This window comes from Panicum virgatum, chromosome 6K (genome assembly GCF_016808335.1).
Source record: "Panicum virgatum strain AP13 chromosome 6K, P.virgatum_v5, whole genome shotgun sequence".
NCBI classification, from domain to species: domain Eukaryota; kingdom Viridiplantae; phylum Streptophyta; class Magnoliopsida; order Poales; family Poaceae; genus Panicum; species Panicum virgatum.
Window position 1 is genome coordinate 4,380,866 of NC_053141.1, and position 69,795 is coordinate 4,450,660.

The 69,795-nt window shown below is 47.8% G+C and overlaps 5 protein-coding genes, 2 long non-coding RNA genes and 1 pseudogene across 10 annotated transcripts; 2 read left to right on the top strand and 6 right to left on the bottom strand.

Annotated features, from left to right (window-relative positions):
- Window positions 1-6,148: 6,148 nt before the first annotated feature.
- LOC120711349 lies at window positions 6,149-6,680 on the bottom strand. The gene is made up of 2 exons (XR_005690243.1): window positions 6,495-6,680; window positions 6,149-6,374 (listed from the first exon to the last, which is right to left on the bottom strand). It is a non-coding gene; the product is annotated as an uncharacterized LOC120711349 (long non-coding RNA).
- Window positions 6,681-10,033: 3,353 nt separating this feature from the next.
- Window positions 10,034-16,059, bottom strand: LOC120639329 (annotated as a pseudogene).
- Window positions 16,060-16,152: 93 nt separating this feature from the next.
- Window positions 16,153-16,953, bottom strand: LOC120711345 ((E)-beta-caryophyllene synthase-like). The gene is made up of 2 exons (XM_039996838.1): window positions 16,760-16,953; window positions 16,153-16,680 (listed from the first exon to the last, which is right to left on the bottom strand). The coding sequence occupies exons 1-2, from the start codon at window positions 16,784-16,786 to the stop codon at window positions 16,420-16,422; spliced, it is 288 nt and encodes a 95-aa protein (XP_039852772.1). The 5' UTR covers window positions 16,787-16,953; the 3' UTR covers window positions 16,153-16,419.
- An 8,396-nt stretch (window positions 16,954-25,349) lies between these two features.
- Window positions 25,350-28,240, bottom strand: LOC120711351 (transcription factor ILR3-like). The gene is made up of 5 exons (XM_039996841.1): window positions 28,002-28,240; window positions 27,041-27,103; window positions 26,869-26,946; window positions 26,616-26,778; window positions 25,350-25,949 (listed from the first exon to the last, which is right to left on the bottom strand). The coding sequence occupies exons 1-5, from the start codon at window positions 28,151-28,153 to the stop codon at window positions 25,656-25,658; spliced, it is 750 nt and encodes a 249-aa protein (XP_039852775.1). The 5' UTR covers window positions 28,154-28,240; the 3' UTR covers window positions 25,350-25,655.
- Window positions 28,241-37,567: 9,327 nt separating this feature from the next.
- Window positions 37,568-40,804, top strand: LOC120711352 (pentatricopeptide repeat-containing protein At5g50390, chloroplastic-like). Of its 4 annotated transcripts, none has more exons than XM_039996842.1 (3): window positions 37,568-39,674; window positions 39,974-40,088; window positions 40,648-40,804. In XM_039996842.1, exon 1 carries the CDS (start codon window positions 37,625-37,627, stop codon window positions 39,668-39,670), a length of 2,046 nt encoding a protein of 681 aa, XP_039852776.1. In that variant the 5' UTR covers window positions 37,568-37,624; the 3' UTR covers window positions 39,671-39,674; window positions 39,974-40,088; window positions 40,648-40,804. The 4 variants fall into 4 exon arrangements, with proteins under 4 accessions (XP_039852776.1, XP_039852778.1, XP_039852777.1 ...); XM_039996844.1 differs by having other exon boundaries at window positions 40,666-40,804; XM_039996843.1 differs by having other exon boundaries at window positions 39,987-40,088.
- LOC120711353 lies at window positions 40,120-41,812 on the top strand. Its single transcript, XM_039996846.1, has 3 exons — window positions 40,120-40,804; window positions 40,993-41,198; window positions 41,436-41,812. The coding sequence occupies exons 1-3, from the start codon at window positions 40,703-40,705 to the stop codon at window positions 41,620-41,622; spliced, it is 495 nt and encodes a 164-aa protein (XP_039852780.1). The 5' UTR covers window positions 40,120-40,702; the 3' UTR covers window positions 41,623-41,812.
- A 495-nt stretch (window positions 41,813-42,307) lies between these two features.
- Window positions 42,308-46,939, bottom strand: LOC120711354 (calcium/calmodulin-regulated receptor-like kinase 1). Its single transcript, XM_039996847.1, has 8 exons — window positions 46,776-46,939; window positions 45,522-45,923; window positions 44,382-44,535; window positions 44,163-44,289; window positions 43,525-43,610; window positions 43,378-43,449; window positions 42,957-43,160; window positions 42,308-42,868 (listed from the first exon to the last, which is right to left on the bottom strand). The coding sequence occupies exons 2-8, from the start codon at window positions 45,842-45,844 to the stop codon at window positions 42,530-42,532; spliced, it is 1,305 nt and encodes a 434-aa protein (XP_039852781.1). The 5' UTR covers window positions 45,845-45,923; window positions 46,776-46,939; the 3' UTR covers window positions 42,308-42,529.
- Window positions 46,940-55,370: 8,431 nt separating this feature from the next.
- LOC120713867 lies at window positions 55,371-56,345 on the bottom strand. Its single transcript, XR_005691304.1, has 3 exons — window positions 56,330-56,345; window positions 55,616-56,250; window positions 55,371-55,535 (listed from the first exon to the last, which is right to left on the bottom strand). It is a non-coding gene; the product is annotated as an uncharacterized LOC120713867 (long non-coding RNA).
- Window positions 56,346-69,795: the final 13,450 nt, after the last annotated feature.

Sequence of the window (69,795 nt, forward strand, 5' to 3'; positions counted from 1 at the left end):
CAGTATGGACAAGCCATTTGACTGACTGCCTCGGTGTGATACTGTTTGTTTACACAACCATTTGCATTAATTAAGCGAGCATGCAGTTGGCACCGATCGATCTCGTTTTTGCTTCACACGTTGCTGGCTGTGGTTTCGATGACAGATTTGGTACGTCCTGATGTGCTGTAGCGATACTTGTTTGAAGCATCAACATCGGATCACTTGACCAAAGCAAGAACTCTGAAGCTGCCCGGCGGTCTGAAACTCCTCCGTTGTTCTCGGCTTAATGCGACGGCGAGGCTGCCGCGCCGAACTTCCCCGCAGACCGCGGCCAGGTCCCTCCGCCATGGTGCACCGCGCAGCCCCCGCGCCTGCCCTGCCTGGGGACGACGACCGGCTCGGCTCCCTTGCTGATCGCTGCAATCCCCAGTCGATCCTCGCCCGCACATCTACCATCCGACGGTTGAAACTGGCCCAGGGGTGGACGGTATTTGAAATACCGTCCACCCGGTCGGCGCTTGAGACACCGCGTCCATCCCCCGTCGTTGCAAGCAGTCCGCTCCGCTGGCTTTCCGTTGCTCGCCAGAGCGCCACGCCGCCACCGCGTCGCGGAGGCTTCTCCCTCTCGCTCGTTGGCTGCTGCCCGCGTGCACCGAGACGCACCTCTCCATCCCCCGCAGGTGAGGTCTCCAGCCATCCACCGTCTGTCCGTCGCGGGAGCGCTGCCCTCCTGCTGCGCGCCGTGCGTGGCTCGCCGGAGCGCCGCTCGCGGAAGCAGCACCCACGCGACGCTCGCCATGGGCGTCGCCTCGGCCCCGACCGCCCGAGCTGCACGCACTGCGCTGCAGGGGCGCCAACGCCGCGCGTGCGCGGAAGCGGAGGCCGTGGCCACACGACACGAGCTGCGCTCGCCGGGCAGTCGTGGCCTTGTGGGCTCGTGTTTGCTGCAACTTGCATGCATTCGACGCGGTGGCTCTCTGGCGCGCCAGCAGATCGGGGGCGGCACAATTGCAGAGCTCCGCCGCTCGCCGCCGTCTCCTCCGGCTGCCGCGCGCGTCGCGCTCTGCTCCCGCGCTCCACGAGGGCCTGCGGTTCGGGCCCTCCACCAGCAGACGATCTGGCCCGCACATCTTCCATCCGACGGCTAGAAAGGGGCCCGGGGGTGGACGGTATTTGAAATACCGTCCGCCCCCGGTCGGTATTCCGGACGCCGACCACCCGGCCTGGCCGGTCGTTGCAGCCGCGCCGCCTCCGCCGCTCTCCGCGTGGCTCGCCGGAGGGACGCGGACACCACGTCGCGCCGTCGAGGAGGAGGCTTCTGCCTTCCTCCCTCCACCCGCTCGATCGCAGCGGCCAGGACCGGCGAGCGCTAGCTCCTCCTCGAGCGGCTCCTGGCCGCGTGCGCCGCGAGACGCCCTGCAGCCGGCCGGCCGGCCGCGCTCATGACCGGCAGCGACACGGTCCGGCTCGACGGCGCCGGGGAGCGCTACTTCATCTGCGGCGCGCCGGGGCACTGCGCCGCCGGGATGAAGCTGCAGGTCCGGGTCATCAGCGGCGGGCGACGCCGGGTGCGCCAGGACGTCGCCGCCGCGCGGCGCACTACACGACCTGCTACGGCAGCCCGCCGCCGAACACCACATCGCCCCTCGCGTTAAGCCCGCCGCCGCAGCCCCGGGGTCTTCCGCCAGGCTCAGCTCCGTGCCTGTCACCGTGCTGTCGCTGCTGCTTTTTTGAAAGAATGCTGTCGCTGCTGCTTGTTGTTGTTGGCCTCGTCATTGTCTACCTGATTTTGCTCTTTCATTCATGCCGCAACACACAGCCCAGAAATTCGATCTTATGGCAGTATGTTCAAATAAATAATTACTAAAATGTGAAATAATTTCTTCAGGTTTTTTGAAACTCCGAGTCCGTTTCTGTTCCATTGCCGATGGAAACTCCAATCGAGTTTCTGAAGAACAAACAAGCCCCCCCCCCCCCCCCCCCCAAATAAAACGGGCGGCCTTTCCATCAAGCCGAACACCACGAGCAGCGGTCAGCTAACAACAGCTTGCAAGCCGGAACCTGCCACCGCGTACTCGCAGTCTCGACCTCGACGCACCAGCAACCATGGCGGCACGGAAGATGTCGAAGCTGCGTCTGCGCGCCATGATCCTGCTCGCCGCCGTCCTGCTGCTCCTCCTCCCCTCGGCCGCGGTAGCCAAGGCCATGGCCATCGACGCCAGCAAGACACAGCGCCTTGATCTGCCGGACGGGCTGGTCGGCCCCGAGAGCGTCGCCTTCGACCGCCGCAATTGTGATGCAGCTGTGATGGCAACTCATAGTACAGTGAAATTGCAATTACGCACTTGAAAAATAAATTCATCAAATATAGTCTTCATGGATCTTGGTTTGTTAAGCACAGTTTTTCCAACAACCTGCTACAAACGGATCTGGAATCGGAGCTACGGTTTAGAAGATATTGCATTTTTTTCAATCCGAATTAAGAAAAGATTCTCTTCATGCATGCTTCCTGGTGGGTGGCGAAGAATGAGCTGTGATTGGTTGTCTGCATCTAATTTTGCATGCATGAGGCCGGACCAGCAATTATACGAGACCTACAGAGGGTCTGTGCATTTGCTATAGCAAATACACCTTGTTGCATTTTAGCCTCGCCGTGTGTGTATATATATATATATATATATATATATATATATATATATATAGTCTATTTGGTATCCAATGAGCTGAATATTATTCAGCGCGCCGGTGGCACCACCACCATCCGACGAGCCAGTAAAAGCACCGCTCTTTTTAAATTCATATCAGAAACGTAGCCACCGCAATCATTGCGCTTCAACTCCAACAAATTTACTGGGCACCCACTAGAGATAGTAAAAACTCCCATCTAAATGAGTAATTAGACGCAGAACCTTTTACAGTCCATGTTGCCAACATCATCCATTTAATACGAGGACGGTTGGAAACTCGAGGATTTTGCCATTAATACCTCCTGCTGCAAATGCAATTGCGGCTTTTGCAAAGGCAATTGCGGCTTTTCCTCCCCTAATTTTCTCTCTCCCTCATTAATTACCATCCCCTCTCTCCCTCACCACCTAGGGGCTCCTGCAAACTCGCCGGAGATGCTCATCCCTAGAGGCTCCGATGGACCAATTGGAGACTCATGACGTCGGATCCCCCTCTCCCCTCGCCTCACCCGATGCTTCATCAAGTTGTGATTTGGGATGCCACCTTCGTCGTCGACTGGGCATAGCCATGATTCAGGTGTCCACCTAGTGAGGCTCGACCACCACCGCTGCCGGCTAGTCGGAGCCATTGGCCGCCATCGGCTCAACCTCTGGTGGAAACGAGGTGAGTTCAACCACACCTACATACTTGTTCGATCCATCACAATCAGTTCTGAAGATTTTTACTCCTAATGTGTCATCAGAAGAAACTAAGAATGTATTTTTACTCCTTTGATCTGGATAACAGCAGGCAGTTGATGATGTCCAAGGCACGGTGGTGCTCGTTTTTACTCCTTGATACACCGCACGACGAGCACGCTACAGCAGTAGTTCATGGCTCCGTGTCCATGAGTTTATGACGATTTCAGAAGCTAGCAATCTTATTTTTTTTATCATTGTACTCAAGCTACCATTTTAGGAATTTTTCTCTCATCCAAATGATGTCCATAGTTCCAAAAAAAATTTATAGTTGTAACATCACGCGATGCAATTAATACTCCCACTGAAAGCCTTATAGCTTCCTGTAAGAAAACTTTGTGCCACGTTTCATATCAATATTTTTTACTATGCATAAGTAATTGATTCATATTCAACTTGTAGTAATTATTCCTCTATGAAAACTAGTTAGTATCAAATTACTTTTCAATTCAACTTGTAGTAATTATTCCTATATTGTACCGATATTACTTTTCGACACAACTAACAGTAATTTATCTCTCCAGATAACTCATAGTGTAATTGCCCATATACACTCGATATAATATTTTAGTGTTCAAAGGAATGTAGAATAGGCAAGGAGTAATAACTAACTTGTATTTTAGTGTTCACATAGGCAAGGAGTAATAACTGTCCGTATAAACAAGAAATAATCCTTGGAGACCAAGGGTATAACTGTGTAGAATTCAGAAGGTGCCTGAGGATCCAAGAAATCAATGGTGCTAAAAATCAGATGTAAAATTTGTCTACAGCTAGTTTTTATGGTTGCAGAACAAACCAGTAGATTTTTATGGTCCTAGAGCTTGGCCGACCTCTGGTTGGAAGTGCTGCTGCTGCGCTTTTTACTCCCACCCACGTCAACAGCGTAATTTTAGCTTGTCAGGTGGTTGTCAGGAGGTCCAGCGACTGCGCGCATAATTACCGGTTAACTAAAATTGCACCAAAATTTCCGGTAGAGGTGCTTTATTGACATTTCTAATAGTCAAACGTGCAATAATTGTCATTACCGCGATAACCCAGTGTCTCTGTGGCCAACTCTGCATTAAAATCACTCATTAACCAACTTTTTACTACCCCTCAACGTTTGCACCGTAATTTTCTCCCGCCGGACTGTGGGTGGCGCTCCGCCGTGAGCGTTGAATAATATTCAATACCCGGGATGCTAAATAGACCAGTGTTCCCTCGCGTTTTTTCCTCCGCGCGTGCGGTTCGGCAACCTTGCGCACCCGCACGCCCTTCCCTCGCGAAGCTGGCGCCCGCGTCTCTCCTGCTTTTCCCCGCACCCACGTGCCTGCCTTCCTACCGGTTTTCCTCTCCCCACGTAAAAAATAGAACGAAATTAATATTATGCACCAACGGCTTTAGTAGTTTGGTAAATGGACTACTGACATTCTTGTGCACAAAAAAAAATCTGTTGTGATATTAACTGCAATAAAAGATTTGTCTTGCTGTTGCAGCAGCCACAGGAAAGTCCATCTTTATTCTTTACGATGGAACTACGGATGTTCTTGATTGTTCTACCAGTTGTAATAATTAAAGGTTTTTCTTCTCATACATATGATTAATTTATGCTCATACTGCAAGCTGCGCCACCAACGAAATTCAGTCTTCATCATAGATTTTATATTCTGACTTATTGTTCGTGTTGTCAAAAATAAAGAATTTCATTCTACAAAGATGAGGTATTTCTGATCGTCTAGAGATCCAAATATCAAATAGTTACACTCTTAATGATTTTTATGATATAAGAAATGAATTTTTGAATTCTACAACTCTCCCACCAATGATATTATTCAATGGTGAACAATATATATTTTAAACAATGCAATGTTTTTCAGTGAAACAGGCCAAACTTTCCAACCTAACCAAACAAATTGTTACAGTTTACTTTCTGAAATCCAAATTGCAAATTTGACACCTAGAGAAGTAAAAAAGCACCAAGCTTTGGTTTGGAGAAAATGCGGTGTTTGGGTTAGCAGAGATTGGGGGATTCACGTCCCATTATTGTTGGCCTTCTGTTCATCACCTCCAGCTTGTTAGTAAGAATGGGTTCGACAAGATGGCAGGAGAACCGATCCCATCATCTGTGCAGAGACAACAAATCACAACATCAGGTATTAAACACGACTACACGAAGCCAATCAGGCATACGATAAGCATTTCAGATAAAATAAGGCATATTGATCACGCAAACTAGTATCATGATTCATGAACCATAATGTGTGGAGGGACCAAAGCTTCAGAACATCTGGAATCATTAAGAAAGTGTATTGATCCAAATATATTAACTCATATCATGCAACCAACTAAACCAGATCTTCACCTAGATCTAAAATCGAACAAGCAAATCAGATCAGCATCTTCGGGTGAATGCATATCAGACAGTAACAACTAAGAAGCATGCACCCCTGAACCTTCACATCTATGAACACAAAAAAGTTGCATATCTGAATTCTGAACAGCAACTCATCTAGTCGTATTCATAAATAAAAGTCATCAATTCATTTATAGGAAAAGAATAAATTAAAGCTCTAGTAATCTTAACAGGTATCTCTCAGCCAACAAATAAATATCTAGGTCAAGCTATGGGTTCTACACTTCTCAATCAACCCATTACTGCAAACTTGAATTAGTAATCAACAAGAAAATACCAACACAACAATTTGCTGGATCCCACTCAGTCATGAGTCCAAATAAATGAACAGGAGCTGAAGTAAAAGTCTGACAACAATGGGAAACCACACACTGAACCGGTTAGAGATCTAACTCAGCACCTGGAACTTGGCAAGAAGATATCCTACCCTCAGCATCTGGACAGAGGCGCTCTGCACGCGGTGTGCGTGTGGGATCCGGACAGGTCTGGGGCTTCACGGCACATCGTCGGGCGCCTCCTCATCTCCTGCAACTAGTTGGTTGTGATAGGCGTCGGCTGCTGAATCGCTCCCATCATCCCTGCAGAGAGAGAGAGAGAGAGAGAGAGAGCATAAATACCATGTATGTGCAACCGATTGGAAGAAATCCATGTGCGAGTACCGAGATTGCAACAATATGTGCCCAAAAATGCACTAGTACCTGCATAGCTCCTCATACCAATGAAAGAAATCACCAGAGATTCATCCGTGATCAGTGATCGAGTGCCGCTGTGAAGTTAATTTGCAAAATTGAGGTGAAGTGGCGTAGCCGAGACGATCGCCGGAGTGGACGCGTAAGGCCTGCTTGCGCTGTTCTTGGAGAGGGCGGGGACGGTGCTGGGCAACCAGCACGAGTGACAGCGGCTGGCGCAGGTACGGAGACAACCGGCGCCTTGCTACCGCGGGTCCAGCGCGACCAACCGACGGTGAAGCGCGAGCTGAGGAAACTCCTGCTGAGCGAAAGGTCGGCCGATGGGTGAGTTCGGCCGGCGGTCGACGGCAACGGCGGCGGCAGGTACTGACCGGGGGCCGACGGCGATGGGAACGGAGCGACCACGCGGATCTCGGAACGAACAACGGCGAGCAGGACTCCGGCTGGCGGTCGACGGCAATGGCGGCAGCAGGTACTGATCTGGGGGCAACGATGACGGGATCGGTGTCGCGACTCGCGTAACGACGACGGCAGAATCGATATACTTTGGGGGGGAGAGGAGTTGACGACTGGGAAAGAAAACCGCCGCGCGAGGTGGGTCGGCAAAACCGGCGTGGGGGGAAGAGGAACCACCCTGCGCGGGGCGGGCGCGGGCGCGGGCGCGCCGGGTGAGTCGATCGTCCTGGCGTGCTTGGTACTTGCGGAAGCCAAAAGGTGTGCAGTGCACCTTCTTGCACCAAGCGAGCCTGGCTCGCCAGAAACGGAGATTTTTCTCGTATCCGTGGAGCCAGGCCGCAAATTGCTTTTTGCATGAGCTAAGCCAGGCCCCAAAGGCAATACAGCAAAGCAAACAACATGACCTTGCATCGTGGGAGCCTAGTTAGTTAGGGCGGATACACCCAACCAATCACGCCCAGTTGCTGGTGGGAGCATGCTTGACCGTGCGACTGCGCTCAAAAATGGACTGGGGCGGCGCCGCGCCTCAGGTAGCACTCGTAGTCGTAGTGCTCGAGCTCCTCGCACATCAGGTGCCCGCGGGTCCATTGTCACTGCGGCGGCGGCGACGTCGATGTCTCCCTGCATCAGGGAGTTGCTCCTAAACTGCTCGTTGAATTGGCTGCCAGAGGAGCTCGTGGGGGGCGCCTCTCGTAAATTTTTCCTCCTCTCTACCTCTCCACCTCCTTTCCCACGGCCCGAGCGCGCGCAGGCGGGCGCCGAGCACCGCCAGGCGGGTGAGATTCGCCGGTCCAGCGACGGGAGAAAGAAATTTCGTTATTAGATACTCAATTTGCATGCCTCACGCGTTTTGGTATTCAATTAGCAGCGCTATTAAAATATAACATCCCGCGCGTGAATTCTTTCGATTCGAGGGATTTCATCCCTTTTTCTCAATTTCTCTTACTTTTCTTCTCATTTTCATTTTACAAACACATTGAAAAGACAACATTGCCCCTGACCTTATCTGTTGCACCGACTGGATCAATGGGCCTGGCAACTCCTCCCGTCGTTCTCTCACCCCTAGAAATTCAACCGATTGCACACGTGTGAGAGCATGACCCGTCTCTAGAAATGAGTTTTCAGGGGCAAAACGCAGGGGTGGCTACTTGCACCCGCCCCTAAAAATGAATTTTTACCCGCCCCTACAAATTTTTCGTAGTAGTGATATGTACAGGACATTAATTAAACATTAGAAAAACATGGTGACATATTGATTCCTTATTATGATCTTTTGGAGCAACTTATTATTACTAGTTTTTTGACCAATTCAGCATGCTTGTTTTTCTGAAGTTTTAACTCCTCAATGTTATTTGTATTGTCAAGTATGCTGGTGAGAAGTGCTTTTACATGTGCTGGGAACTTCTCTGTGGTTTGTTCATCCCACCTGCCATCCATTAATATATTGTCCAAGCACAAGTAGAAATGTTTTGTTAAGTTCTCCTATGAATTTGAAGAACTACGGGCTGCTGCGCGAACTTTTCTATGGCTGTGGTGATGGTAGTACTCTCCTCTGTGGTGTTATAGTTGTCCTAAGGGTCATCAAGCAATGATGCTAATAAGCAGTGGCGAATCCAGCAACCAAATCAAATCAAGGGGGGCTCATCTCCCTTCTCTTCTTCTTTCTCCCCTTCTCTTCTTCTTTCTCCCCCTTCTTCTTCATTCTTTGGTCCCAAAAATGGAGGGGGCTTAGGGGTGTATCCATTGATCTTGGCAAGGTAGGGGTGATTGATCCCCCTAGCCCCACTTGTAGATCCGCCCCTGCTAATAAGAGGGTGAAGTTTGTCAGTAATAGGGTTCATAGAGTGCTCCGAGAGTCCATTCTGTCCCGTGCAAATCTCGTCTGTTCATGAGTGCAGTGCACGGAGGCATTATTGGCATTGAATTTTATGTTTCTGTTAAATTTGAGAACATTATCCTTTTTGTGTTAGTAGTCATTCACCAACTCTGCCAACAACCTTTTTCAGATAAGATATTTTGGGTATTATTTGGTTCAGGTAAGCGAAACCTTCAGGCAGTATCAGGTGTGGTCATTGCAGTCTGCAAAAGTATGTACAAAAAATTAACTGCACTTTATCGTATAGGATCGTAGTAAGCTGCTGCTGCTGACTGCATGCATATAACAAATTGAAATAAACTGTCTATAAAACTGAAGTCCTGCCATGCATCTATTTAGGCCTTCTTTGGTTACACATGGATTTATTTCGGACCGGCAATCATAGGGACAATAAGGGACTCATTTTAGGTATAACAAAAGACCGGAATTTATTCCGGGCTAAAAACTATTGCAACAAAATATACTCATAATAGGTACAAGAGACCTGAATTGATTCCACACCTCTCAATTCATGGATTGATTCCCGATCTCTTGTTCTACCGTACCTATCATGAATCTATTTTATTATAATTAGTTTCCAACTCGGAATAAATCCCGGTTCCTTGTTATACCTATTATGAGTCTCCTGTTATCTCTTTCCGGAACAAATCAATGCATAACAGAACAAGACCTAATATATTTTTTTGACCAAATAATGTTATATACTGTATATATATGGATTTGGTGGTTTCCCATAGTTTCGGCAGAAGAAAATCAATCAGCCAGGTAAACAAGCTAGCAGAAAATATCATTACTGATATATGACTGCACTCACATAGAACCAAACCTTACATGACCAGATTAAACCTCTCTGAAGGGTAATTTGTACCACATTAACTAATTATTTGGCTGATATATATAGGTGTAATGTTTGACACAAACTAATAAGGTAACTCGACATAGGCCATTAAGAACTTGGAAATTATTCAGCAAGTTGTGGCCGGGTAGCTCCGATCCTCGTAGCCAGATGAACATCTTTGGGCATGATCGTCACCCGCTTGGCATGGATGGCGCATAAGTTGGTGTCCTCAAAGAGCCCCACGAGATATGCTTCTGCTGCCTCTTGCAAAGCAAGCACTGCATGGCTCTGGAAGCGCAAGTCACTCTGCATTCAAAGCCATCAAGTGATGGAACAGTACATATATAAGAACTCCATGGAAAAAAATGCTATTAGTATTTAGATGATCCTACAGATGTTTCAAATATCAAGACAAACCAAACATATATTTAAATTACCTTGTGGAACTGGGCAGCCTCTGGAAGGGCATCTTCCTAATGAGCAGCCTCTGGAAGGGCATCTTCCTAATGAGCAGCTCAGCGCCCTTTTGGTACTTGCGAATTTCACTGGAGTAAATCGAGTGGAAATTAAAGTGGTTCATTAAATTTGCAGATAGAAGGAAATTAAAATATGAAGTTGAGAACTTGAGATTGTATCTACCCGTACACAGTTATTTGCTTGAAATACACTAGTAAAAAGCTGCTGCGCATACCGAAGAGCTACCGTCCCAGGGTAGTAACGGCGAGGCTTCTTGACGCCTCCGGTTACCGGAGCTGTCTTACAGGCGGCAGCCTATATATGGTCACATAACCATAACATATATAATAAACAATTGTGTTAACATGCAATATCTTGTTAAGTACAAATTGTAACAACATGTAAAATTTACTTATTTGCACCAAATGGTAAATCATCATGAATGTAACAGATTATGAGTAATATATATTGTAAACTATTTTTAAATTGAAATCCTTTCGAGAAACAGTAATAAGTATCTATATATTTTACGCTTAGCAACTACTAGTCCATTGAAGGAACATAGATAATGTCTTATCTATCTATGAACAAAAGTACAGTGTATAATGGTGCCCTTACACGAAGAATGATGAACAGAAATTAACCCCACAAAAGAAAAGTGATGTAAAGAAAATTATCAACTTTAATTTGTATGAAGAACTCGTAAATAAATCCAGCACGAGGGTGGGGATTACTGTCTACCTTAATCATACTAAGATTTTCAAACCAAAATCGACAGCATCGAAACCCTAGAATCATGTACACACTTAAAAAATGCAAGAACGAAGGTACCACACACCAGCAGAACTACTAAAGCATGCGTGCCAATGGCCAGCAGCAAGTAGAGAATACAGATCACCAACCTATTAGTACAGGTAAACATGCATGAAGGAGATGGGTGTATTTTATTTACCTCTCACAGATCGTAGTGCCTCTGCTAGCAACTGCTTCACGTCCACACGCTATGTAGCCGGTGTAACCCTTCAGTTGACGATGCCCCCGTTGGTCTGTCTGCCTGCCTCGGTGCAATTTGCCTGACGGGAGGCGGGGCGCTACTTATAGGCGCGTACGCCAGGGGTGCCAAGGATTTAGGTCGGTTTCTGCATGATCCGACGGCTGAGATTGTGTTTGTGCTGCCGATTAGTCTAGGCAAATGGAGGATTCCTATTGGCTGGTGCCACCGTGACGGGGATCGTTGTTAATTAAGCACCAATTAACCTGGCGTATAAAGTTACAGCGTAGCTTTCCTTCCTTAGGATCGAATGAAATACCTTTCTGGGAAGTTGGATCTGAAATCTGATACATTACAGATTTTGGTCCCTCAAAAGATGAAGTATTTTGTACAAAATCATCCAAACGCTTGAGATATGTAACAGGCCAACAACCAGCATACATATGAATCTCCGATCTGGCCCCAACGCGTGACGTAGGCGTGGTAATGGGCCATGGCCCTAGTAGCCTATTCACAGCTTAACATGGTCCTTAAAATTTTTAGCTCAAAATTGTATAAGATTTGAGCAACCCTTTTAGAGCCCAACACTTAGATTTTCTAGGCCAAAATCTATGATCCTTTACCACCTCTAGCCACACGTGCCACCTGGACGTGCCCATCAGCCAGCCAGGCCATGGGTGAGATCAATTCGCGGATCCTATATATCTTCCGCAAGTTTTTTTTTTATCTTTCACTGTTTGAGATTCGTACAAACAATCAGAGCCGTTAAATCTACTCAAACTCTAACTTTCTCTCTCTCCTCAACATTCCCTCCCTCTCCCGCACCCACTACCGCTGCCCGCTGCCCGCCGCCGCATTCTTCCGCTGGTTGCGCGCTGCCCGATGCCGCCTGCGCTCGCTGCCTACGCGCCGCTCGCCACCGCTGCTGCATCCGCTGCCTGCACGCCGCCCGACCCCGCCACCTGCGCTCGCTGCCTGTGCGCTGCCCGCTGCCCGCCCCTGCTGCCCCAGACGGATAATGCGAGCAGCATCTAGCAGCGAAACCAAGCATTAATCAGTGGTGTTGTCGCGTTGAGGACGCACGAGCCGAAAACCAATTGAAATCAGTACCAAGCAGCCAGCTAGGACTCGTGGCCTGCGCACAAATCCCTACGCTGCGCACCGCCACCGCCCCCGCCCCTCCCCGCGCCCGGAGAAGAAGGCGCGCAGCTCGCCGGAGAAGAAACTCCGTGTTTAACATTTCGATTTTGGTATTTTCAACATTTCATGCTTTCAATTTCAACATTTCTTCTTTACAATTTTAACATTTGGAAAGTCGAATGTTGAACTTGTTTAAAAAATATTGAGTTAATTTTATCAAAATATTGAACATGTTTGTAGCAGCTAATTGGGCCAAAGTGGACTTTAAAGATGAATAGCTTATCTATCTTCCGCAAGATATATAGGAGCCCCTAGATCAATCCTCCACGCCAACAGCCTTCATCTCTCCCCAAACACAAGCTGTTCATCATCTTCTTATTCTTATATTCGCCGACTCCGATCCGATGAAAGCAAGCTAAGCTCGTCGCCGACGATCCCCCCCCCCCCCCCAACACACAAACACACACAGCGCAGCTCTATTCTATTTTGTGGCTCTCTGAATCATCCTTCCCCATCCTTGGTGAGGTCCCCCATACCCCTTTCAACCCTCACGAGCATGGCCATGGCGCCATGGTATAGTTCACCTTTAGACCATGTGATCAAGGGGAAGAACGATTGCCACTGGCCCAGAATTTGTTCTTTCTTTATTGTTCCAATGCAACTAAATGGAGAATGATGTTGGTCCACAATGAAATCTGTTTCTCTCAACCAGTTGGCCATAGCGTATCACCTGTGGGCAGTCCTTGAACACAGCTTGGATGAGAGAGGAGCGGTGTTGTCTAGGGTGCCGCTCCAAGCGGTGGTCAGCTCCAGAGTAGATGCCGAGTGAGAACTCGATCTTGACGTAATCCAAGCCACAAAAGTCCAAGCTCAACGTGCCTCCGCTCCATGCGCATCTTGTCTATATCTCTGGCTTAGAGTCGAAGTCGGAGCTGAGGTTAGAGTTGCGATCGCGATCCAACTGCCAGTCAGTGCAGTCCAACTGCCGCTGCTGAGCGCAATCCACCTCCAAGCACCGTTGATTGACCCCCAGCCATGGTGCTATTCTACTCCTGCGCCCCTGCGGCCTACGCTTCGTGCCTGGCCTTCGCTAGCCACTCTCCCCACCGCGAGGTGCACTACTGTGCTGACCCACCGGCTCACAACGCCGTCACACCATGCAGCGTGGCCTCGCACGCCCATGCGCGCCTCCAGCCAAGCTCATCCGCATGTGTTGCATGCCTAATCGGTCTGCCTCCTTCCGCGCTCCTCGGTCCACCTACGCCGCACCACACCTCCTTGGCCACCACCAGTCGCGCGGCACCTCTAGATCCAAACCTCCGCCGCTCGATCTGCGAGCGCCGCCACCAGATCTGGTCACGAAAGGAGCGAAGAGGAGTGCCGCTGGCTGGATCTGGGCTAGGGAGGAGCGCCACCACCTGTGGGCCCACTAGGAGAGAGGAAGGAGAATAGGAGAGAGAAAGAGGGGGTGGTAGATAGATGGGGAGATAAGAAAGACTCTGATACCAATTCAAATGATATCTAGGCAAAATCCACAATGCATGCCTTCAGCATGTACATCAATATAATAGCTATGATCATTAAGTTATAAGGTCAATGATTTATGAAGGAAAACTAGCTAAAACATATACAAGATATGTATATAAATATAATCTTTATCCCACCAAGTTTGATAATCAAGGCTCTTTTGGGACATGCACACATCTCTTGCACGTACAAGTAATAAATCAGATGCAAATATGATAGACAACTTTTTATGGAACAGGAGTGGGCATGCCCCTACTGGATATGTATGATAGACAACTTGACTGAGAACCTATCTTCTTTTACACTGTAGAAACCATTCTGGAGCTTAACAGCAAGATGTAGTTGAGAATAGAGCTCACTCTCTACCATGCATATATTTGTACAAAATAGGACCATGTAAGCTGATGACAGTAGTAGCTAACACGAGTGTAGATAAAATTAAACAGCCCAAATTTACAAGTTTAATGATCATGATAGCCAAGTAATGTACACCGTATCTTAATTAGCAGGTTTGCATACAATATGCGGCCACTACTTGATGCTAGCTGGATCATCAAGCAGTACCAAAGTATACACCATACCATAGCTACAGGTCACATGGATTCACGTACATCGAAGTTATAGTGTCCTTGATGCTGAGCGGCAAGGTGTACACATCATCACGCTTGTAAAAGAAATCCATTGTTCGTGCAACATCAACTGACTTCTCGAGAAACTCCATGGGTCGCTTCTGGTTGAGGTATTCCTCGACGATGTCCATCCATGCTTCTTCAATTACAACTTTAAGCTTTTTCGTTGGCTTGCTCTGCTGTTACTCCATATTGCTTCATGCAAGTTTGCACCGTGGATACCACGTGTTCCGAATCTTGTTCCCGCTTGAAGGGACGAAAATTGGTAATAATAATTAGAAAGCAAGCAAGCCATTGATGAATATGCAGCATGTAACTATCTATATGTATACCTCATGTGACATGATGTCATTTCCAACGCGCCCCACAGCAGAAACACCTCTCATAAGTTTGGGAAAGCTGAATGCCCAATTAACATCCTCCTCCCTAGTAGTAGTCCCATCTCTTAGTGAAATGAGCACAGCGATTATTATTTGCATACAGACAATGCTGCGCAGGGATTTTTTGAGGTGCTCATCAACAGTAGTTGGTACATAGTATTCATCGCGCCAATTCACCTCAGCATGGTAGAATTTGGCAGTGCAGATCACCTGAATAGACAGATGTACAAGACGTTAGAATAAATATTATTAGAAAACATGATGGCATGTTTCTTTAGTGTGATCTTTTGGAGTAACTTACTAGTTTTTTGACAACTTCAGCATGCCTGTTTTTCTGAAGTTTTAACTCCTCCTCAATCTTGTTTGTAGTGTCAAGTATGCTGATGAGGAGTGGCTTCAAATGTGCTGGGAACTCCTCTGTGGTTCGTTCATCCCACCTGCCATCGATTAATATATTGTTCAAGCACAGGTAGTAGAAATGTTTGTCAATTCTTTCGTGATATTATTTGATGAACTACTGGGCTGCTGCGCAAACCTTTCTATGGCTGTGGTGAAGATAGTACTTTCCTCTGTGGTGCAACAATAGTTGTCATAAAAGTCATCAAGCAATGATGCTAACAGGGTGAACTTTGTCACAATTGTCCGCGGATACGAGTAATAGGGTTCATAAAGTGCTCCGAGAGTCCAAAAATGCATCTCCACCATTCTGTCCCGTGCGAAGCTCAGGTCGTTCCGTGAGTGTAAATCCTTCCACCATCTATAACTTAATGATTAAATGACTGTTATTAGTAGTTTAGCACAGTGCATGCACACACTACTTGTTGGTAAGATAAGTTCGTAAGCAATTCCATTAAGTAAGTTACTACCAAATTATTATGCATGCCTGTGTCTCCTTACACTGTCAGTTCTTTCAGCTCATCACAGTAGATAGTTTGCAAGATGTTGTAGTCCAGCTTTGCAAACTCCAGTATGGTCCCATACTGCACAACCTTCTTCTCGTATACTTGAGATGTAGCGCCTTGCCTCCACCCTCTCGACCTACCTGAACCGAGGTGTCTCCAATGTGCATCGCACTTCCTCTGCCAGCTCTGGCTCCAAATTTTTCAACATCAAAGATTGGAGGCGGCTCTTGTTGAAGGTGATCATGTCGTCGAGTATCTCCTCCCCATGAGTTCTCATATTTGCAGCATCATACAACATTAGCAAGCAGCTGACATCGTCACTTGAAATGTTCCCTTGCTTGTCCCTAAACTTCTCAAACACTTCTGCACATGTATTTAATTAGCTATTCATGCTAACACACCTCAAATTTGCATACTATATATGCATAGCCAAAGCATATAGCTTCAACATCAACAGAAAAAAATGAAACATATTAGGTGCAAACCAACTTCTCCGTGCAAACCGTGCAAACTTAAATCTGAGCCACCGGATCCACATCCAAGAAGTATGGAGAGATTGTGTAATTTACAATTAACCGTCCGCCTTGGATTGGGTAATCACACTTTTGCAAATCCCCCCTCTCACTCGCCCTGTGTTCCCCCCTTGGATGTTGATCTGGTGGCCCAGATTGAAGTTTGCATAGTTTGCATTGAGAGGTTGGTTTGCACCTGGTATGCTCCCAATAAAAATACTATAGCATCACACTGAGATGGTATATCCATGCTTCCTAAGCAAATAGAACCTCAATGAGGTGATGTAGAGGTCATCGGAACCTCCATCCTCGTCATTATAGATAGAACAAAGTAGGTCATTAATCTCCTTCTTGTAGTGGTAGTCCACCCCTATCAAAGTGTCAACGAGCTCCAGCTTCTGAGCCAGGTTGGAGGAGGCAGCGATTTCCAGTATCATCCTCCTCACCTCCTCCTCCTTTATCTGTGCCCTCTCCTTCATTGACAGGAGCTGCATGCAGTAGAAAAAACTTAGTAGAGCAACAAACACCTTATCGACAGAGTATGGTCATTAGGTTAATACTGTTTACCTGTGATGGAGTCAGTGCATGTGGCATGGTTGAGGAAGAAATCACCCCAAGGGCTGGGGCTGTAATGCCGGAGATGATTGCGCTCTGACTGCGGGGTGAGGGTGATTGGTGCTGCCATGTCTGGTGTCGTTGCCTCAGAGAGAGCGTCGGATCTGCTGGAGATCAGCCAGGCTCAGGCTCGATGGAGAGCTACTTGGCTGGATCGGAGAAGATGATGGGTCTGCTCTGCGGGGACGTCGTCTTTATATAGAGATGGATCGATTGGCCGGCGTCAACATCTGTCACTGCAGCTGGTAATGTCTCTGATTGATCATCAGTTGCGCGTGTGCGTGTACATTGCGACAGGCGATCTGTCCGAATCCACGTTATCCATACGTGACGTGTGTGGGTTCTGCTTGCGTCCCCATCACAGATGTTATTGTTTAATTTTCTGCTTGCCCATTCGTTCATGGTGTCTTTCTCTGCCTGCTTTCTAGTTGTGACATGCATGGTGGCGTGTTTCTTGTCACAACCTTTGTTAGTTATCCTCTCCTAGGATCGGAACAAAGAAGAGCCAAATTACATCATTCGAGCTAGTCTCCATGTTGTCATATCATCAAGAAACCATATTTAGAAGCTACACTCTACTCCAACCTATACATATGATGTCTTGGTGTGGAATCCTATTTAAACTCACTCTCTTTTATCTACCCATGTTTGTTCTTTATTACTTTCTTCCCCCAATTTTCTTCTCTTCTCTTTAGCTGCTGGAGATAGAAGCTACTCTTGATTCTGAACAAATGAAGTTCAGAACACAAGAAAAGGAAAGTTGAGGTTATAAGGGCAGGGCACAGTGAAATTATTACGTGGAGTATGGTTCACCAAAAAAAACAGCCAACATGAGTTTAGACAAAGTGTAAAAACAATGGCATGCAGATTGCCGTATTGAACGAGCATACGGAAGGTGCATTGTCAGCTGATTGCTGAAATTGTCAGGCACACGCTAGCTTCTCTCAGCCACGCTTGCTTCCTAAGATAGATGCAGCGTCAGGATAAATTGTCAGGCTACACCGTACCTATCAGCCATGCAATCAAAGATAGATAAAGCCTCGATCTGGGTATTCGAGAGCACTCTCATCAGTGACTCAGCACGCATATTATTTCGTTTACTTTACGTCACAAGAATGGTATGCAGTATTTGTGTATGATATGATGAGTGTTATTAGCTGATAAATGTTCATCTACTCTTCAATTACCTGCTACAAAAATCCAACGTGCGTGTTTAGTTCGCAGCAGCAGCCATGCATATCCATTTGTAGCACATCGATCGATCACGTACGTATGACCTCGGGGGACTTGTTGTTCGGGGCTCGAATGATGAAAATTCTTCAGGAAACATGAGGTTTAGGCTGCTTGTTGAAAGAAAAAACAATGAAACAGCTAGACATGGGAAGACGCAGATGCATGCTAGCTAGCTAGCTAGAGAGCTTCTTCAATTCAGTGGCTCCTGAATTCAGAACGTATATGCTAATTAAGCGAGCACGCAGTTGGCACCGATCGATCTCGTTTTTGCTTCACACGTTGCTGGCTGCAGTTTCGATGACAGATTTGGTACGTCCTGGTTCTTGTCTGAAGCTTCAATTCTTCCACATCGATCGGATCACTTGACCAAAGAACTCTGAAGCTGCTCGGCGGTCTGAAACTCCTCGGTTGTTCAATTCTCGGCGAATGCGACGGCGAGGCAGCAATTCTCCAAGCGGTCATCGCCAGGTACCTCCGCCATGGCGCAGCTTGCAGCCCCCGCGACCTGCCTGCCTGGGGACGACGACCGGCTGCGCTCCCTTGCTGGTTGCAGCAATCCCCAGTCGATCCTGCCCGCACATCTCCGATCCGACCGCTAAGAGGACCCGAGGGGGTGGACGGTACTTGAAATACCGTCCACCCGGTCGGCGATTCAACTACCGTCCACCCCCTGGTCGTCGCAACAGTGGCTCGCCGTGGCTCGCCGGAGCGCCACCGCGTCGAATGGACTGTCTCTCGGTCTTGAATCCACTGCTTGCAGCAGCCATGACTGCCCGGCGAGCGCGGCCATGGCCAATTGGCCATGCGGCGCCAAGCTCTAGCCCTCTGCCCAGACATCCGGCCGGCCGCGCTAGCTTTCCTCCACCTCGTCCCGATGCTGCGGCGCGACGACGACGCAGCCACGCAGCTCGAAAGCAGGTCCTCCAGCCGCAACGTCTACTGCACATGCACATCGGCGCCGGCGAAGCGGGCCTAGGAGTCGGAGCTGCGAGATGGCCGAGGCCGGTGGTCTGACGACCAAGCTCCGCTCCGTTCTTAGACGAATGCGACCGACCCCTGTCCGCCGCAGGGACGCCCTCATGCTGGCTGCGCGCCGTGGCTCGCCGGAACGGCCGGAGCGCCACCGCCTCGCGGAGGTTCCCGTCGCTGCGTCTCGTCCTAGAGTCTTGACTCCACCCGCTCTCGCCAGCCATCACCGGCGTGCCGCGCGTGCGCTCCTCGCTCGTATCCTATTCCTGCCCGAGCCGCGGCGCGCCGTGCCGGTCGTCTACGCCATGCTCTCGCCTCCGTGACCAGCAGGCACCATCGTGGTCTGGTCTACTTCCATCCATCCCCCTGTCCGACACAAGAACGCCTCCTGCTGCACGCCGTGGCTCGTGCCGGAGCGCCGCTGCGCCGCTGCGGATGCTCGTGGGCGTCGCCAAGGCCTCGACCGCCTCAGAAGTTTGGGCAGTGTGGCTATGTTCTGCCAGTCTGTCATACATGTGTGGCTGTTCCAAGGTGATACCTAACCAAACATGAGCAATTTGCCTATTTTGCATAATGCTCCAGCCTCCAGGGTTACAACTTACGCGACGATTGGGGAATTGTTGGTTATTGTTTGTTCATGTCAGGCCTTGACTATATTTTAATTGCAGAGTATTGCTTAGTACTGTGAATGCATTTAGAAGCCACGGTTAATTAATGCATGCAATCCAGTGTCCATGTCTTTAGGTTGTTTTTTAAGTTAAACGTCTTTAGGTTGTTTGTTCAGGGTCAAGTCTAGTTCAGTAAGAGTCAGATTGGTCAGTGCTATTTTTTTCCGAATAATTCGGGGGGGGGGGGGGGGATCCCCACCTACTCAATTAATCGAAGAGGCAAAGTTCAGCCATACAAGTACTCCCCGGTATCCCAGGGGTGCTACAAAAATTTGGATGGGAGAGAAAAAACGGGAGGGAGGGGAGGGTACATCAGAGTGATTCCGAGCTTTTCTTTTTTTGAGGGGTCAATTCCGAGCTTGTTGCCTGATTTTTAGTGTTCACTCTGCATTGGCTCTCTTTCCTCATAAGATTCATACGGCGGTGGCGATTGCAAGGCTGTGACTGTCAATCTGTCATCGAGTCTGACAGAATCATGTTTCTGACTGCATCTGGTGAGGATGATCCCATGCTGCACGACATCGCAGCAGCGGCAGAGCCGCAAACAGCCTTCCTTGCTTGCTTTGTCAACAGGCAGATCAGCTGCTTATCAGCGGAGGGAGCTTCGCCTGATTCAGGCGGATGTTCAGATGCAAAGTGAGATGGCCTTCACATCTTCTTCCCTTTCACGACCAATCCTTAAAAGAATACTCAGCTGGGAGATAAGCGGCGGCGGCGTCATGGACGACGACGGAGCAACTCTGAACTTGTGAAGCAGGCTCCGGTGGCGTGAGGCTCCGTTCTTGTTGACGAATGCGACGACGAGGCTGCCGCCCGCTTGCCCAGCAGCAAGCGAGCTCCACCGGCAGGGAACTCGCTCGCAGTCGGGCCTCCTCCGGCTGCCGCGTCACGCTCTTGTCTCGCGGTCCACCCGCCATGGCGCCGCCGAGCTGCCGCGCCTGTGCCTGACGAGGAGGATGCATGCCATGTGGCTCTCTTAACTGAATACGCGGCCGATCTCGCCCGCACATCACCAATCCGACGGTTAAAATTGGCCGAAGGGGTGGACGGTATTTGAAATACCGTCCGCCCCCGGTCGGTATTTCCGGACCCCGTCCACCCGGCCTGGCCGGCCGTTGCAGGCGCGCCGCTCTCCGCGTGGCTCGCCGGAGGGACACCTCGCCGCGCCGCCGAGGCGGAGGCTTCTGCCTTCCTCCACCCGCTCCATTGCAGCGGCCATGACCGGCGAGCTGAGCGCTCCTCCTCGAGCGGCTCCTGGCCGCGTGAGCCGCGACGCGCCCTGCGGCCGGCCGGCGCCATGGATGCTCTCGCGCGCGGTCTTGCCTGCCTCGTCACCGCCGCGCGTCCGCCGCGCGTCCGCCGCATTCCGCAGCCCTAGGTGCGAACCTTCGTGTCCCTCCTGCCATGCATCCACCTCTGGCCGGCCTTCGCAAAAGAATGCCTCCTGCTCGCGGTGGTGACTCGCCGCCGTCGCCGGAGCGCCACTGCACGATGCCCGTGCCGGCCTGCGCCACCCATGCTCTCGCCTCCCCATGACCACCGAGGGCGGAGGCTAGCAGGTACCATCGTGGTCTGCTGCCATCCATCCTCTGGGCCCCTGTCCGTCGCAAGAATCTGCTACACGCCGTGGCTCGCGCCGGAACGCAGCGCCGCTGCGTGCCAGCCAGGCCTTGGCAGAATGGCAGCAGCCACGGCGTGTGTGGTTATGTTCTGCCAGTCTGCCATACGTATGTGGCTGATTTTGTATTGAATACAACTGGTTGTTGTTCTTCCATGGTGATGCCCAACCATACATGAGCAATTTGCCAATTTTGCGTAATGCTCCAGCCTCCAGGGTTACAACTTACAAAGTTACACGACGATTGGGGAATTGTTGGTTATTGATTGTTCATGTCAGGCCTTGACTAATATTTAATTGCAGAGTATTGATTTGTACTGTGAATCCATTTAGAAGCCACGGTTAAAGCATGCAATCCGGTGTCCATGTCTTTAGGTTGTTTGTTCAGTGTCGAGTCTAGTTCAGTAAGAGTCAGATTGGTCAGTGCTATTGTTCAGGCTTCAGAGTCAAAGTAGTTATGCGATCGATTGCAGGTGTGATCATGCCCGAGTTTTAGGCGCCACTGGGGCCTTGGTTACATGGTGATTAGGACCTTATCTAGTGGGAACCATCGGCTATAAGTAAAGGATGGAAACAAAGAAAAGTTGCTGGCTTTCGTAGCACAAACCACTGAGTTTCAGAGCTCTGTCCCAGAGAAGTTCCAACATGCAGTTTGCAGTAAGTTAGTGTTCTCGTGTTGGTTTCTTGCACAGTAGTTGAGCCTTGTGGATCATTGAAGTGGATATGCATTGGACTTGACTTATTTGTGACAGTATGGACAAGCCATTTGACTGACTGCCTCGGTGTGATACTGTTTGTTTCCACAACCATTTGCATTAATTAAGCGAGCATGCAGTTGGCACCGATCGATCTCGTTTTTGCTTCACACGTTGCTGGCTGCGGTTTCGATGACAGATTTGGTACGTCCTGATGTGCTGTAGCGATACTTGTTTGAAGCATCAACATCGGATCACTTGACCAAAGCAAGAACTCTGAAGCTGCCCGGCGGTCTGAAACTCCTCCGTTGTTCTTGGCTTAATGCGACGGCGAGGCTGCCGCGCCGAACTTCCCCGCAGACCGCGGCCAGGTCCCTCCGCCATGGCGCACCGCGCAGCCCCCGCGCCTGCCCTGCCTGGGGACGACGACCGGCTCGGCTCCCTTGCTGATCGCTGCAATCCCCAGTCGATCCTCGCCCGCACATCTACCATCCGACGGTTGAAACTGGCCCGGTCGGCGCTTGAGACACCGCGTCCATCCCCCGTCGTTGCAAGCAGGCCGCTCCGCTGGCTTTCCGTTGCTCGCCGGAGCGCCACGCCGCCACCGCGTCGCGGAGGCTTCTCCCTCTCGCTCGTTGGCTGCTGCCCGCGTGCACCGAGACGCACCTCTCCATCCCCGGCAGGTGAGGTCTCCAGCCATCCACCGTCTGTCCGTCGCGGGAGCGCTGCCCTTCTGCTGCGCGCCGTGCGTGGCTCGCCGGAGCGCCGCTCGCGGAAGCAGCAGCCACGCGACGCTCGCCATGGGCCTCGCCTCGGCCCCCACCGCCCGAGCTGCGCGCACTGCTGCACTGCCGCCAACGCTCCTCCGCGCGTGCGCGGAAGCGGCGGCCATGGCCATACACACGACACGAGCTGCGCTCGCCGGGCAGTCGTGGCCTCGTCCGCTCGTGGCTGCTGCAAGCATTCGACGCGGTGGAGCTCCGTCGAGCCATGGAGAGCCAGCCGATCGGAGGCGGCACAATTGCGGAGCTCCGCCGGCTGCCGCGCACGTCGCGCTCTGCTCCCGCGCTCCACGAGGACCCTCGGTTCGGGCCCTCCACAGCAGACGATCTGGCCCGCATATCTTCCATCCGACGGCTAGAAAGGGGCCCGGGTGGACGGTATTTGAAATACCGTCCGCCCCCGGTACGCCGTCCCCCTGGCCTGGTCGGTTGTTGCTGCCGCGCCGCCTCCGCCGCTCTCCGCGTGGCTCGCCGGAGGGACGCGGACACCCCGTCGCGCCGTCGAGGAGGAGGCTTCTGCCTTCCTCCCTCCACCCGCTCGATCGCAGCGCCCATGACCGGCGAGCGCTAGCTCCTCCTCGAGCGGCTCCTGGCCGCGGGCGCCGTGACGCGCCCCTGCAGCCAGCCGGCTTCCGAGTGATGAACTCTGAAGAAACCCCCCAATAAAACGGGCGGCCGGGTACGCCCTTTCCATCAAGCCGAACGCCACGAGAGCAGCGCGCAGCCAACAACAGCGCTCGCAAGCCGCGCGTGCTCGCAGTCTCGTCCTCGACGCACCAGCAACCATGGCGGCACGGAAGACGTCGAAGCTGCGTCTGGTCGCCATGATCCTGCTCGCCGCCATCCTGCTGCTCCTCCTCCCCTCGGCCGCGGTAGCCAAGGCCATGGCCATCGACGCCAGCAAGACACAGCGCCTGGATCTGCCGGACGGGCTGGTCGGCCCCGAGAAAGTCGCCTTCGACCGCCGCGGCGGCGGGCCCTACGTCAGCATCTCGGACGGCCGCGTCCTCAAGTACGGCGGCGAGGGCGGCGGCGCCGGGTGGGCGACGTTCGCGTACAGCCCGAGCTACGCCAAGTGCTCGCCACGGAGGCCGGCGGCGCGCCGCTGCGCTTCACCAACGGGCTAACAAGGTCACCGTGCTCCAGTCCGGCGTGACTTATCCCAACGGCATCGCCATCAGCGCCGACAGGAGCCACCTCATCGTCGCCCTCACCGGACCGTGCAAGTTAATGAGATATTTATGCGGCTTAACATAACGATGTTTCTACGTTTGAGCAACTTTGCATGGGGTCGGCATTTGCTTAGTTCGTTGCATGGTATTGGAAATCTGTTTGGAAAAGAACAGCTCAAAATTAAATGGCGCTATATGATCAAGGAGTATATGGAGCTGGAGACCCGGCAGCCTGTGATCGACCGACGGCCTGCTGCTAATGTAGTCTGAGTTCAAAATTGAAACCGTTTAGCTGGGAGCCTAGTTTACAATGAAAATCAGGATTCATTTTGAGCTCCAGGCTCTTGACATGAAGTTTAGAAGAATTTTATTAATTATAAATAGTCGAGAATGGAAACTACTCAAATATTGATCGCCGGTTGACTTGACTTAAAAAAATTTCTATATCAAGATTGACATCAACAGAGTCGCTATGAAAATACTCTCGGGATATGCAATGCATTTTCATTGAAATCTTTTCCTAATTAGAGCTTTAAAATTTTTACTTCTGGCCGACCCTGATAGACTTATATTATGATCGGAGGACCAAGTACTTGGCAATAATAATAATTGTCATGCCGTCGCCGTCAATGTGGTAGCTGGAAGACGAATTCCTTCCATACCATTCATGTCCTAGACCAAGTCCTGTTTTGTGTTTGGTTTCTCTAAGCATCATATAGACATTGTCCACGCGTTTAATTAACCATGCTAATAAAGCTAAGCTAACAGACCATGCACGCTAGTATTCTCACTACCACGACCAGCTCCTTGTCCCTCACTATTCAGCTCCATGCACAATTGCTCGACCATCAAATCCTCTCACCATCATCTTTCCAAAAACAAAAATCCTCTCTCCATCGGCTCTTGGATCCGTTAGCAGCCAAGATAATGGCGGCGAGGTTACAAGCATCCCTGCTCGGTCATCGCGGCGGCGTTGGCGACGCCGGCGTCAACTACACCGTCGGCGCGCCCGGGGGCTCCTGGGACCTGCGGACCGACCTCGCCGACTGGGCGTCCTCCATCGCCTTCCGCACGGGCGACCGGCTCGTGTTCAGCTACGACGCGGCGGCGCACGACGTGGTGGAGGTGACAGGGCGTGTGATTTGTTGTTCTAATCTACTACTCTATTTCTTATCTTAATGAGATGGGGCAGAGCTCCTGCCAATTTGGTTAGAAAAAAAACAGTTGAACATACAAGGGGTGTTTGGTTCCTGGCTGTAATCCGCCATAGCTGCAGTTGTGGCCAGGCCTAAAAAATAGTCACAGCTTGGTTCATGATCACGAGGGCCTAGCAGATACACAGTTTCCAGATGATTTGCTGCAGATTTCTCGCCGTGGAATATCTGCGCCAAAGACTCATGCCAGATATTGACTTGTACCACAAAAATCACTGAATTTACGACACTGTCAAATACATGTGACACATAATTAATTTGGCATTGTTGCTATGGAGAAAAAGAACGAACATTCTTCTCTTCTCCACAAAAAATTGTACAGCCATTGAAGGGGCTAGTAGCAGCCTCTATAGGGCGCCACGAACATCAGCTTACTCAGTCACCAACGAACTACCACATAAGAACAGTAGTTATACCCAATCAATGGACCGACAACTAGGGGCTTCAGTTGCGATTAATCCACATACGCTGCAAGCGCAACCAGTCGCTCGAAGCCATTAAGCGACAGGAGGGCACGCTTCACTGTCCTTCGAGGTGTCGACTTCAGAAGGTGGCATGAACTGCCACATCGGGTATCCCGGGTAGCCAACAAAGGGCATCATCAGCTTCTGCCCTGCAGCTTGCGCCTGGGGATGGAATGGTGCTAGCGGAGCCTGTGGGAAGGGTGCTGGCATCAGGGTTGGATGAGGCATGTAGGCTGGAGTTGAGGTCATAAGCTTCATCTGGTGTTCTAAACTCTCCTTCTCTAGTTTCAGCTTCTGCTTCTCATCACGAAGCTCATCCTTCTCTGCCTGGAATTTAGAGAAAGAACAGTTTCATAATCATTGCAGATCACATGATAAAAAAAACATTGGAAAAGGAGCAGGTTTGTGCCCCCCAAGAAAATTTTTCCACGGACAGTATTGCATACAACTTGGTAGCAGCTAGGCCATAGTATGATAAGAGAACCATATATACAGTACCCTATAATCGAAGGTCTAATCAAATTCGTGATGGGTCCTAAAATACAGTGGTGTGGTAGGCTGTGAATTCCCCAGAGTTACAAACAGCTGAAGCTTGACAGTTAATCTATCATAAGAAAATGGAAGGTTTTATGTGATCAATAGATGCTATGTGCTCATTTGGAGCTTGCGGACAATTCACATTCAAAAGAAAAAAGTATTTGACATTAATTCTAGCTGGTAACCAGAAATGTCTTGTATGAGATACAAACTGTTGTCAGCATGTGCTCATATGTAGAGCATATTGCCTATCATAAAGCTCTGCCAGCCTTATAAAGATCTCGTTGTGGAGATGAACATAAAAATACTAATGAGACTGATTGGGAAAATCAACCAAATTGCAGTCCACTCCAGGCAAGAAAATATTTTTTTCCAAAAACATATTGATGGATCCCTAAATAATATAGAAAAGATGATGTATTATATGTAAGTGTGAACAGGAAATAGGTGAGTAACCTTTAGCTCCTTAATCTTTTCTTCAAGACTACCATTGGTGTCCTTGAGCTGCTGTGCTTCAGAGCGAAGCTGAATAACCATGCGAGTAGCATCGCTTAGGATAGCAGCTTTGTCAGCTTTTACTGGTTTCCCTGGTTCCAAGGTAGAGCCCAATTCAAGAAACCTAGCAATCATAAGAAACATTCGAAAAATCAACAACATGGTAATCCATCTCTCATACTCTAGTGTAAGCAAAACTGCGTTTATCATTTACCTGTCATTGAGCTTGTCCCTTCTCATTTTTTCCCTACAAGCTTTAGATGTTGGCCTACCAGAAGATCCTGACCTTAAACTGCAAATCGCAACAGAATAACAATTACAGAACTGATGACTGGATACAATAATGCAATATGCACCTATATTGTGAGGTGAAATAACAGCCAGACCGTTTATTACTGCCAGGCTCCTTGAAGACATCACCAGTGTTTACGTAGCTGCCAACTTCCACACTGTTCAAACAAGGGGGAAATGGTTAGCAATTCTGGATCTCCATATGGAAAAATTCCCAGTTGCTACCTTGTTTCAATCCAACAAACAAAATCATTCACAAAAAATTTAGCAAAAGGGTAAAAAAATTAGCAACATGTAAGCCATGTGTCTCTCTCTGCCCACCTGCAGTGACCTCCTTTTAGCAAAAGGGACAAAAAAAAGAACAGTATTGCTTCCAATTACCCCCAAATTAAAGCCTAGCAATCGCTATGCTACAATTATGTAATAGCAGCGCATACATGACTGATGGGACATTATTCATTTTATTCCAATTTGGTTCATTATTAATATTCCATCCATGATGGAGCAACACATCCCACCGCATACTGGCTGGAACCTGATCCCCAACAATTAACCAATATATCGTCCACAAACATGAATTTACTGATTTTGCCATCATAAACACAATCACTGCAATACGAGAACAAAACTACCAAAAGCAATCATCTTGCAGAGCGCAAAATCACTACTACTTCGTTAGGGACCTTTTTCTGATTCTTTTCTTCTTCTTTTTTTTGGTGGTTCACCTACAACAAAAGCAACCTCGGCAAGTTAAATCTATATCAGGGGCGACAAGATCTGCTGTATAAAGCAACTGCCTTTGCAGATCAGATTCCCCCAGTGCATGCATCAACAATTTAAATAGCCTTCAAATCCCTAAAATAATTCATCCACGCCTTCCAAGTCCAGAATCAGATGCCTAGCCAGAACTGAGCAATTCTCTATCACCTCACCCGGAATTGACCGCCGGAAACCAACGGGAAACGGAAGAAGAATCCTTCGCTACACAAAGCATCCGCGCCAAGAACTACCAGGGGGTGTGGGAGAGGGAGGAACCGATCGACCATCGGGGCTGACCTGGGGTTGGAGGACGACGGGGACGCGTCCCACGGGAAGGCCCCGCAGGCCGCGGCCGGGAGGTCGTCGAGGATGCCGCAGTCGAGGAACCAGTCGTCGCCGGCGGAACCTCCACCGCCGCCGCCTTCCGCCGGAGCCGGAGGAAGAGACATCGCCGCCGCCGTCGAGCAAAGGCGAGACCTTTCCTGTCCCCTTGTTTTTCCTCTTTTTTTCCGATTCGTGGATCTTTTTGGTCGCTCGCGGCGCGGATTGGGGGACTAGGGAGGCGGGCCGCGGTGTCGATGACAGGTGGGGCCGGGCGCGTGTGGGAGATGGGTGGGTGGCGATTTGTTGTGGGGTTTCTGTGTGGCTGCGGGAGGAGATAGGAGTAGGTGAGGTGGTGCGTGGGGGGAGCTGACGTGGCGCGGAGCGGCTGGAGGAAGAATGGAAGATCCCTCGGCATGAAAGCTAGGTACGCAAACCCCCCCCCCCCTCTCCTTGCGATTTTTTTTTGAACTATTTTAAAATTAAATTTTAAAAATAATAATCCACCAAACAAATATTTGCAAATCTAATTTTCGGTAGAAATAGAAGATCGCGCTACGTATCATGGCCTGACAAGATTGCCATGTTGGAGCGTGTGAGAGTGTCTGCCTGCGTGTATTTTACATGTCAAGTCTGTCACGCCACTTCCACCAGTATGACACTATATTCCTGTCACGCTGCTCCCACCAGGCACCAACACGACAAGTCTCATCTTAGAAAAATCATATATTTTTCATTTGAACTCTAATGAAGATGATTTTTATATATATGAAAATTATAGCTCTCATGAGATCTTCATCGTGCCTAATCTTGTCACAGCAATGCATGTGACATGACAGTGTGTTTTGATCACGCCACGCGAACCGGCGCGACCGAAAGAGTTAGATCTGTAAATATTTGTTTAGATAGATTATTTTTAAAACAAAATTTTAAAATAGGATTAAAATAAAAAACCACTCCTTGCTAATGTTAGTAAGCTTTCTTGTGTTAAATAAATGTTAGTAGACTATTATAGGCTGATGATAGCTTTATTAGCCTATGAATGCTATGATCATCAATGAGCTAAGAGTTTGGCATAATCTTATGGCATCCCCAGGGTAAGGATGGGCCCATGATAGCGACCTTTGACAATAGAGCATGATGTACCCATCATTTGATATGATGGTCATAATCTTTCGTTCATCGACATCATCCATTAGACTAGTCTTAGTACGGTCATTATACGGTTACCAATAGACTAGAAATTTGGTAACTTTGTTAGAGGAGTATCATGATGATGATACTCTTTCGTCCCATGAAACTTCCCCTCTCTCTTTGTTACTGTGTCGTGTTAGCAATTTTGATGATGTGATATAATATTTAATGCTTATAACACCAATATTGAGATTAACCTTTAAGTTTGCTTTCGTCGGCTCGTCTCTGGACTCAACCCTCTCTGTCTTAGCTTTCGCTCCTCACTTTGTGATTGTCATTGCCAACGTACACATTTTCTTATTGTAATCTAGCCTCCAGTTGCTTCTATTATTATTGCCTCAATATAATCCAGTGTCTCAAGTCATCCGGCCGACACTTGTATCATTTTTTTTAAATGGAAGCAGGAGCACTGCTATGTCATATAAGAAGAAGAAGCAAACCAGTTTAGTACAACGTTGTTATTGCAAAAAAAATACTAGGAACTCGAGACTCTGAGACCCTAAAACAAGAATTAAGAAAGCAATTATCATGAAAAAAAGGGAATCACTGGCCCACCACAAGCGAGCTTCCGAACTAAAACCTCCACCTTCATCTCCTTAAGTACTCAAACTGTGTCTGAGGAAGTGTGCTAAAAAATGCGTCGGTTTCTTTTCTTCCATGGATTCCAAGCGGTGTGTTGGAATTATGGGCTTGGCCCATTTATTCTAATCAATACAATAAAAGAATTTAAAGTCCACTATTAAATGCTAGGGAATCAATTGCTTAATTCCATACTGGTATTTGAGGAGGATCTCAACCGACTTAAAGGGTGGACTTCGTGTACACCACTTGTGAAGACGGTAAGAGGAGGTCGGTGAACCACACGCGCGCGCGCTCGCTCGCCTCGCCGGGCCGGGCCGAGACGGAGGCCGTGGGCGAGGCGAGACGCGGCCGGCCGGGCGGTGCGCGGCCGACGTGACGTGACGTGCAGGTGCGGTGCGGTGCGACGTGATGTGCTGAGATGAGAAGAACGTTTTGCTGTTAAGAACATTAAAACAGAGAATAAACGTTGACAGTAATGACTGGAGAATCACACCAGTAACTGCCGCTCATCAAAGCTCTTTACGACGTCCAGGTTCGTTGAACCTGAGGCACCTCCACGCCTATATAAACCACCCCTTCCTCATCTCATCTACACACACTTCAGCACTTGATCCAGGTACTCCTGCTTAGGAGACCTCTCCCTTGTCCCTCTGCTGCTTTTTGCCGTTCCCATCGCTAGTGCTGCGCGCACAGCTCTAGCAAGAACAGACCTCCGGAACCTCTGCTCGCTCAAGGTCCTGCACGGGACGCGGGCAATCAGGTTTTTGGGGAGCGTCTTGACGCGACTGCTCGCTCCCTGATCGACTACTTCGTCTACTTCCCGGCATGAACGAACGACTACTTCGTCTGCTTCCTGGTGACCGTTCGTGGGACTGCACTGCGAACCTCTTTCTGCATCGACATCGTTCGGCTACTTCAGGCAAGGCCAGTCGAATAGCATGTCTATTTCAGCTGGTAACGGCGCAACCGGTGCCTCCGGCACTGGTCCCGCCTTGGGGTATACTCTAAACCTATTCTTGTTTAACTTTTTGTTCATGTTTATTAGTAAGAATAACATGAACACATGCACATATCTTATTCACACATTATCACTCATTTATGCCATGAAATTGCTAGTAATATTTGGAATTAAAATATACCAAAAATTGCCTAGTTATCTAACAATCCAAAAACCTGATTTTGTTAATAGGCTTTCGGTATCTAGCTTTGCTGCATCAATCAAACCACCACCTTTTGATGGTTCAAATTACAAACGTTGGCAAGAGCGGCTTATATTATGGTTAACAATATCGAGAGTGATCCATGTAAAAGAGGGTAAGCCTGAACAGTTCACTCCAGAGGAAGGGAGTGCGTTCGATGAGGCTGATACCCTCTTTCGAGGCTTGGCCATTAGTGTTCTCGATGAAAACCTAGTGGATTCCTATGTCCGGCTGCCAACTGGCAAAGCGTTGTGGGATGCTCTTTAGGCTCAATATGGAGTGTCTGACGCCGGCAGTGAGTTGTATACGATGGAACAGTTCCTTGAATATAGGATGGTCGAAGACCGTTCTGTGGTGGAACAGGCTCATGAAATACATACTCTGGCAAAAGATCTCAAAAATTATAGCAAAGAGTTCACATGTGTGTTACCCAATAAGTTTGTGGCCGGAGGTATTATCTCTAAGCTGCCACCTTCTTGGAGGGACTTTGCTACTTCTCTAAAACACAAGAGACAGGAGTTCACCATAGATGGACTTATAGGGACTCTTGATGTTGAGGAGAAGGCGAGAGCAATGGACATACGTGGGAAAGGAGTTGTTGGTGCTTCTAGCGCCAACCTTGTTCAGAAGAACAACTCCCACAAGAACAAGAAAAAACCAACGCAAAATCAACCAAAAACTAAGCAGACAACCACCTTCAAGAAGAAGAAGGGAGCTTGATATGTGTGCGCTAGCACGGAACACTTTGCTGCAAAGTGTTCGAACCGCAAAGGCAACGACTCCGCCAACATGGTCATTAGCGAGCCTGGAGGAACATCGGGGTACGGTAATTTATTACCTACAGTTCTTTCAGTTTTTTTTTCACCCGAATGGTGGGTTGACACTGGTGCTAATATTCATGTTTGTGCTGATGCTTCTTTGTTTTCTTCTTACCAGGATGGCGGGACTTCCTCCTTGCTGATGGGGAACGGATCGCATGCGCGTGTTCTTGGTGTTGGTACGGTAAATCTGAAGTTTACTTCGGGGAAGACCGTGCAGCTGAAGAACGTGCAGCATGTCCCCACCATCAAGAAGAATCTAGTCAGCGGCTCTCTATTGTGTACAGATGGTTTTAAATTAGTCTTTGAGTCCAATAAATGTATCTTGTCTAAGTTTGGTACTTTTGTTGGAAAAAGTTATGAAAGCGGAGGCTTGTTCCGTCTTTCTTTGTCAGATGTTTGTAATAAAGTTGCATACAGTGTTATTAACGTTGATGAAACAAATGTTTGGCATTCGAGGCTTTGTCACGTTAATTTTGGTTGTATGATGCGCTTAGCTAATTTGAGTTTAATTCCAAAGTTTACTTTTGTCAAAAATTGTAAGTGTCATGTTTGTGTTGAATCAAAACAAACTCGCAAGCCTCATAAGGCCGCGAAGGCGAGGAGTTTGGCACCCTTAGAATTAATTCATTCCGATTTGTGTGAAATGAATGGAGTGTTGACAAAAGGTGGTAAAAGATATTTCATGACTTTGATTGATGACAGTACTAGATTTTGTTACATCTATTTGTTGAAGTCAAAAGATGAAGCTTTACACTACTTTAAAATCTATAAACCTGAAGTAGAAAACCAACTTGAGAGAAAGATCAAAAGAGTTAGGTCAGATCGTGGTGGCGAGTACTTCTCAAATTTATTTACTTTATTTTTCGAGGAACATGGTATTATTCATGAGAGGACGCCTCCCTATTCACCTCAGTCAAATAGGGTTGCCGAAAGAAAGAACCGCACTCTAACGGATTTGGTTAACGCCATGTTAGATACAACGGGACTTTCCAAGGAATGGTGGGGTGAGGCTATATTGACTGCATGTCATGTCCTAAATTGTGTTCCTACAAAGAATAAAGAGATAACACCATTCGAGGAATGAGAGAAGAAAAGGCCAACACTTTCATACTTACGTACATGGGGTTGTTTGGCAAAAATGAGTGTGCCAATAACCAAGAAACGTATGCTTGGACCTAAAACTGTGGATTGTATCTTTCTAGGTTATGCTATTCACAGTGTTGGGTATAGATTTTTAATAGTGAAATCTGGAGTACCTGACATGCATGTTAGTACTATAATGGAGTCCAGAGATGCTACATTTTTTGAAAACATTTTTCCCATGAGAGATGAAACAAGTTCATCTAGGCAAGAGTTCATCGAGGATGATAACTCTGCTGAGCCGATAGAACAAAATGAACATACACTTGTGGAAAATCCTGAGGAGGATAACAATGATGCTCCGAGAAAGAGCAAGAGACAAAAGGATTGTAAAGTCTTTTGGTGATGATTTCATTATATACCTCATAGATGATACACCCAGAACCATTGAAGAGGCATATTCATCTCCTGATGCTGACTATTGGAAGGAAGCAGTGAGGAGTGAGATGGATTCTATTATGTCTAATGGAACCTGGGAGGTCGTTGAACGTCCTTATGGATGTAAATCGGTTGGATGCAAGTGGGTGTTCAAGAAAAAACTTAGGCCAGATGGTACTATTGAAAAGTACAAGGCTAGACTTGTGGCCAAGGGTTATACCCAAAACGAAGGAGAAGATTTCTTTGACACTTATTCACCAGTTGTCCGATTGACCACAATTCGAATGTTACTTTCCCTGGCAGGCTCTTATGGTCTTCTCGTTCATCAGATGGATGTTAAGACGGCTTTCCTCAATGGAGAGTTAGAAGAGGAGATCTATATGGATCAGCCGGATGGGTTTGTATCAAAGGGTCAAGAAGGAATGGTTTTTAAGTTGTTGAAATCTTTATATGGTCTCAAGCAAGCGCCTAAGCAGTGGCATGAAAAGTTCGACAGAACTTTGACGTCTGCTGGCTTTGTTGTGAACGAAGCTGACAAATGTGTGTACTATCGCTATGGTGGGGCTGAAGGAGTGATTTTGTGCTTGTATGTGGATGACATACTGATTTTTGGCACTAGCCTTAATGTGATTAAGGAAGTCAAAGAGTTTTTATCTCAAAGTTTTGAGATGAAGGATCTGGGAGAAGCTGATGTTATTCTTAATATAAAGCTGGTAAAAGAGAGTAATGGTGGGGTGATTCTTACACAGTCTCACTATGTGGAGAAGGTGTTAAGTCGCTTTGGTTATAGCGACTATAAACCTGTCTCAACATCATATGATGCCAGTTTAATTCTTAGGAAGAACAAAAGGATAATGCGAGATCAGCTGAGATATTCTCAGATCATTGGTTCATTGATGTATTTAGCTAGTGCTACAAGACCTGACATCTCATTTGCTGTAAGCAAACTGAGCCGGTTTGTTTCAACCCCGGGAGATGATCATTGGAAAGCTCTTGAAAGGGTAATGCGCTATCTAAAGGGGACAATGAACTATGGAATTCACTACACTGGGTACCCAAGGGTACTAGAAGGGTATAGTGATTCAAACTGGATTTCTGATGCTGATGAGATAAAGGCCACAAGTGGATATGTGTTTACACTTGGTGATGGAGCTGTTTCCTGGAAGTCTGGCAAGCAGACCATCTTAACGAGGTCAATTATGAAAGCAGAACTCACATCATTAGATACTGCCACTGTTGAGGCTGAGTGGCTTCGTGAGCTCCTTATGGACTTGCCGATAGTTGAAAAACCGATATCGGCAATTCTAATGAACTGTGACAATCAAACGGTGATTGTCAAGGTGAACAGTTCAAAGGATAACATGAAGTCATCTAGACGTGTGAAAAGTCGGTTGAAATCTGTCAGAAAATTGAGAAACTCCGGAGTTATAGCCCTGGACTATGTTCAGATGGCTAAAAATCTGGCAGATCAATTTATAAAGGGTCTTTCACGAAATGTGATAGACAATGCATCTATGGAATTGGGCTTGAGACCCACGTGAGTCATTCTATAGTGGAAACATGTCCTATGTGATCGGAGATCCCGTGAATTAGGATGGTGAAACAAACTAAAGTCTGACTGAGAGAAGAGAACCTTTGTGAAAAGGGCTCATTCCGTGTATAAGGTGCATTTCTCTTCTAATCTGTATGGCAGGTTGGTCTATACCTTAATGTGTTCCAGGTGGTTTCTTTAAAACAAATGAGTTGTTTTTTTGAAACAAAAATGTTGTCCTACAGAACATCTGAAAGGAACACACCTATATGAGTCTGACTACTGGTCATGGTCTATGAGAACTGGGTATTCTTTAGAAACTCATGAAGGGCCTCGAGTATGACTTATACGCTCCAAACCGCGGAGATGCTTTTACAGCCTAGTACCAGTGTAGGGCTCTAGTCAAACTTGTTTGCACAAGACTGGCAATTCAAGACATAGTCCATTGTACAGTTGTGAATAAGTGTAGCTTTTGTTCTAGATGAAAGTTCAACTTAACAGTCTATGTAAAATACTGGTATATCAATGAGGGAATGAGGGCATTTCTAGTGTGGCTTGAATTTCTTGGTGGGGATTGTTGGAATTATGGGTTTGGCCCATTTATTCTAATCAATACAATAAATGAATTTAAAGCCCACTATTAAATGCTAGGGAATCAATTGCTTAACTCCGTACCGGGATTTGAGGAGGATCTCAACCGACATAAAAGGGTGGACTTCGTGTACACTAATTGTGAAGCCGGTAAGAGGAGGTCGGTGAACCACACGCGCGCGCGCGCTCGCCTCGCCGAGCCGGGCCGAGGCCGTGGCCGTGGCCGGTGCGCGTGCGCGGCCGGACGTGACGTGCAGGTGCGGTGCGGTGCGACGTGATGTGCTGAGATGGGAAGAACGTTTTGCTGTTAAGAACATTAAAACATAGAATAAACGTTGACAGTAATGACTAGAGAATCACACCAGTAACTGCCGCTCATCAAAGCTCTTTACGACGTCTAGGTTCGTTGAACTTGAGACACCCCCACGCCTGTATAAATCACCCCTTCCTCCTCTCATCTACACACAATTCAGCACTTATCCAAGTACTCCTGCTTAGGAGACCTCTCCCTTCTCCCTCTGCTGCTTTCTGCTGTTCCCATCGCTAGTGCTGCGCGCACAGCTCTAGCGAGAGCATGCCTCCGAAACCTCTGCTCGCTGAAGGTCCTGCACGGGACGCGGGCAATCAGGTTTTTGGGGAGCGTCTTGATGCGACTGCTCGCTCCCTGATCGACTACTTCGTCTACTTACCGGCGTGAACGAACGACTACTTCGTCTGCTTCCTGGTGGCCGTTCGTGGGACTGCACTGCGAACCTCTTCCTGCATCGACATCATTCGGCTACTTCAAGCAAGGCCAGTCGAATAGCATGTCTATTCCAGTTGGTAACGGCGCAACCGGTGCCTCCGGCATTGGTCCCGCCTTGGGGTACACTCTAAACCTATTCTGGTTTAACTTTTTGTTCATGTTTATTAGTAAGAATAACATGAACACATGCACATATTTTATTCACACATTATCACTCATTTATGCCATGAAATTACTAGTAATATTTGGAATTAAAATATACCAAAAATTGACTAGTTATCTAACACGGTGTATCATTAGTGATGCCTTTGTCTGCGCAGCTTCTTGGGCAAGCCTGCTAGCTCCTGCTCCCACCACGCCGAAATGGAGAGTCCCTCCGTTGGCATCTTTACAAGATCCTGCGTCCAGAGCGAAGCAAGGTGCCATACTTCTTTCGCGAAGCAACACTGTAAAATCAAAGCAAGGTGCCATACTTTCTTTCGCGAAGCAACACTGTAAAATCAAGTGGTCAGCCATTTCTTGCTCTTGGCTGCAGAGTGAACAGATCGGATCACACGGCCACTGTCTCTTTATAAGGTTATCTGCTGTCAGTAACTTGGATTGCACCATCAGCCAAGCAAAGAACCTATGCTTCCCTTCCGCTTCCCCAACAAACTGGCTGTGAGAACCAGCAAACTGAATGTTGTAGGCTGTCTTGGTTGTATACTCTCCATACGTTGTCCACTTCCATTTGATTGCATCTGCCGACACTTGTATCATGATCTTCTATTCTTGATCTTGCTCCCTTGGTCATCGACCTCAATCCCCTCTGCTAAAAAAAAAAACCTCAATCCCCTTCGTCGCCGTTTGCTTATTGATTCACACGTGTCTATCAAGTCAACAAGCTTACGTTTCAAAAAAAAAAAATCTAGTCAACAAGTCATTTTCCCCTAAGTTTTCCCCCATTTTCCTACCGCCTCTTCTGCTTGACTGGGGTGCAATTTTCCACTCCTCATGTTTGAAAAAAAAAATCCATGCGACTCCCGTGGAATTTAAAGGTTTCTTTCAAATATTTCATGCCTTTCAAAATCCAAATTGTCTTTCTTTCTTTTTTCAGACGGGTGCCACTCTGTTGTGCTAGAACCAGCCAGCAGTATTTTTTTCTTACACCAAATCAGCAACAGCCACTAGCACCAGCCAACCAATAGTATTTTTCTCTCCCAACAAATCAGCACCAGCCGCAGCCAGCCGAATAGAGTAACACTTGACATTTCAACGTGTTCTTGAAAGACGCCCGGTCCCTGTAAATTAGGGCCCACATGTCAGTGCAACAGTACCAGCGCTCACCTTGGCTAAGCTCACTTCCATCTCCTTCCCCGCGCTCAGCTCAGCTCGCTGCGGAGCCCAATCCGCAAAACCCAGGCAAAACCCCGCCCGCCATGGAGCTGCAGCTCGCCCCGCCGCTCGGCACCCTCCGCCCCATCGCCTCCACCCACCACCGCCCCAAGGCCTCCGCCACCGCCGCGCCCTCCACCTCCTCCTCCTCCTCGTCTCCCGCGGAGCCCCTCAAGCCCCGGCCGCGCCTCCCGCCACGGAGCCCCGTCCCCAGGCGGCCGCGGCCCGGCCCCGCCCTCTGCGCCGCCATCGAGCGCCACGCGGCCGCGGGCCGCCACGCCGAGGCCCTCGACGCGTTCCGCCTCGCCCGCGCCGCGGGGCCCTTCACGCCGCTCCCGCCCGCCACCTACCGCGCGCTCATCGCCGCCGCCGCCGCGCTGCGGGAGCCCGCCGCGGCCGCGGCGGTGGCCTGGCACGTGGAGAGCTCCGGCGCCGAGGCGGACGTGTACACGCACAACTGCGTCCTCGGGATGTACCTGAGCTGCGGGATGCTTGGGGAGGCGCGCCGGGTGTTTGAGGGAATGCCCGAGCGGAACGGCGTTACGTGGGGGATCATGATGGGCGGGCTCGTCGACCGGGGCCGCCCCCGCGCTGCGCTCGCGCTGTTCCGGGAGATGCGGGCGGAGGCCGGCGGCGGGGAGGCTCGGCCGAGGGCGGTCGTGGTGGCCGTCCGCGCGGCTACGGCGTCCGGGTCGCTGCGAGCTGGGCGGCAGCTGCACTCTTGCGTCGTCAAGATGGGGCTGTGCGATGATGGTGAGAGCGGCCGGTACCTCTCGTGCGCGCTGCTCGACATGTACAGCAAGTGTGGGAGGGTGGACTTGGCTTGGCGGGTTTTCGACGCAATGATGCCTTATCAGAGGACCATCGTGGCGTGGAACTCAATGTTGGCGGGGTATGTGCTCCACGGGCACAGCGAGGAGGCGCTGGAGCTGTACCACGAGATGTGCAGGAGTGGTGTGGCCATGGACCAGTTCACATTCTCCACGATGCTGGGGGTGTTTGCGAGGTTGGGGTTGCTGGAGCATGCGAAGCAGGCACATGCTGGACTGATACAGACAGGATTGCCGCTGGACATTGTGGGGAACACGGCGCTTGTGGACTTGTATTGCAAGTGGGGGAGGATGGAGGACGCGAGGAATGTCTTCGAGAGGATGCCCAAAAGGAACTTGATCTCTTGGAATGCTTTGATAGCAGGATACGGCTACCATGGCATGGGGGATATTGCAATCGAGATGTTCGAGAGGCTCATAGCTGAAGGTATCGCACCAAACCATGTGACCTTTCTAGCGGTACTGAATGCATGTCGGTTTTCTGGTCTTGTTGACAAAGGGAAGAGGACTTTTCAGTTGATGGCTCAAAATCCAAAAACGAAACCACGGGCTATGCACTATGCATGTGTTATTGAGCTTTTTGGTAGAGAAGGCCTGCTTGATGAAGCCTATTCAATGATACGGAGAGCACCGTTCACCCCAACTGCTAACATGTGGGGGGCCTTGCTCACTGCTAGCAGGGTCCATAAGAACATGCATCTTGCAAAATTAGCTGCCGAGCAGCTATTGGCAATGGAACCTGAGAAAATAAACAATTATGCTGTGCTCCTCAACTTGTATATTAGCTCTGGTAGACAGGATGATGCCTGCAAAGTAATTGAAACACTGAAGAAGAAGGGTCTATGTATCAGTAATGCTTGCAGCTGGGTCACAGTCAAGAAAAAAGATCATAGGTTTTTCTTTGAAGATAGTTTGCACCCGCAATGCGCTGAAATATACAGGAAGTTAGATGCATTAATGAAGGAGGTAAAGGAAGCTGGTTATGTTGCTGAGGAGAATGAGCTGCTCCCTGATGTTCATCCAGACGAGCAGAATATATCGAGAGCTTACCACAGTGAAAGACTGGCAATTGCTTTTGGCCTCATCAGCACATCTCCATGTGCTCCCTTGCGGATCACTCAAAGCCATCGTTTGTGCCGTGACTGTCACAAAATAATCAAGTTTTTCACAAAAGTTACCAAGAGGGAAATTGTTGTAAGGGATGGTAGCAGATTCCATCACTTCAAACTCGGTATCTGCTCTTGTGGTGACTACTGGTAATTGGGTATGTTCAACTATCTAGTACTTTGATATTGGGTTGACCTAAATGCATACTAATTAACTGTAGTTTCCTGGCATTAAAACTGAGCAAGGGTTATGACATTAGTTAGCAGCAGTGTCCTTCCTTTTCACTTTGCAGACTACCACAATGTAGAATGGTATATATATATCAGATTTAACTGTGAATACTTGATTTCATTATATGTATAATTTTATAAATGTTCTGATCAAATATGTTTTGCTTAGGCATCAGAAGAAGTGCATATGCTATACTTGTTAAGTTAATGCATATTTTTCTGACAGCTAATTGCTCCAGATATTCTGAAGCCAATTCTGTATTGGAAATAACTTTGATTAATGAGGAGAAAGCAGTTTGGCCGATCATGATGCTTCTTCTATTTCTCTGCACATGCATGAGGTGAATTCAGAGTTCTATAGTATTTCAAGATTCTGAAAGAATAATATACAAGCTTAATTTGTCATTGATGTGTCCATTTGCCCCTTTCTTTTTCTGTTCTCCTTCAACTGTCGGCAAAACTTTTACTTCTCTTGGTAAGCAGCATCTGTATCCCTTTATCGCTGTAGAAAAGCTGGCTGTTGTGATCTGCTAGCTAAAAATCATTTTCTTTTGATCAAACTCAGATATATAGTGTTCCCTGAGTTTCCACTAGCTTTAGAAACCATGTGTAAAAGCAGATCTGTAAAAGTAGCCTGAATATGTTTTGGTTGGCTTTCACATTCAAGATGCCAATCTTTACTTGTGCCCTGTAAGGAAGGAATAAAGCTGAGATGTAACCAAGGATCAAAGGAAAGTATAACACTTTTGAGCACCTTGGGACAGCTAGTCTCTTCTTGCTTCATAACTGCATCCTAGTTGGAGAACAAATACCCTGCTGCACTTTTGCCCTTGCCTCTTTATTCACAGATTAGCAATAAAAGGGGTAGCTGCTCGCAATTCACAACTTCATTGTAATCAGGTGATCTTCCTTCAACAGCTTCTCTCAGCTGACAGAAGTCTGAGAGCGTGCTACAATGGCTAAGATGGGAGCTGCTATTATGGTCTGCATAGTGGTTTTGGCCCTGGATGTCACTGCTGGCATACTAGGAATTGAGGCGCAGGCTGCTCAGAACAAGGTATAATCCAGAGTTTCTATAATCTCTTTCCGATTTTACGAAGGGCTTACTAAAATGAAATGGGTGTGAACTATGTTTTTACTTCATGTGTTGTTGATGGTATGGGATCTTATTGCAGACTAAAAAGGGTGCCTGATATGATAATTTATGACTGACGCATGTTGGGTTTTTTTCCCATGTTCCTGCAGACTAAAAAGGTGACAGTTCTCTTCATTCAATGTGAGAAACCAGTGTACAAAGCATACCAGCTTGGCCTGGCTGCTGCAATTCTCCTGGTAGTTGCCCACGCAATCGCCAACTTCCTTGGTGGCTGTGCCTGTATCTGCTCTCAGCTGGAGTTCGTCCGGGCGTCCATTAACAGGAAACTGGCAGCCACTACCATAATTCTCTCATGGTATGGTAACTTCGCTTTTCTCTAGAATTCTTTTCACATCTGGTAGATGGACCTTTAGATGGAATATTAATGACACTGTTTGATTCAAGTTACTATTATTTCCTGGTCCCCGTACACTTCAGGAAACGAACCATATTGTGATCAAGCAGCAATGAACAAATGATAGAACTAACCTAGTTTTTCTTCAGTATGTACTTTTTCATCACTACTGAATCCAATTGCTTTGCAACTTGATAGGATTGCCCTGATTGCCGGATTCTCGCTGCTGCTCGCCGGTGCCATGTCCAACTCCAAGTCCAAGACGTCATGCGGATTCACGCACGGCCACACCCTGGCCCTTGGTGGGATCATGTGCTTCGTCCACGGTGGGATCACCGTCGCCTACTACGTCACCGCCACTGCTGCAGCGCACGAAGCTGTTTAGCTGGTGGCTCAGAGTTCATCGGGTGCTCAGTGCAATGCTTTTGGCCGGGAGACCACCACTATTCTTTCCTTTGTTGTTTCGTCTTTTCTATTTGTGATTTGGCATTTGCAGAAACATATAGTTATGTCTTTGTACCGGAGTTTAATGAAAAGGGAAATATATGCTTGTGGTTTGATTTGTTGCCATTACAGAATTAATGTATGTTGTATGTGCAACTTTTCTAAATTAAAAAAAGAAAACTATAAAGTATACATTTTATTTTCCTTTTACAAAAAGACTTTTACAGGGTTTCTCAGCACAACTACGCTGTATGACCATTTTGTAATTGACACCTGCCGTCCTTTTCTTTCTACGACGAATCCTTAGGTTTTCTGGACTTGCCACCAGGTACGTAGCTGCTACCTGGGCCACCTGTGAACTACACAGTTTCATTCATAAATTAACCATTATTTATTACAGAAAAGGTTAGAGATCCAGGGGGGTCCAAGGGCAATGGTAGAGCAAATCCAAGTTCGATTGTATTTATTTAAATACTCCTGCAAAAAAAAAACTGAATCCATGTTAATGGTCAGTGATCTGGTTGGAATCTTGTCAAATCTAAAATTTTCATTGAAATTAAACAAATTTAAACTGCCAGGGAAACTGTATATACATCCACCTGAACTCTGGAGGAAGGCAACGGCAATTGACGGGTGGAAATGGTAAAAATCATCTTCTATTTATCAAACAGTCGCAAAGCATTCTATACAACACACTTACAATTGTCAGATCTCCACACCACTCACCCCTACTGCTCAAAACTGCATCTACCCAACAATTCTATCCTTGGTCGCAGTACTTTTCGTATGGACAAAACGAAAGAATTGCACAGACCCGGGGAAAAGAACTAAACTTTGGTTAATTTAGGTCAGACATCTGGCAGATCGGAAACACTACCAACTGATTCTTCTCTCTGAAGGCCAGAGAATGAAGACTGAACCTCAGAGGCCTCCAAATCAACAGATTCATCGTCCATCCTTGCCTGAGGATGCCTATTGCTGTGATGCTTCCTGCTGCGGCTGTGCTTCAACACACGGGTCAGAGCCTGGGCCACGTCTCGCATTGCCGGGCGCTTGCGGGATACACGGCTTACGCATCTGTAAGCAATAGCAGCCATGTCGTTGAGCTCTTCCACGTCAAATGCGCCTTCTAACCGAGAATCTGCAATTTCCTCCCACCCAGTTTTCCCATCAGCATTGATTGCAGCCTGTTCATAGATTGCATTATAGTCAGCATTTACAAATGTTAATGTCCTCAGAAACTGAAGCCTGCGAAGAGTAAGGGGTTTAGCTTACAAGCTCAACATATTCCATTAGACCCTGCTGTGGGTTTCTGCCAGCAATCAGTTCGAATAGCAAAACGCCGTAGCTGTACACATCACTCTTCTTTGTGAATGATCGTGTGGATACATAATCTGGATCGAGATATCCATAAGTTCCTCGAATGTTGGATCCATTTCGAGTAACCATTTCCTCTCTTGATAATCCAAAGTCCGCAACCTGGCCAGCAGAGGTTCTTTATGTCTGAGAGCAGGACTTTTAAACAAAATGCAATATAAGGAACAGTGAGAAAGAAAACTGATCTGTGCAAACTAGAATTTAAGAAATCCTTTCTTTTCTCTACTTTTTCTTTAAAGAGACAGTTCAAGAAGCAGTTAAAGATCTGGGAAGAAACGTTGAATTTACGAAACCTGATGGTCACAGATGTTTAACATACCCTAGCCTGCATGGACTGATCCAGCAAAATGTTTGGCGATTTGATGTCGCGGTGAACTACAGGTGGAACAGCCTGCACTAAAGTTAAACCACATCAAGGAATATCATGGCATCATGATGCTTCAGATTATGCATCACAAAAGCCTACCCCATCATGCAAGTACTCCAAACCCCTAGCAACATCCAGAGCTATGTTGACTCTCAAATTCCACTTCAGTGGTGCACTGTTTTCACCTGAACCACAAAAAGAATATCCAGTTAGTTAAAAATTATGCATTATTTCTACAGGCAAATGTTAAATGCTGGATCCAGACCGAACTTTGACATAGGATGTATTGACAAGTATATCTGATCTATTTATTTTTTAGAACACGATGTGTGGATTAAAACTCAATAACTCAAGTAGTTTATGTGGACTTAATTGATACACGAGAATAATGAATACATGTTTTGATAAAAGCAACTGGAATGGTTGCCCTAAAAAAAAGCAACTGGAATGGTTGCCCTCAAAAAAAAAAGCAACTGGAATGGTCTTCAAGGTTCAAGATATAAAACCTCAAGTTGACCCCATTAATGCACTATACATCTGATAAAAATCTTAGTTGTACTTTAAGCGTATCTTATTATCTTTTCCCTGTACCAGTCCAGTTGCCCCTAAAAATTATTTTAGATTTCACCCTTCTTGAATTGGTTTAGATATATCACAAAGCTAACCATCCCAAGCATAGATATGCCATAATGATTACTATCATGAGAGATAACATGGGATCACATGAGAGAACATGCCATATAAGTGTGATGCAAGGCTCCCATTAGGCATGTATGCATACAATAACATATGTTGCCCTTTGTCAGCACAATAGCCAACCAAATTCACCAGATTCCTGTGGTGCAATCGTCCAAGAAGTAAGACCTGAAGTCAAGAAAAAAAATGTATATTAAGCAGCCAGATTTCTAGCGACATGTAGGTCCAAATCAAACAGTACAAGTATCTGTTAACTTTACCTCATTATGAAACTCCTTTTCACCTTGTTTTGAATTGTTAGAAAGCACTTTAACAGCCAATATCTCACCAGAAGTCATGTCTGCTTTGTAAACAGGGCCGAAGGCTCCTTGACCTAATAATGTTGTGAAATTGCAGGTAGCTTTCTGTAGTTCCCTACAGATGAGGAAAAAATGTGGATTTCAGCAGGAGTATGTGATATTCTGAATTGACAATTTGAAATGGTACAAGGATTCTGCGAGTGGTGCATAGCTATGTAAAAGATATGATGTCTCAAGCACACATCAACATGTGAAAACACCAACTGAAATGTGTAGCAGTAACATAAGTGATAACACACTAAATTCTTATTGAAAACTTCATGTGTATTTGACCCTTTGGCATGTTGCTCCTAGGAGTACTAGAGTAGCAATCTGCCACACAGGGTGTTGTGTGTGTTGGTGGTTGGTGTGGGGTTGGGGGGCGAGGGCGCTCAGATTCAGGAAAATGTCTTGCGTGCTAAAATTTTTGGAATAAATCTTGCAACATAAATACTAATAACTGATGGATGAGTGATATCTGAATTTTTTACTTTAATAGTTTGGGTACTTTTCATAAGGTTGCAATGTTGGTTCCTAGTTTCCTACCACCTGCTTTTGATTCACCAAAACATCCCCATGTGGTTGGATGCTTTGGTCAACACAGAAGCACATGCCCTCCATGTATGCAGTTCAATCAAATTGAATCTTGACCTCAGTAAAATCCACATGAATGTTTTACTATGACATATAACGTTATTGTAAATTGTGACCCATGTTCCCATCCTTCGCTCTTTGTTTCTCTACATCTGTTTACCTAGAGATATGTCTGCCAAATTCTCACTCTCCATGACTAATTTCTCCATATCAAACATTATGATGGAAACCTCTATTCTACCATGTCAAAGCAATAAAAAGAAAAGAAGAGATCCTCAAAGTTGGTGGGAAATCAAGAAGGGTAATTGCCTTTCATGAAGCAATTGTCAAAGATTTCAAAGATTTAAAACCAAGAATGAAGTAACCGGCTTATCAAGATAACAAAATCCAGACCATTTTCCAAGCAAATTAATCAAATAACAATGAATCTCGTGACAATAATAATACATAAGAATTCAGAAAACATACTTGTATGCATATTTGGGTATTCCAGAAGCCGAAGTCATGTTCTTTCGGCCAGGCCCTTCAATCCACAGAGAACTCCCATGGTCTTCAAGTTCTCTTGGAGACTCCTGCCCTGTAGTCGAGTTCGAGAGCATGGCAGATGCATTAACACCATTGGTACGGATGGGAACTGTCGATGCCCTCCTTGAGCTGCTACTCCTCATCTGCGCCCGGGAACGCCTGTACCTAAAGCACAGCAGGATTCCCACTGCCAGCAGCACACCTATCACCACCCCGACAGTGATTCCGATGATCAGACCTTCGGATACCCCTTTCATTCTCCCCATTCAGCCACAGATCCTAGCGCTAGGGATGCTGCATCCACCTCATGGACACTCCACGAGGAAGAAGAGCAACAGCTATGTCCTGCCAAGAAGTACAACAAAGAATAGTAAGTTGGAAGCGTTGAATCGTGAGAACATGTGGCTCTGTTTGTTAGGTGGCTGTACAAGGACATGACGCGCTGCAGGTTAAGCCAATCTTTGATCACAAAGATAAAGTTACAGTGATATTTGGTCAAACTTGGCCATCTCAGCTCTTTCACATCAGAACTGAAAATAGTAACCACGGTGATGGGAATGTCAGAAACAAAATCAGACTTGGACAGGGACAAGTTGGATACATTTGGTGAACAAACATCCAAACTGAGACATCGTTTTCCTTATTTGTGGATGCGTCAGTGAGACAATTGTTTTTCAGATAAACTACCTAGACTCTAATGCCACCAAAATATCAATCGGGCATCAAAGAGCACATCAAAATCTCCATCTTCCTTAAATGCTAGAAACAGAAAATCAATCAGAATTGCTTTCTTTTCAGTAGCTTTCGACTGAAAACACCGAAAAAATGGGAATTTTTCCCCGCAAAGAACAGAAAAAAGGTACAAGACAGTTACACAAATCCAGTTTAGTGGCAAAGAAAAATGATACAAACAACTCGCAGTTTCCACATCATCAGAACGGGTAGTTTCGTCAAACACTAGAATCACAATCACAAACTGCAAAGCGTCCCCCTTTCCCTCCAGTGGTGAATCTAGAACCCTTCCGACCCAAAACACCATCGTATCAGGGGCGAACCCAGTATATTTTTTTTGCAAAAAAAAAATCCAACTTTGTAGGCAAAATACATGGTTTCAGATCCGAATACAAAAGGCATGCATTACGGTTTTGGGTGTTCGGTTTCGCACGGCAGGAAGGGGAAGGGAATGGGTGGGCATACCTGGCGGATGGTCGTCGCCGGCGAAGACCTGGCCAAGGACGGCGCCGCCCGCCCTGTGGTCGCCGCTAGGAAAGAAAGGCCAAGAGAGGGAAAGAGAGAGAGACAGAGGTGAAGGCGTGGAACGGAGAAAGGAAATGGTAGGCCGCCGTCCCGGATTCGTAATCGGACAGTTGCCTTCTTTTTCCTCAGATTTTTTATTTATTCCTTGCCACGGTTGTGCACACAAGCAAGTACTGTAACTCCCGTGCTGCACTCCTAGTAGTCTGGTATTCAAATTTACCTGATATTTCCAGTCAAATATTTTTGTGCGGCTTTCAAAATTTTGTGGAGATTTGCCTAAAAAAACAGGAAAAAGGAAAAAAAAACTCAATTTGCGGCTGATTGCTAGGAATGCGGATGGATCCGTGGAGGGGGAAGGCCTGGCTTTCACGTGGATTCCGAGAGAGGCAACCACTTTTGAGAGCGTAACTTCCTGTTGAGAATAAAGCAGACATGGAAAACAAAGGCAGGGGAAAGAAGGTTTCGAGAAAGCGATACAAAGACGGAAATGAGGGTAGTTTGGTAAAAGTACCTAACTTTGAAATTGCATAGGGCACTTAAAAGTACCTAACTTTGAAAGGGCACTTGTTTATGCCAATTTGGATCAACATATTTCTTTAGAAAATCCAAAAGAATACCGCTTACCAGTTCCAGTCGCATTCCATATGATTTTAAAGAAACTAGACGTATAGCCCGCGCATTTGTGCGGCTAGTATTGAAAATTCAAAAATTTGCATGTCGTTGTATCCTTACTTAAAGGTTATACTATTTTTTTACCATACATCATTCTATTTATTATCGTAAATTATGTCTTATTGTTGATTAAAATAATTCAACTATGATCTACCTATAATATCAATTTAATTTGTTGAGCATTAATAATATTATGCAAATAATTATTCTTATTTTCATTTTATTTTGATTGATTGTTGTTAGCTTTAGTTTTTATTAATAGTATATATTTGTAACTGATACATAGCTAAATGATATTTTATATTTATTTTTTCATAATGGTATTGGTGGGTGATTTTTAATTAGGTACATGGGTACTTTAGACTAATTTTTATCGTAATGGCAGTGGTGGGTATTTTTTATTTTTTCTATTTTTTCCGATTAATGTGAGAATTTCTAGGCCTTGAGAGTGAACGTGGAGGCTCCGTTTGTTGGCTAAATAATAAGATAATAGATTCCATGGGAGAGAAATATCAAATCAGAGTAGATCTAATAAAAAAACAAAAACACACGCTTGAGCTAATTTCGGTGAAGTCAAAACCTAGGCAAGGCAAGAAAATTTCTAGACCATTGCCTTGGTGGTGTATGTAGGAGGTATTTAGTGAACAAAGTCGTATTATATGTGCTATGTCATTTGCACCATGGGCTTACAAGGGAACAAACGAACAAGAGTTATTTAAGTTTACTCCTAGAACTTAAGGTGTGCTTCTTTTCAAAAAAAAAAGTTAAGGTGTGTCCACAAGACAGTTAATCTTATTTAAGCATCCATGGAAAAAATTGACTTTTATGCAAGTGCTCAACGATATAATTGCATTTTTATTCCTCTGTAAAGAGCCACATTTAAGCATCTCATAGTTTGGCATTTTCTCTTCTTCTTCACCGATCTTGTGAGCATGTAACAGAAGATGCAGACCGTCTTCCCGCTGCTCGCCAAACTCTGCCTTTCGCAGCACGACCCTCAAACCAACTAAATTATAGTAAATTATAAACGCGTATGAATCGAGGCAAATTTATTTAAATAAATCCCACAGAAAATTCTAAAAGCTTAGAGGAGATGTGTTAAAGCAGCAACCCACTCAAGAAAGCAGCCATGAGGAAGCACCCTTTTCCGGCTTCGAGACGTGCGTCCGGCTCACATCCTTGATGCTCCTCCCATGTTGCCCTGCTACTGAAATGACCGAACTGCCCTTCCTCCTCCACCCCATGTTCGGTTCCTTGGGGTATTGAAAACATCAATTTTGTAGAAAACACGACGTCTTTATTCTTCAGTAATGGCAAAAGAAAAAAACTCATCTTCACCTGGACATGCATGACTCAAAGAAATATTCTTATTTTTTCCCTACGAAAATTTGAATATCTGTAGAATTTCCGTGCACCGGGCAGTACTCCAGCTTGTATTCCTTTTTTTTTCCTACGAAAATTTGAATCTCTGTAGAATTTCCGGGCACCATGCAGTACTCCAGTTTTGTAATCAAGTCGCAGGTAGCGTACGCAACGAAATGATATCCTAACGCACACCTGCCTTTAACAAAATAAGATTAACGAAGCAGAAACACATTTCTTTATATATTTTTTAATAATTTCCAAGAACAAATGCTTACAAAAAAAATTGGCAAAATTGGCTTATTACGACGTCAAAAGCAAAGCTGCGTCGGTGAAAGATGATGACCAAAAAAAAATAGAAACAGCTAGTATCTAGCTTGTTGGAAGTACTAGATCCTACTTGTTAATTTGGTCACTGAAACATGACAAGTCCGTGACCAATGCAACAATCAGCTAGCTGCTGACCAATGGCACGAGATCGATGAAGATCGATCGGACACGGACAACAAAGTCACATGGTGGTTAGACGTACTCATGTGTACGAAAGTGGGTGAGTATCTCCTACAGTAGACATGCCCACGTGGCTGCCTGAACCGTGTAGGCACGTACACGCGACTTCAGTGGCACGGCATGTTCCCGTACATGTACATGGTTATTCTCGGTGCATCGTACATGTACACGCTGCATGTGCTAACATTGGATAGATGGTACTTCATGAGATATTCAGATCTGGTACTAATAATGTCTCTTGTTTATCCGTTGAGATGCGGGTGTTTATATTCTCAATCTCCGTGTCGATTCATAGTTCAGTGTGGTTTCATCCAAAGTCATTTTTTGCAGAATTTGATTTGACTAAGTTTACAGAAATAACTTCCGCGGCATCAAATTAACTATTTGCATTGAATTAATCCATCATGTAAAATATATTTTGGTAGCGCATTTACTTGGTATTGTACGTGTTATTAAACATTTGTATAAACTTGATCAAAATTAGAAAAAAAAGTAGCTAGGATAAGTGAACTATAATTTTAAACAGAGAGAGTATTAATAAAGATCTAATAGTGGCCTGCGAATGTATAGGGGAAATCTGCAGGGCCCATTGCATCTTGCTACTTTTGTCTGTGCGCCTAATAACTCAAGAAACAGTTTAAGAAGCCACACAATAATGGTAGAGTACTGACACATAATCTTCTTGGTACGTAGTGCGTCTTTAGAAAAAGGGTAAAGAAATAGAGATGCTTTTTGGTAGTGGCATATGGTGCTTTTTCGATCGATTGTCCGACGATGGATGTACACGCACCTTGTCTTTTAATTTGGGGTTGGATGAATGCGATCTTTTTGTTTGGTTACTCGACAAAAGCTCACCAGCAATCCCCAAACTTTGGTGTCATCTTGCATTCATAAGTAAATTCTATATTTTATTCTTTTTTGCGAGTGCTCTATAATTTTATTCTTAATGTCCTTATAAACTGCTAGATTACCCTCAAAACCTGGGGTCGTTGGTGCTTTTGTTTCTCAGGTTCTCGGTCCAGCTGTACGTGTCCAACTACAACATATTTAATATTTTCTGAGCTACTGCTTTTCCTGCAAATGGCCGAGGGTCGTTATTGCTCTTCTTTATAATTCTTTACTTTACAATTTCTCTAAGTGTTTGAGGCTTTTTAATTTGTTTTGGACAATGCCTGAGGGTGGAATAAAAAAAAAACTAGCAACAACTAAAAAAACACTTCCAGCCAACATTTCTTAACAAAACACTGACCACTTATTAACTCTAAAAAATGGCTTAATTAATTAGACTATTTGGATCGGGACATGCATGAGAGAGAGAGAGAGAGAGAGAGAGAGAGAGAGAGAGAGAGAGAGAGAGAGAGAGAGAGAGAGAGAGAGTACGTAGAAGAGATCATATATATGATCGGCTGGACGAAGACGGCCGGTCATTTTCTTTCTTTCTCGGACCTTCAGATGATTTACTGCTGCACAGTAGTTCATGTGAGATATCCCGCCCGAAAAAGGGGTGGCTGGTGGTGACTCCCCAACCACAAATTTACAACATGGACACTTGGACAGGAAACACAGATACATATATATAAATTTTATATGTGCGCCATCGTATTGTTCAACAGCTAGCTAATCCGTGTTGACCAAAGCTAGCTGCATGAACGATGATGGTTCCAATCATCTAGACACTTTTCATTAGCTTGCTTAGACAGTCTACTAGAGAAGTTGGGGTGGGTGTGCTTGTATCATAGAGTGTACCTCATTTTCGGACTGGTTTCCTATTTAGTTTCGATCGCAACTTGTGCAGTTTCCATCACTGCTAATGGATGTGAAGAAACGCCAGGTCCCCCCAACACTTAATGGGAAGGGCATTTGCAGTACTAAAGCAAGATCATTTTCATTCACATCGTGTGGATAAATGCATCATGCCAAATGCTTCAGCATGATGCATCATCCAAACACAGCGCACAACAAAGATGGAGATTAATAGCAGCACCAATGCTGTGCAGACAAAACATCATTCCAGTTCAGAAAATCAGCCACTGACAGGTCCCTTTCCGACGCGCACTCCTGGAGGCCTCGGAAGGCCTCATAGTAGTGGTTCATATCATTCACACCATACTGTTTTCAACTAATTGAGCTGGGCAAGAGGTGCGGCAGTGGTCATGGATTTAGTATGCCCACCGGAGCGAGGAACTTCAGGCGCTGATGTGCAGGGCAACAGCATCTGCACCGATCAAGATCAGCATGATTTTTCTGCCTATGCTGTTCGACGGTATTTTGAACATGTTTCTCAAAGTAAACAAGCTAAGATATGCATACGTATGAGATAAGAGAAGCAAGCTAACATGCAAGCAAGTCCACACATGCTAGCTGCACATACGTGTCATCTGCCTTGTTCTTTTCAGAGGTTGCACAAACAGATTGGGCTAATGCATGTACGCAACTTGTGATCAGCGTGGCCGCGGTTAATGGGCTGGAGTTGCTAAGCTTCAAGCATTATTGGGCTGATCAGTAAAGAATTAGCACTAATTAATCTGGTGCATGTGGGCTCTTACGTGACCCATGCATCAGCCCATGCAAACAAGCCTCGTATGGTGCATACGAGTGGGCCGTCTCCATAGATTATCTTCTGGAAGCTTTCTGCATGCACAACCACGTGCGCCAGCCGCCTGTGGATGAGATGGAGCTTTCAAATTTTGAATTAGCAGCCGCGCGGCGTGGAACTGATCCGAGAGCTTCGCTCGGGCGCCGGCTTGCTCGGCAACGGATTAGAGGCGGCGCACGGCTTGACGCTCCTCTCCTGGCCTCTGTGTTCGGCCTATAAAAGGGACCCTCAGTCTCCCACTGGGGAGGAGACACCCACATCCATCTACACCACGCCGCCCGACTGCGCACGGCCACCATCGTCACCACACTCTGCACTGCGCCAATCCGCCGGCCGGAGTTCGTGATCAACGACGACGACTGTGGTGCGGCCATCTCCATCTCCATCACGCACACGACGCCGGCGAGCGAGTCCGCGGCCTGCGGCGGAGTTCCGGCCTCGGCTTCACGACGCCACGCAACTGACGTCGTCGCCGTCGAACACTTCGGCGTCGACTCCATGGCTCCCATCCTTCTCGCCGGTAACTCTGGTTGAGATCGATCTATCTTATTTGTTTTATTCTTGTTCTTGCATGTTTCCTTTCAGCACGCATGCATGAAGGAGTTCTGCACATCATCGTGGGCATCTCATGGTCTCCATGAAGGAGATTGTCGCTCCTCGCGGTGAGCAGCCTACCACGTCGCCGACCGCCGCCGAGATCGCCGTCGCCGTATCGCCGCCGCGGCTCGATGCCGTCCGGCTCGCCGTTGTGTAGTTCGCCGCCGGAGCTCGTCCATGAACAGCCCGCCTCGTCGCCGGCCGCCGAGATCATCACCGTCTCGCCGCCACGGATCGCTGCTGTCCAACTCGCCGCCATGCAGCCAGGTCATTGGAGCTCGTCGTCTCTGAATAGCCCATGTCACCGAGATGCATCTGTCCAGGAAAGGCCACGATGCCCTGCATGCATCAAGTCAAGAGTTGTTCCTGTACAAGTTTAGAAGCCACCAGATTGGATCAACGTGAACATGTGCTGCCTCCTCATCCTCGACGTTCACGGAGAGAGGAGTGATGCCAATGTGTTCTATCTTCGACCGGGCTGCAATCGCCTAGACCCCGTGTCTGTGTCGCGGGTTGCGTTCCGGCCGGATCTGCGCCTGTCAAGTCCCTACGATGATTATTGAAGACACTTCTATTTTGCTACGCCATCTAACATCGAACTGAGCGCCACCATGCACTACATCACGACTCTATTGCCGTACTTGCTGTTCGTGACCGACGAGGCCAAACGGCACGGGCGGACGCCGTTGACGTTTCGACTGCGTTACCATCGGCCCATGGACCGACTAGGCCATGATAATGCCGACGCCTGCATTCATCCATCATCATCATCATCATGCATGGAGGACGCAAAGTGAAGATTGAAGAAGACGACCATTGCAGCTTAATCGGAGGTGTTCTACGACTATCTCGCAGATGTAATTAACTAGGAGCCTTCCGAGGCCCTAGGAACCAGAAGACCACATCGCCCATGTTCGATCTGCCCCACGGCAGGCTATGGAGCGCCCATATATATAAGGAACATGTATTTGTATTTGTTGGAAAATATGAATAAAATATGTGTTCCTTATTTGTTCTTTGTCTATTTATTTTTTGTGTACTTAGTACACTGGCACGCCCGCAATTTATTTCCCCCGCGTGTAGAGGAAACCCCTTTGGGTATTTTTCTCCCCAAACATATGCCACAATCAGCTCAAAGAAAGACAGAAGCTGCATTCTTTCAGACGGAACACAGAGAAGCAGAATTGGGACGTGCGTCAGTCCGGGGTTATTGTTTATCTTACCAGCTGCATCCATATTCATACCATGCTCGTTATTGATTTTCGTAACAGTAAGATTAAGATCATGATGACCTGGTGATACTTAGATTTATCCTTAATGGTTTTCATTGAATTTCTGTTCATGCTGGCATGGAGACAGCTCTTATATAGTTTACCATGGAATATCTTGTCTTAATGAAATGATAACAGAAATGAACCATTTCACATTTTTAACCGATGCACTCTCTATTTAGCTTGTGGGGCAACCTTCCATTTCTGCTCTGATTCCATCTCAACTTTTTTTTAACAACTAATCACATTGTACCAGATCTCTCATTACTCAATAATATTGGTGGTCCTTCTGTGTTCTGTTGAGTACTTTAGGAGGAGAGACTTGTGAACTTTGTTCTGTGAGCTGATGCTAAGCTAATAAGTTCTATTCGGTTTTCAGGAATCTCCCCAAAGGCTGAAGCCACTAGGCACTACAGGAAACCATCGGTTTGCCGTGTGCCAAAGCACACGGCAAAGGCCGATATGCACACAGTAAAGCTTTTGCCGTGTGCCGCACACGGCAAACAACACACGACATTCAGGCGTCGGCAAAGGCGCTCTTTGCCGTGTGCCAAATATCGGGCACACGGCAAACTTTTTGCCGTGTGCAAATCTCGGCCCACGGCAAAAAAAAATGGCCTCGTGACGTGGAAGTGGGTTTGCCGTGTGCCCTGCCGATGTGGCACACGGCAAAAACCGAAACTTTGCCGTGTGCAGAAGCTTTTGCACACGGCAAACTCGATCCACGGCAAAAAAAAATGGCCTCCAGCAAAGGTGACGTGGAAGTGAGTTTGCCGTGTGCCCTGCCGATGTGGCACACGGCAAAGACCGAACCTTTGCCGTGTGCAGAAGCTTTTGCACACGGCAAAGAATGGTTCATTTGCCGTGTGCCCTGGTTTTTGCACACGGCAAAGGTCCCAGATTCAATTTTTTTGTTTGTTGATTACGTATATGGTACCCCAAGCATTTCATATATATCACAATGATTATTTCATGTATCCGAATAAGCATCACAGGCATTCGATACACATATACCAATAAAGTCTTGTTTCGTTCATCGACAACCACAAGTACAAGTCGAGTCCATACAAATCAAGTCCATACAAGTTGGTACAAAATAAGTCCATACAATGTAACTCACGGGTCCGACGGCGGCGATGGCGGTGGCGGGTGCTGCGGCCACATCGGCCATGTAGGCGTCTGCGACCAACCTGGCTGCTGCTGCTGCTGCTGCTGAATCCAAGCCACCCATTGAGGTGGTGGCCACACAAACTGCTGAGTCTGCTGAGTCTGCTGCACCGGAGGCGAGAAGTCAGGATTCACTGGCCCATCATTGGATGCCGCCGACTGATTCTGCACATAAGCGAATATATATTGAGTTACATAAGAATGAAACTACAAGCATTAGCCTAAGTTGTAAGTCATTGTATATGTATCATAAGATATTATTTTTAAGTAAATCTAGGTTAATGCTAAGTCACTAAGACATTCCGAAACTCGATAGGAGTTAAAACCACTTACGGTAGGAAGAGTTTCTGCACGACGAACAAGTGGGGCCGGAGGGAATTGTGGAGGCGAAACACCCATCGCCGAGCCTAGGCTTTGCATAAATGTTAGAGCTTGATCCAATTTTTGCTGGATGTCGTCCCGCTCGGCCCTCCACCTCTCCTCTGCCGCCTCCTGCCGTGCTTGGAAGGCTGCTTCCATCTGGGCCTAAAGGATTTGATCCCAGGGTTAGAATTCAAAGCGAACATATGTAAAAACGTAGGAACGACGGATGAAACAGAAATAACCTTGACAGCCTCAATCTGAGTCTGTGTAGTGTCTGGCCGTGGGCGTATGGCAGGGCTTGAGCTGGTACTCCTGGCTCAAATCTGCGAGAGAGTGGGAGTAGTCGCCGTGTCGACTAAGCTGTCGCCAAACCAGTACCGTCCATGCTTCTTGCCTCCTCCCGCCCTCATGACGACTTCTCCATCAATGGGCTCATTGATCGCATCAAACTCCGGCCCATGAACTTCTTGTGCCATCGAGGTGTACCCACTGAGGCGGCTGTGGACGCTTGCGTTGCTGTACACTTCGGGCGGATCCTGCGGGTTGAAGGTGACATCGGACGTCCCCTTTCCTTTGTGGGCCAAACAGTATGCCTTGACTTGGGTGCAAGGCACACCACCATGTGACGCCGACTGCGAATAAAGGAAGATGATTAGAAATTATGCAGAATTGAGCGTTAGAATAAAGAAATTAATTCACATACATATCTAGCCGCGTACGCCTTGAGGTTACGGTTGCACTGATGGTGCGATGCACCTGGCATCAGCAAACGCCGCTGCCGGGCAGCCTCGTGCATCTCCACCCACTCTTGCGAGCACCACCGGTCCACTATCATTTCCCAGCACGGATAATCATTGGCAATCCACCACGGAGGCACCTGCACATCATCAATATCTAATACATTTAAGAAGAACAAATGGAGCATAGTTGATAACTCCTTAAGATTGAATCTTTACCCGCAAGTATTGTTCCTGGGTAAGTCTAATGTCTCTCGCAGGTCCTTTGTAGATCCTCACTTTTTCGATCCTGGCCTTGTAGTCGATGACGGCCTGGATGCGCGCCTCGTAAAGCATATCCGCCACCAGCTTGTAACAAGCTCTGCTAGCCACCTGCATCGCCCTGGGCATCATTCCCTCCTCGTATCTGTAGAAATCCTGCACAAAAACGTGAACAAAGTCATTATTTCAAAACCCGGTGCAATGAATATGATATATTCGTAAATGTAGTTCCATGAGGACTTACCCATTATTCGTTCAACACCCAGTGCGCCTTGTTGTCAAATGCCCTGCCTTCCTCATCTGGTCCATCCGGTGCAGCGATGTAGTGCTCCCACGAAGAGGCTGGCTGACGTACCCTAGCAATATCCATGGCGCCTGGGTAGTGTCGCTTGCAGAGGAGGCCCAGGATGCCATTGGCCATGCGGTTGTGAGCAACACCTGGAACAACTATGTCCAAGTTCCTGCTCAAGTTATTGAGAGATAATATTAGTGTCAATTGTGATTTTGAATATATCAAAAAGAAACGTATTGAAATCTTGTAAACTTACTTACCTTTTCCCGTCAGGTCGGAGGACCGGTCGGTGCTCTAGAGGTATCGGACGATCCGGGAGCCTCGAGGGGCCTCGCTGCCAGACGGCAGGTACGCCCAAGTCCTCCTCCTCCTCCTCGTCCGCCCCATCCTCCTCCTCCTCCTCCTCTTCCTCCTCCTTCTCCTCCTCCTCCGCCACCTCTGCCGCCTCCTCCACAAGAGGAGCACCTCTCCTGCGCCTGCTCCTCCTCCCAGCCCTCCCTTCTGAAGCCGTGCCGGAGCCCTCAGCGGCGTCGCGCGTCGACGAACCCGCTCCACTCCTCCGACTTCTCCTGCCTGTCCGTCGAGTCCTCTGGGAGGACTCACCTGCCTGGGTAGATTTGCCGCCCAATAGGTCTGTGAGTGACCTCATCATACCTCTGCCGCGCCCCGCCATCGCCGAACAATCTCTTGAAATTAAAATGAGTAAATCAATCAGTAGATGTCATTAAAAATAGTACAATTAGTATATAAAGTAAGTACAATGACTAAAATAAATAAAAATAGTACAAAAAATTAAATAGTATGGTTCTTACATGTATTAAAAATAGTCATCATGATCCGGATTAGCCGGATCATATGTCTCATCATCGCTATCACGTGTGTCGATATAATCACCATCGATCTCCATAGGAGGAACACTGTCATCATCACTGTCATTGTCTAAGCATAATCGCTCTAGTAATTCTAAGTCCTTGACATTGTGGACCTCATCCCCTGCATCGTCATTATCAATTCTTTCATTGTCCTGTTCCATTCCCATCGCTTCGGTTAAGTCTATCTGAAAAGTCCCATCTAGCCCATCTTCTTGAAAGAACTCACCGGCATATGTGTTTGGGTCTATGTTGTAATCTTCATTGTTTGGGACAGGTAATTTACTGTGTGGCGATACCTTGTACACAACATCCCAACCCTTGAGACGATTGTCGGTTTGGCACGGATATGAGAGATAATAAACTTGCGTGGCTTGTTGAGCCACAATATAGACATCATCTCCTGGATACAAGGACGCTTGTTGAACTTCAACTAGCCCAAGATTCGGAGTCCGTCTCACAGCATGAGGATCAAACCAATGGCATTTGAATATGACAGGTTTCAGAGGTTTCGACCCATGAAACGTGAGTTCGTATATTTCTTCGATTCTTCCATAGTACTCGAGCCCATCGTCTCCTGGCGTAAACACTCCGGAATTTGTGGTCCTTCTATTCGGCCGACTCTTCTCATGACTTGTTTTGTGGAAACGATATCCATTCACATCATAAGCTCCAAATGACTTGACTCTATAGGCACAACCATTGGCAACCTGACGCAACTCGGCATTCACTGAGGCATCAGTTTGGGTCTGCAAGTTCAAGCAGGCCAAATTATGTACACGTCCGAGCAACTTGTAAAATCATACTACGAAAGAGCCACGACGTAGACATTACCTTTTGTTTGAACCAAGAAATAAAATCAGGCTTTCCATTTCCCGCACCCTGTCTAAGAAGGGTCTCAGCTTCCTGGAGGGTAGGTATCCTTGATCGATGCCAGAATTGCACATGAAATTCCCTGGTCGAAAGAGAAACGAACGGGTTGGATGCCGAAAAAGAAGGTACTCGAGAACTAAATGAATGCAGAGAACTTACTGTATGTACGGCTGCACTTCGGATAGGTTGGTCAACACATATAGCATGATACCGCGCCACTCTTCAAAATTTAAGGTCTTGATGCTCGCAACACTTGCACTTCCGAGTTGCCCTTTGAAAAGGCTGAGGTTCGAGTCAGCTTCCCCAGCATTGTAACGTGAGGGTGGATTATTGAAGCGTCCCCTCATAAGAGAAGACTTAAATGTGATACAAAGCACCAGTCCCAGGAGGCTGATGCCACATTTATTACATCAGATGGTTCAAAACCGTACAAACCTTGGAGGACACTCGATACAGATAATGATAATGATTAACCAAGCTACGACATAACACCAGACCGCAAACCACATGGGGTCTACCACAGGCTCAGAGTACTGCGACAGCGGAGGCATCTCGTCAGGGCCGGTACCACAGGCAAGGTTGGGTGTAGAACGATAACCCTACTCGGCGTCGTCTGGTATGAAGTCTGGGTCTTCTTCTATAAAAAGTAAGAGTGGGGTGAGTACAAACGTACTCAGCAAGTCCAACCACACCCACGGAGGGGGGTTATAATAGAATAATATGCATAGGTAAAACAAGGAATAGGTTACGGTTTAATTTGCAGAAAAACGATATTTTATGCAGGGGTTCATTTAACAGAAAACCTTTTTTTTAAAAACAGTTTTTGTAGTAACACAGAGTTCGGATTTTAAAACTGCTACCGGACTCCCCGTCCGTCGTAGCACACGGCACAACTGCCGGACATAATTCCAAAACAACTCACACCAGCCCATCCCAAGGAAACACTAGTTATGTGACCACACCGTAACTCGCCCAATACCGTGGGCACGGACTATTCGAATAGATTCTTAACTCTGCAGAGGTGTGCAACTTTACCCACAAGCAGGATACCACAACTCGAACACCGTCGTGTCGGTGTAGATCCCAACATAGCCATTACCCACCATAGCTAAGCCTGACTAGCCATCACGGGATGCACCAAGGGGTCATCGACCGTTTACTTAGGTATAACCGGGTATAAGTCACTCGGGGCTTATCCCTTTTCCTCAGTCACCCGTTGCTCTCAGCTCTCCTGATGGCTACCACACCAACTAGTGGGATTTATGCTACGCCGTTGCCCATTCAACGGTCGAGTGGTTTGCACGATAGTGGAGTTAGGTGAGATGACACACCAACTCGGTCCTTAGACACGACAAGATGGATATCTTCCTTCTTTTGCCTTGCCACATTGGCACGAAGCACACCAAATGGCAAATCCGTAGAAATGCCATCCATCCCGTCTACACTTTCTTTACAAAAACACCACATTTATCCCATCCCATACACACACATTTTCTTTATAAAATAAATAGTAATGTGAGTAAAGTCCTAAGCGTTCTAATATCGATTAACGTCCAAGCAAAATCAGACATTAATCTAGGTAGTCAAGGAATGGTCATCACAAATCAAGGGGTGGCTATCCAACCGTGTTTTCATGCAAGCAAAACATATGCAATTTTTATAAAGCAGGCCATTGGGTTGTGTTCATAAAAACTAGGACAGAAACATGCATCAAAGGATGGGATTGAACTTGCCGTCTTCGTAGCCTTCGGGGAAGTCCTGTTCTTCGGGCTCGGGGTCGCGGAACTGGTCCTCGTTCTCCTGCTCACAGTACTGCTCGTTGACGGGCTCTCCTTCGTTCACTCCGTGATCTACGACGCAAACAAACAAGACACAGGAAATAAAAGGTTTATCGTTGAGCTCGAAACGGAGACACATAAAATATAGAGTATAGAGTGCTAATTTCGTGTGGTTTCTGAGTGACATGGCCAAGACTGAGTTAAATTAGGCAGGGTAGAGTTTTGGTTTGATCCGGGGTTGTTTGGTACATGAAATGATAGGTTTTATAAAGGTTCGTGGGTTAGTTAAGGGGCCAGGGGCCTGGTTGTAAATAAGCTTGAGTAGGCAGGGGTCTGTTTGTAATTTTGTAATCTTTTGGGTTATTCTGGAGAGGTCAGGGGTATATTTGAGATTAAGTTTATATTGGAAGAGGGTTTATTCGCAAATATATTAAAGGTGGGGGTGATTCTGCAAAAGGCAAAAAGGGTGGAAGGTTCCTTTAAGAAAAAGAGGAAAGGGGGAGGGGTTTTTGGCAAAATTGCCATCCCCTTCCTCCCTCCCACGCTGGGAAACAGGGGAGGTGTCCCCGGGGTGCCGGCGGCGGCCGATTTGGCCGTCCTGGACCACGGCGGCGGCCGGGTGTGGGGGAAAAGGGCTAGGAGGGGCGTGGGGTTCGATTCCCCAGCTCACCTCGGCTCGGGGCGCGGCGAGGGAGCAAGGCGACGTGAACCGGCGGCGGCGGCGGGCGGGAATGGCGGCGGCGGCGGCGCTGTGAGCTGCGAGGAGAGGCGGTGGTGGCCGGGGAAGTTTGGGTGCGGAGGAGCGGCGCCGGCGGGGCCTTTTATAGCCGTTGTAGGTCGGTTTGGGGGGGGGCGTGGCCGGTGGCGAGTAGGTGGCGCCCGGCGGGCGGCGCGGCGGGCCTTAATGGCGCTCGGCCGCGCTTGCGCGTCGTGGAGCGGCGCACGGGCAGCGATGTTGTGCAGGGATGACGGGACGTGTGCGGCAGCGGTGAGCACAGGGCGGCGCTGTGCGGGGCAGCGGCGGGCGGCGCACGGCGTGGCCAGGCGCGCACGTGGGCTCGGCGGAGCTCACGTCGCTGCGGCCCGGCGCGTTCGCCCACGGCCCTGTGCTCCGTGCGCGCAAGCGGGGCGAGGCGCAGCGGGGTGGCGCGGGCGGCGAGGCGGCGGTGCGCAGGAGCGGGCAGCCTGGCAGCGGCGGTGCTCCGAGCACGCGGTCCACGCGCGTGGACCGGCTCGGCGGGGCGTGCAGGACGAGCTGGGGAGGCGGGGTGCGGCTCGGAGCGAGCGGGGCGGCGTGGCGGCGTGGCGCGTGTACAAGGCCGGCGCGGTGGTCAGGCCGCTCGGCTCGGGGAGGAGGGCCGGGCACGGCGGCGCTCGGGGCGGGAGGCGGCTCGGGGCAGGCGCGACGGGTAGGAGAAAGGAGAGGGAGGGAGAGGGAGAAAGGAAGGGGGGAAAAGAGAAAAGAAAAGAAGAAAAAGAGAAAAGGGGGAAAAGAAATGGGAAAAGAAAAGAAATAGGGAAAAGAAAATGGGAGGGATGGAAAGGAAAAGGAGGGGGGCGGTGCGCGCCAGCGGCGACTGCGACTGCGGTCGGCCACGCGTGGCGTGCGGCCGCGGGAGGTGGGGCACGCGGTCGGAGGGGAGAGAGGAAAAAGGAGGGGGCGGGATTCGCGGCGGCTGGTCACGACGCTTCGCGCTGGATGGGATGGAGATGAGACGTGGATTGAATTCGGGTGTCGGGTCAGATCTCCGGGGATCGAGAGATCGGAACAGGAGGGTTTCCGGGAAGTTAGGGTTAGGGTTTGAGTCGAGCTCAACAACAAAAACAAATTTAGTGCATGATTTATTTTGGTGAGTTTTCGGGATGTCACAAAACCTACCCCACTTAAAATGAATCTCGTCCTCGAGATTCGGCTGGTTCCTAAATAGGTGGGGAAATTCCTTCTTTAGAGCGTCTTCGCGTTCCCAGGTAGCTTCTTTCACTCCGTGTCTGCTCCACTGAACTCTACATATCCGTACTTCGGAGTTTCTGGTCCTCCTAGTGACAGTGTCTAGAATTTTGACGGGAACTTCCTGATATCGTAGGTCTGGCTGCAGATCTATTGTTTCTACTGGCACGTGCTCTGCCTCGGGTACTCTCAAACATCTTCTTAGCTGTGAGACGTGGAACACTGGATGTATATCTGACATTTCTTCTGGCAGTTCCAAACGGTATGCTACTGCTCCAACTTTCTTCAGAACTCGATATGGTCCAATGTACCGAGGGGCTAATTTTCCTTGTACCTGAAATCTTCGGGTTCCTCGAATGGGTGATACCTTGAGATACACAAAATCCCCTGGACTGAAACTTATTTCCCGCCTTTTCTTGTCAGCGTAACTCTTCTGTCGGGACTGGGCTGCTTTCAGCTTTTCTCTAATCTCGGCCACCCTTTCTTCTGCTTCCTTTATGAGGGCGGGCCCGACTAGAGCACGTTCTCCAACTTCTGACCACATCAGAGGGGTTCTGCATTTCCTTCCGTAAAGAGCCTCGAACGGCGACATGCCCAAGCTTGCTTGATACCCGTTGTTGTATGAGAACTCGGCATAGGGTAAACTCTGTTCCCAATCTTTGCCGTAGGTGAGAACACATGCTCTCAACATATCTTCCATAATCTGATTCACCCTTTCTGTCTGACCATCTGTCTGCGGGTGATAAGCGGAACTAAAGTCTAGCTTGGTGCCCATAGCTTTATGCAAGCTTTTCCAAAATCTAGAGGTGAACTGGGTCCCTCTATCTGAAACAATTCGGCTTGGCACACCATGCAATTTCACTATGTTTTCCACATAGAGCTTGGCCAGCTTTTCTCCGCCGTAGTTGGTCCGTACGGGTATGAAGTGAGCTGCTTTAGTGAGTCGGTCCACTATTACCCATATGGAATCATGTCCTTTCTGGGTTCTGGGCAGCCCTACCACAAAATCCATTCCTATTTCATCCCATTTCCAAACTGGAATGGGTAGGGGTTGCAATAATCCTGCCGGCTTCTGGTGTTCAACTTTAATTCTCTGGCAAGTATCGCAATGGGCGACAAATCGTGCAATATCTGCCTTCATCCCATTCCACCAATATTTCTGTCTTAGGTCCATATATATTTTGGTGGATCCTCGGTGGATGGAGTAGGCCGAGTTATGAGCTTCGTCCATGATTATCTGTCTGAAGTCTCCCTTCTGGGGCACACAAATCCTTTCTTTATACCATAACGTTCCCTTATTATCCACTCTAAAGTCTGGTGCCTTATTTTCTCCGGTCTGCCTCCGGATCTCCATCAGTCCCTCGTCTGATCTTTGGGCTTTCCTGATTCTCTCTTCTAGAGTGGATTGAACGTTCAGCACTTGGCTGGAGCCTCGAGGGACAATGTGCACATTTAATCGTGCCATTTCCTCTCGTAAATGGTTATCCTTGGGCCCGTAGGATTTCCGACTTAAGGCATCGGCTACTACATTTGCTTTACCAGGGTGATAATGGATTTCCAGATTATAATCTTTAACTAATTCCAGCCATCTTCTCTGCCTCAAGTTTAAGTCTGGTTGGGTAAAGATATACTTCAGACTTTTATGGTCGGTAAAGATTTCACACTTATTTCCAATCAAATAATGCCTCCAAATCTTAAGTGCGTGCACTACGGCTGCAAGTTCCAAATCATGGGTCGGGTAGTTCTGCTCATGAGACCTGAGCTGGCGGGAAGCATATGCAACAACTTTCCCGTCTTGCATCAGCACACAACCCAACCCTTGTCGGGATGCATCACAGTAGATGACAAAATCCCGATGTATATCCGGCAGGGTTAGTACTGGGGCTGTCGTCAATCTTCGCTTCAACTCCTGGAAGCTCCTTTCACACGACTCCGTCCAGGTGAACTTCTTCTCTTTCTTGAGCAGCTCTGTCATGGGCCGGGCTATCTTAGAAAATCCCTCAATGAATCTCCGATAATACCCAGCTAATCCAAGAAAACTCCTGATCTCGCTGACATTGGTTGGTTGCTGCCAGTTGGATACTGCTTCGACCTTCTCGGAGTCCACGGCTACTCCTTCGGCGGTCAAAATATGACCAAGGAATGCTACTTTCTCTATCCAGAACTCACACTTGCTGAATTTGGCGTATAGCCTATGCACTCTCAGCTTTTCCAAGACTACCCTCAGGTGCTGCTCGTGCTCCTGAATACTCTTTGAGTAAATAAGTATGTCGTCGATGAAGACTACTGACAAACTTATCCAACTCGTCCATAAACACTTTGTTCATGAGGTTCATGAAATAGGCAGGTGCATTTGTCAGTCCAAAAGACATCACCGTAAACTCAAACTGCCCATACCGGGTGACAAAGGCTGTTTTCGGAATGTCGCTCTCCCTGATCTTGAGCTGAAAATAGCCGGACCTCAGGTCAATCTTGGAAAAGTACCTGGCTCCTTTTAACTGATCAAAAAGATCATCGATCCTGGGAAGGGGGTACTTATTCTTGATAGTGACCTCGTTTAGTGCCCGGTAGTCTACACATAACCTCATACTTCCGTCCTTCTTCTTGATGAATAGAACCGGGGCTCCCCAAGGAGACGAACTTGGCCTGATGAAGCCGATTCGTTGTAGTTCCTCTAGTTGTTTCTTTAATTCTGCCAACTCGGAGGCTGCCATCCTATACGGTCTCTTGGCTATGGGGGCGGTTCCAGGAACAAGATCAATGACAAATTCTACGTCCCTATCTGGTGGCATACCGGGAAGTTCTTCGGGAAAGACATCGGGGTACTCATTCACTACAGGGACTTCATCCAAGTTCTTGGCTTCCATACTGAATATCATCGGGTTTGCTCCACTTTCCCGGGTATGACAGGTCACTCGGACTCCCTCTGGGTTTGTTAGATGTACTACCTTATCCGTACAACCTATGAGGCCATTGTGTTTGCTCAGCCAATCCATTCCAAGGATCACATCAATCCCTTCTGACTTAAGTACTACTAGATCTGCTAGAAACTCTACCCCACTTAAATTGATCCTTACCCGTAGACAACCCAGTTGACACCTGATGTCTCCTCCGGGCGTCCGGGTTAATAGGGGTGTCTTTAGTAGTACTGTAGGTATTTTATGTTTCTCCACAAAACTCGAGGATATAAATGAGTGTGATGCTCCAGAATCAAACAGTACTGTTGCAAGAGTTGAGCTGACTAGGTACTCACCGAGTACTACGCCTTGAGCTCCTTGAGCTTCCTGTGCGTCGATGTGGTTGACACGGGCGCGTCCGAAAGATTGCTGGGATTGCCTTTGCTGATTGTTGTTGTTGTTGTTGCCGTGGCCACGGAGGGGCACTCGGTTGGCACCCGTCAGAACTGGCTTGGGTCCGTTCACTGTGTTGGAGAAAGCTGAAGTAGCCGGCTTGTTCTTGGCATAGGGGCAGTCGGCGATGAAGTGACCCGTCTCACGGCAGTGGAAGCAGGCCCTCACATTGCTGTTGTTGTTGGTGACTTGACTTGCATTACTCGGCGGGGCCCTCATGGTGTTTTGGCTCCTGACCTGGGTGTTAGGGGCCCGTGGTCCTGTCACTTGAGACTGAGTTCTGTACTACATTGGGGCTTGGGACCTTGGTGCGTTGTAGCTGAAGCTTCTGGGCTTCTGGAAACGATCCTGCTGGCGTGCCTTGCTCTCCAAAAACTTGCGCTTGTTATCCTTTCTTTCATCGATCTTGGCCCTCTCGGTGAGGATTGCCTTGTTCATCAGGGTGTTGAAATCCGGGTAGATCTGAGGAGTGAGCAGGGTCCTGAGTTCTGGATTTAGTCCCTTCTTGAACATGTCCTGTTTCTTTTCGTCGTCGTTCACTTCTTCGGGTGCATAGCGAGCCAGCTCCATAAATTGGTGTGTATACTCTTCCACCGTCATATTCCCCTGCTGGAGTGCGCGAAATTCATCCGCCTTGTGCTTCATGGTGGCCGAGGGGATGTGGTAACGGCGGAATTCCCTCACGAATTCATTCCAGGTGATGGTGGAGGCATCTCGGGCGGCAGCGCAGTAATTTTCCCACCAGGCTAAGGCAGTCCCGGTGAGTTGATGTGCTGCCAGAAGGACTTTATCCCGATCTTGGCACCCAAACGGCTCGAGCTTCCTCTGGATCACACGGAGCCAGTCATCTGCGTCCAAGGGGTTGCTGGATCCGGCAAAAGTGGGTGGCTTGGCCCTCAGAAAAGCTGTTAGCTTGTCGTTGAAGGTCTGCTCTCGTGGCTGCCTGTTCATTAGAGCATTGGCCAGTGTCTCCAGTATGAGAGTCTGGTTATGGATCACTTGTGCCAGGTCCACGAAGGGTGGTGGTGGTGGTAGCTGTGCATCCTGATTTTCTCCTCTGCCCTGACTCACTTCTTGTTCTTCCTGAGGATGGTTTTGCCCGTTAAGGCGTACTCCTGCATCAGCGGCTGCAGGGTCCCTGACACGGGAGGCCCTCGTGACGCTTCGGGAAACCATCTGCAGATTTGGTAGGGTTTTTGTGAGATTGGGATTAGGTGATGTTTAAGTTATTTAATTCGTATTTTTGAAAAAGGCAGAATTAACCTTCTGTCGAAAGGCACACACACAACAAGCACACAACAAGGCAAACAAGCAACTTTTACTAAAGCGAGGTAAGGTACAACACAGGAACAAGACTAGAACGCGTACTACACGTCCGGGTACAGGTTCAAACTAGGAATACAACTTAAACTGGAAGGGCTAGAAGGGTACAACAACAGGGTAGGGTTGGACACTCTACTCGCGGGGCGAGTCTTCTTCTGGGGTGGTACGTGCTTCCGGGGAAACAAACGGCTCGTCGTCCTCCGGGTTCCCGTTCTCTTGGGGCTGAGCAGCAACTTCTCTTTCTCTGACAGCAGTAGACCCTTCGGGGTTCTCGGGTGGAGCTCGAGGGCTTCCAAAGAGCGTTCCCCATCCTATGACGGGTGTCCCAAGTAGAACATGGTCTTCTCCGATGGCCGGAACTGGGGTCCCACTTCTGGTCCATTCTTGCATGCGCCGGTCGCGGGCTTGTCTGAGACTCTCCTGTGCAACTGCCTCACTGCTGATCGCGGCTGCGGCTCTTGCCTCGGCTTGGGCTGCTCGGACCTGTTGGAGTCTCACTGCGAGTTCAGCTTGCTTAGCACGATGGGTCTGCTCCCTCAGCAGGTGGGCCTGCTCATCGAAGAGTTGATCCAAAGCGGCCAAATAGTTAGCCACTTGGTACAAAGGGTCTACTTCATGGCGGCGCCGTTCCAGGCTTCTCATGCGGGCTTCCCAAACAGGGGTTCTGATGGCCGGCGGAAAGAACCTCATTGGCGTGGGTGCTAGGTGTTCTTCGAAAATCCGACATAGGTACCGAAGTGCCTTTCTGACAGCCAAGGGATAGGTGTCTTGGTGCCTAAATCCCGTAGCGGTCACTCGCCATGACTGGATGTTGGGGTGGCGTTCACTTCTGGCGATGACTATGATCACCCTGCAGCGGAGGGTGCCATGATGTTCGTACTCTCTGCTGTAGTACCTTGGGCGTTCCGTAACGCCAAGGCTTTCCAGGGCGTTGATCAACAGGCTGGGGAAGCCAGGTGCAGCTTGGCAGTCGCCCTGGGTCCATCCTTCCTCAGCCATCTGAAAACAAAGATAGGGTGAAGATCTTGCACGAGTATTTGCGGTACACAAAGGGGTAGATGGTTTTTATTTATGGCATCATGGTGGGGTACAACTTCATGGGTACATGATTATTAGAGCAAAGGTTCTAGCTTAGAGACTACTCCTATCATGGGGATTCTTCCTCAATCCTAAGGGAGCGCTTCTTCAGTGGAAGATACTGATCCGTGGTATCATCGGTCTGAGTACCCTTATCCCAATGGGTTTCCTCGGGCTCTTCTTCCTCTGTCTGAGTACCTACGTCCCAATGGGTTTCCATGGGTTCTTCTTCTTCATCTTCCTCTATCCATCCACCTATTCCCCAGCGAGCCTCGTACCTCCGCATCTGAGCTTGGAGAGCGGCTAGCGAGTTCTCGACACGTGCGGCCCTTGTCCGCTGCTCTTCCAGTTCTGCCTCTTTTTCATCCATTTGGACTTGGAGGGCAGCCAGGGAATATTCGGCGTGTACGGTCCTCGTCTGTTGTTCTTCTAGCTCCTGGGTTGCCTTCTTTGCTCTGTGGACTTGTTGCTTTAGCTGTGCTGCTTGCTCGCGGTAGAGCTCATCCAGGCCGGTGAGATAGATGGACAGGTGGGATACAGTGTCTTCCAGATCTTCTTCTTCCCCCCCGAGTCCTCTCATTCGGGCGATCCAGGTGCGTCCTCTTCCTTCAGTTGGCGAGAAGAACCCCATAGGAGTCCGCTGAAGGTGATGCTTGTAGATCACTCGGAGCCGTCGCAGGGCTTTACGGGCGGCTTTCCGATAGGTATCCGGGAAACGGAATCCAGTGGTGGAGATGAACCAAGGGTCCACATCAGGGTAGCGGGTGCTTCTTGCTATGAAGATCATCAGATCACACCGAAGAGTACCCTTGGAGTCGTACTCCCGATAGAGAAACTCTGGTGGATCCACAACTCCGATGCATTCCAGGCTGAGTATCAACAACTTGGGAAGGCCGGGCTCTGTGAAATAGATTCCGCCAATCCATCCATTGTCAGCCATCTGGGAACAGGGCAAGAACCAAAGGTAAGTGTTTGTGTGAGGAAAGGATTAAGGATAGAAAAGTCCTAAGGTGAAAGGTCCTGAAAACGGGTTTCGCTCCTAGGGTCACGTCCTACGGCCAACCTACGGCTCTGATACCACCTGAAGCGTCCCCTCATAAGAGAAGACTTAAATGTGATACAAAGCACCAGTCCCAGGAGGCTGATGCCACATTTATTACATCAGATGGTTCAAAACCGTACAAACCTTGGAGGACACTCGATACAGATAATGATAATGATTAACCAAGCTACGACATAACACCAGACCGCAAACCACATGGGGTCTACCACAGGCTTAGAGTACTGCGACAGCGGAGGCATCTCGTCAGGGCCGGTACCACAGGCAAGGTTGGGTGTAGAACGATAACCCTACTCGGCGTCGTCTGGTATGAAGTCTGGGTCTTCTTCTGTAAAAAGTAAGAGTGGGGTGAGTACAAACGTACTCAGCAAGTCCAACCACACCCACGGAGGGGGGTTATAACAGAATAATATGCATAGGTAAAACAAGGAATAGGTTACGGTTTAATTTGCAGAAAAACGATATTTTATGCAGGGGTTCATTTAACAGAAAACCTTTTTTTAAAAAAACAGTTTTTGTAGTAACACAGAGTTCGGATTTTAAAACTGCTACCGGACTCCCCGTCCGTCGTAGCACACGGCACAACTGCCGGACATAATTCCAAAACAACTCACACCAGCCCATCCCAAGGAAACACTAGTTATGTGACCACACCGTAACTCGCCCAATACCGTGGGCACGGACTATTCGAATAGATTCTTAACTCTGCAGAGGTGTGCAACTTTACCCACAAGCAGGATACCACAACTCGAACACCGTCGTGTCGGTGTAGATCCCAACATAGCCATTACCCACCATAGCTAAGCCTGACTAGCCATCACGGGATGCACCAAGGGGTCATCGACCGTTTACTT

Bases quoted from the DNA above. Each gene is read 5' to 3' on its own strand.
- LOC120711354 (XM_039996847.1), bottom strand. From the start codon at position 45,844: ATGGGGAGAATGAAAGGGGTATCCGAAGGTCTGATCATCGGAATCACT. The intron at 43,450-43,524 runs GTAGGCTTTTGT...ACTTTAGTGCAG, and splicing joins TGGAGTACTTGCATGATGGG to GCTGTTCCACCTGTAGTTCA. The intron at 42,869-42,956 runs GTAAGCTAAACC...ATCTATGAACAG, and splicing joins TAATGGAATATGTTGAGCTT to GCTGCAATCAATGCTGATGG.
- LOC120711353 (XM_039996846.1), top strand. From the start codon at position 40,703: ATGGCTAAGATGGGAGCTGCTATTATGGTCTGCATAGTGGTTTTGGCC. The intron at 40,805-40,992 runs GTATAATCCAGA...ATGTTCCTGCAG, and splicing joins CGCAGGCTGCTCAGAACAAG to ACTAAAAAGGTGACAGTTCT. The intron at 41,199-41,435 runs GTATGGTAACTT...GCAACTTGATAG, and splicing joins ACTACCATAATTCTCTCATG to GATTGCCCTGATTGCCGGAT.
- LOC120711351 (XM_039996841.1), bottom strand. From the start codon at position 28,153: ATGTCTCTTCCTCCGGCTCCGGCGGAAGGCGGCGGCGGTGGAGGTTCC. The intron at 26,947-27,040 runs GTCTGGCTGTTA...TGCGATTTGCAG, and splicing joins GAGCCTGGCAGTAATAAACG to TTTAAGGTCAGGATCTTCTG. The intron at 25,950-26,615 runs GTTACTCACCTA...TCTAAATTCCAG, and splicing joins AAAAGATTAAGGAGCTAAAG to GCAGAGAAGGATGAGCTTCG.
- LOC120711352 (XM_039996842.1), top strand. From the start codon at position 37,625: ATGGAGCTGCAGCTCGCCCCGCCGCTCGGCACCCTCCGCCCCATCGCC.
- LOC120711345 (XM_039996838.1), bottom strand. From the start codon at position 16,786: ATGCCACATGCACTGACTCCATCACAG. The intron at 16,681-16,759 runs GTAAACAGTATT...TACTGCATGCAG, and splicing joins ATGCACTGACTCCATCACAG to CTCCTGTCAATGAAGGAGAG.